Source organism: Carcharhinus amblyrhynchos, chromosome 23 (genome assembly GCF_965287045.1).
Source record: "Carcharhinus amblyrhynchos chromosome 23, sCarAmb.v2.hapA, whole genome shotgun sequence".
Lineage (NCBI taxonomy): Eukaryota > Metazoa > Chordata > Chondrichthyes > Carcharhiniformes > Carcharhinidae > Carcharhinus > Carcharhinus amblyrhynchos.
The window spans coordinates 35,433,413-35,505,501 of NC_137346.1; the positions used below are offsets into that span (position 1 = coordinate 35,433,413).

A 72,089-nucleotide genomic window follows, 5' to 3' on the forward strand; every position below is an offset into this window, starting at 1 on the left:
GAAGATCGTAATCAATAAAGTACCTCCTTACAGTTAGGCCTGGCTCCTGAGATACTTTCAAAGATGTGTAGTATTAACCATGGTAAATAGACGGGGATAGAGGGGAGGGTCTGGGTAGGCTGATCTTTCAGAGTTGGTGCACACTTGTTTTGCCGAATGGCCTCTTTCTGCACTGTGATGCTATGATACTCCCCCGCCACCAGGGCCCGGCTCCCGAGGCCCTCCCCCGCCACCAGGGCCCGGCTCCCGAGGCCCTCCCCCGCAACTATGCCTGAATACTTTGGTATTCCTTATAACTAGGTCAGGATGCTGAGGTACATCACATCTTCCAGATGTCTCAACGTATTTCACACCCAACTAATTACTTTGATAGACATTTACTCTTATTATTTGGTTGATCATAGAAGCCAGAATGAATAAAACTTGGATCACGTACTCAATCCTATCAACGTTGAAGAAATGTTGGTAGGACTCTGGGAGAATTCTATTCCCTTTGATTAATGTCATAACGTCTTCTACATTCACCTAGACGGAGTTGGAGTCTCAGTTCAATTCTCAGAAAGTTGATACAGTTTTATCTCTGTACTACAACAGGTCATCAGTTCTCCAGACTATTTGAGGCCAAGACCCTTTTGAAATCAGGCAAGTGTGTTCCAATTAATATACAAGGAGCTAGCAGGCCAAACTTCAGGCAAATATCTTGGGTAAAACTGGGTTGTGAATAAGGAACTGGCTGAAAGAGGATGCAGCAGACACCAGTTCAGGGAACACTGGCAAATTGGAGTGAAGTGCCCCAGAGAGCAATGCTGGGTTCCTAAGACAGAATCTAGATCATTGGTGGGCAATCTGTGGGCTGAGGGCCACATGTGGCTCAAGATATTTTGCTGACCGTTGCCCATGTGTAGGGTTGCCACATTCTGCTGATTTCTCTCTGTAGTTTATTTCCCTACCGATATGAGTGAAGTGATTCACACTTAAAGCAAGGGCAAGTGAAGTGAGGTACAGCTGATTGCTCAGTGACCGAGAACTGTGCACTCCCTCTGTCATGTTTATTTTGTTTTTACCATCTGAAGTTGATGATAGTTCTATTAATATAAGTGATCACATATTTTCTAAAATTTATAAAATTTGGTGTGTATTAAATGTATTAAGTCTTATTCATGGAGTCCTGGTTGGTGAACAAGCCTGATTTTAATCATGTGATCTACGAGATGAAGGAGGGCCACTCGTCTAAAATTGCCTACCATTGATTTAGATAAATAAATATAACTAACTCCTGCCCTGCAGCTGCCACACAGTAAGAAGTCTCACAACAGCTGGTTAAAGTCCAACAGCTTTATTTGGCAGCAAAAGCCACAATCTTTCAGAGCACTGCCCCTTCATCAGGTGAGTGGGATTTCAGTTCACAAACAGGGCATATAAAGACAAACTCAATTTACAAAATAATGGTTGGAATGTGAGTCTTTACAGGTCAAGTCTTAAAGGTACAATGTGAGTGGAGAGAGCGTTAAGCACAGTTTAAAGAGATGTGTATTGTCTCCAGACAGGACAGTTAGTGAGATTTTGCAAGCCCAGGCAAGTCGTGGGGGTTACAGATAGTGTGACATGAACCCAAGATCCCGGTTGAGGCCGTCCTCATGCGCGTGGAACTTGGCTATCAGTCTTCGCTCAGTGACTCTACATTGTCCTGTGTCGTGAAGGCCTCCTTGGAGAATGCTTACCCAAAAAGGTCAGAGGCCAAACACCCATGACTGCTGAAGTGTTCCCCAACTGGAAGAGAACACTACTGCCTGGTCTGCATGGTCTCCACAACGTACCATGGTCTCAGGACATCCTTTCCTGCAGCGTATCAGGTAGACAACGTTGGTTCAGTTGCAAGTGTATGTACCGTGTACCCGGTGATGGTGTTCTCACGTGAGATGATGGCACCCATGTCAATGATCCAGCACGTCTTGCAGAGATTGCTGTGACAGGACTGTTTGCTGTTGTGGTCACTGTTCTCCTGAAGACTGGGTAGTTTGCTATGGACAATGGTCTCTTTGAAGGCAAGAAGTGGGGGTTTGGGGATGGCCTTAGTAAGATGTTTGTCTTCATCAATGACACATTGAAGGCTTTGGAGAAGTTGTCATAGCCTCTCCGCTCTGGGTAAGTACTGGTTGACGAAGGGTACTCTGTCCGCCAAGTCCCGTATAGCCAAGTTCCGCACACGAGGACGGCCTCAGCTGGGATCCTGGGTTTATGCCTCACTGTCTGTAACCCCCATGACTTGCCTGGGCTTGCAAAATCTCACTAACTGTCCTGGCTGGAGACACTCTCTTCACTCACATTGTCTGTACCTTTAAGACTTGATTACCTCTAAAGACTCACATTCCAACCATTATTTTGTAATTTGAGTTTGTCTCTTTATATACTGTGTTTGTGAGCAGAACTCCCACTCACCTGAAGGGGCAGCACTCTGAAAGCTTGTGGCTTGTGCTACCAAATAAACCTGTTGGACTTTAACCTGGTGTTGACAGACTTCTTACTGTGCTTATCCCAGTCCAACACTGGCATCTCCACATCATTTGCCCACACTCAGCTTGTCCATATCATGCTGAAACATCTCCATCTTCTTTATAGCTCAACCTCCCACCCAAGTTTGTATCATCTGCAAATTTGGAGATAATTCCCTCTTCCAAATCATTAATATACAATGTGAACAATTGGGGTCCTAGCACAGATGTATGTGGAACCCCACTAGTCACTGATCGCCAATCAGAAAAGGACCCATTTATGCCAACTTTTTGCTTCTTATCTGCTAACAAGCTTTCTATTCATCCAGACAATATCTGTAATCCCTTGTGCTTTAACTTTACATAGTAGTTTGTAACGTGAGACCTTGTTGAAAGTCTTCTGACTTCACTACCACAGAGTGTAGTTGAGGCCAAAACGTTGTCTGATTTCAAGAAGAAATTAGATAGAGCTCTAAGGACTAAAGGGGTCGAGGGCTGGGGGAGTGGGGGCGAAATCAGGATATTGAATTCGACGATAAGCCATGATCAAAATGAATGGCAGAGCAGCCTCAGAGGGCTGAATGGTTTATTCCTGTTTCTAGTTTAAGTTCACAAGTGTAAATAACTGAAGTAGGGCAGCATGGTAGCACAGTGGTTAGCACTGCAGCCTCATAGCGCCAGGGACCTAGATTCGATTCCCAGCTTGGGTAACTGTCTATGCAGTTTTGTTGTTCTTGTGTCTACGTGGATTACCTCTGGGTGCTCCAGTTTGCTCCCACAGACCGAAAGATATCCTGGTTAGGTGGACTGGCTGTGCTAAATTCTCCTCAGGTGTACCCAAACAGGCGCCAGAGTATGGCAACTTGGGGATTTTCACAGTAACCCCATTGCAGTGTTAATGTAAGCCTACTTGTGACAATAATAAATAAAGTTTAAAAACTAAATACCACTTTGTATCTAAAATTCCCTCAAATAACTCAGAGCAAGGAAAGAAAATCAGAAGAAGAGGATACTTGAGTAAAAAGAGTGGAGCTATTTGGATGCGGACCACCAACCGAAGCAGGCTGAGAGCAAAAGGGCAGAACTTTAATAGGGAAATAAATGCAATACAGGGGTCTTGGAGAAAGGGCAAGAGTGTGCAGGACTTTGTTAATTTGAATGAACTGTAATTAGCAGTGGAGGGAAAAAAACCTAAGTCCAATGAAGGAACTTTAGGAGAATGACAACAGATCCAATTGGATAGGAACATGACATAATAAACACATTGTTCTACATCAGAAATAAAAACATGAAAAATATCACAGCAGCTGAAAAAGGGAACTGAAGTAGTTTGGGATTGGCATGGGGTTCAGCACTGACCATGTCCAGTGCTGCCATCAAAATCCCTACAGTGCAGGACCCATCAAGTCTGCATGACCCTTCACAGCATCTTACCCAGGCTCTATCCTCATATGCCTAGGTATTTACTCCACTGATCCCCCTAACCTACACACACCATGGGACTCTAAGGAGCAGTTTAGCATGGCCATTCAACCTAATCTGCACATCTTTGGAGTGAGGGGGGAAACTGGAGCATCTGGTGGAAACCCATGGAGACAGGGGGAGAACGTGCAAACTCCACACAGTGACCCAAAGCTAGAATTGAACCCAGGTCCCTGGCACTGAGGCAGCAGTGCTAACCACTGTGCCACCCTAATAAAACCTCTTGCATTATTGGCTTGAATCTACATATGCAAACCACATCTTTTCTTTGTGTAAAACCCACAACCCCTAACATGGTTAGGACATGACAGTTACATGGTCATCATCAGAATTTTAATCCAGATTATTTTTAAATTTCACCATCTGCCATGGTGGGATCCAAACTTAGGCCCTCAGAGCATTACTCTGGGTCTCTAGATTACTAGTCCAATGATAATACCATCATGTCACTATCTCACCAAGGGTCACCTGTCAAAGAACAGAGTTATAAGGAAAGGTTAAAAAAATTGGACTCTCCAGTCATGAACAAAGATGAACGGGGGGGGGGGGGGGGGGGGGGGGGAGAAGAGAACCTGGAAGGTGTACAGATGGCAGGTCAACAGAAAAATCATCTTTCATGCAGTAGTTCAAAGGATACGAGTAAAAACTGGTGAAACCAAAACTTGGAATGGGCTACAGTTGGAGGAAGTGGAAATGCTGGAATCATTCAAGAAGCTGATACAAATGATAGACAGAAGGTTACATTGGAAAAATGAGCTAGTTGCGCTGGGAAGACCTCTTCCATTAACCTCAGACCCTGTAGGTGAACACCAATGTCCACCTTGATCCCACTCAGGTTTCCCATAATGCTTGTCAACAAAGATTGACAAAGAAGTTGATAAAGGGTAGGAGAAACTATGAAGCTGGGCTAGCGCTTAATATAAAAAAAGGATAGCAAGAGTTTTTATAAATATATAAAAAGGAAGAGGCTGGCTAGGGTGAACGTTGGTCCCTTAGAGAATGAGAAGGCAGTCTTAGTGGTAGGGGATGGGGAAATGGCTGAGGTCCTGAATAACTTTTTTGTTTCGGTCTTCAGAGGAGGACGTGAATAATTTGCCGGGTGTTAGCGATGGAAAGGTGGTAGGACTGGAGGGTCTTAATGACATTACTGTTACTAGAGAGGCAGTGCTCGACAGACTGGAGGGGCTGATTGTGGACAAGTCCCCAGGACCGGATGGAATGCATCCGAGGGTTCTGAAAGAAATGGCGGAGGTGATAGTGGATGCCTTGGTGGTTATTTTCCAGACGTCGCTGGATTCCGGGGAAGTGCCGGATGATTGGAAAATGGCTAATGTTACGCCGTTGTTTAAGAAGGGTGCCAGGCAAAAGGCGGGGAATTATAGGCCGGTTAGTTTAACGTCTGTGGTGGGTAAAATGTTAGAATCTGTCATTAAGGAGGAAATTGCGAGGCATCTTGAAGGGAATTGCTTGATAGAGCAGACACAGCACGGTTTCATTAAAGGGAAGTCGTGTCTGACAAATTTACTGGAATTCTATGAGGATGTGTCTAGGGCGGTGGATAGAGGAGAGCCGGTGGATGTGGTCTTTCTAGATTTTCAGAAGGCATTTGACAAAGTACCTCACAAGAGGTTATTGCAGAAGGTCGAGGGACATGGAGTTGGGGGTAGGGTGTTAGCATGGATAGCGTTAGCGTGGATAGAGGATTGGTTGTCAAATAGGAGGCAGAGAGTGGGGGTCAACGGGTGCTATTCGGATTGGCGGATGGTGACTAGTGGAGTGCCCCAGGGGTCGGTGCTGGGGCCTCAGCTTTTTACCATTTATATAGATGATCTGGAGGAGGGAACTGAGTGTAGGGTGTCGAAATTTGCTGATGACACCAAGATTGGGGAAGGCAAATTGTGCGGAGGGTGTGGAGAGTCTGCAGAAGGATCTAGGTAGGCTGGGCGAATGGGCCAGGAAATGGCAAATGGAATTTAATGTTGGCAAGTGTGAGGTGGTCCACTTTGGTAGGAAGAATGGTAGGAAGGACTATTACTTATGGGGCGAAAAACTGCAGCAGGCGACAGTGCAGAGGGACCTCAGGGTCCTTGTGCATGAGTCGCAAAAACCCAGCTTGCACGTGCAGCAGGTGGTCAGGAAGGCGAATGGGATGCTGGCCTTCATAGCGAGGGGGATTGAATACAGAAGTAGGGAGGTCTTGCTGCAGCTGTATAGGACATTGGTGAGGCCGCAGCTGGAGTACTGTGTGCAGTTTTGGGCACCGCACCTGCGCAAAGATATTTTGGCCTTGGAGGGAGTGCAGAGGAGGTTTACTAGGCTGATACCGGAGTTGAGGGGGTTGAGCTATGAGGAGAGGCTGAATAAACTAGGCTTGTACTCGTTAGAGTTTAGAAGAATGAGGGGAGATCTCATTGAGACATATAAGATGAATGGGATGGATAGGATAGAGGTGGAGAGACTCTTCCCGCTCAAAAAAGACAGTAGGACTAGGGGGCACAGCCTCAAGATAAAGGGGGGGGGAGGTTTAGAACGGAGTTGAGGAGGAACTTCTTCACTCAAAGGGTGGTGAATCTCTGGAATTCTCTGCCCGTTGAAGTGGTGGAGGCTGCCTCGCTAAATATTTTTAAGACGCGGGTTGATGGGTTTTTGATAAGAGAGGGGATTAAGGGTTATGGGGAGAAAAGCGGGAAAGTGGAACTGAGCAGCGACAGATCAGCCATGATCTTATTGAATGGCGGGGCAGGCTCAAAGGGCTAGATGGCCTACTCCTGCTCCTATTTCTTATGTTCTTATGTTATGTTCAGGTATATTCACCAAATTAACAGTAAACTTTAAATCAGGTTTGAAACCACACCCAGGTAAGAGGGGCTTCTGTGTCACCTAACACAAGGATAGATGAGTTACACTCAGGATGCATCACAAATACAACAGATTTAAATGCCCATTGATAAGAATGGGCAATATGCTCCCAGGGTTAGCTACAGCACCAGCTTTTAAAGCACCAACTGTATGAACAGGCCTCGTACCTGCCAATGATTACATTTTAGCTGGCATAATAATATTTTCACAGTCATTAAGGCAACATTTCACTGAGTGTTGCATCAAGGAACCCTAGCAAATCTGGAGTCAATGCGGGTTAGGGAAACTTCTCCACTGGTTGGATTCATACCCAGCACAAAGGAAGATACAGTTATTAGAGGACAATTATCTCAGTTTCAGGACATCTCTGCAGGAGTCCCTTAGGATAGTGTCTTTAGGCCCAAACATCTGCAGCTGCTTCATCAATAGCCTTCCCTCCGTCATAAGGTCAGAGTGGGGATGGTCACTGATGATTGCACAATGTTCAGCACCATTCACAAATCCTCAGATAGTGAAGCAATTCATACCCAAATGCAAAGACCTGGACAACATTCAGGCCTGGGTTGACAAGCAGCGAGCAACATTCGCAATACATAAGTTGCAGGCTCCAAGAGAATCTAACCATCGCCTCTTGACATACAATGGTATGTCATCACTGACAATCATCAGTGAATCCCCCACTCAACATTCTGGGGATTACCTTTGACCAGAATTGAACTTCAGCTACCAGAGTGGGAAGCATAGTGAACATGCCCCTGTCTACATCAATGGGGACGAAGTAGAAATGGTTGACAGCTTCAAGTTTTAAGGTATTCAGATCACCAACCTGTCCTGGTCCCTCCACGTCGACACTAGTTAAGAAAGCCCACCAATGCCTCTACTTTCTCAGAAGGCTAAGGAAATTTGGCATGTCTGCTACAACTCTCACCAACTTTTACAGATGCACCATAGAAAGCATTCTTCCTGGTTGTATCACAGCTTGGTATGGCTCCTGCTCTGCCCAAGACCGCAAGAATCTACAAAGAGTCGTGAATGAAGCCTAGTCCATCACGCAAACCAGTCTCCCATCCATTGGCACTGTCTACACTTCCTGCTGCCTCAAAGCAGCCAGCAGAATTAAGGACACCACGCACCCAGGACAATCTCTCTTCCACTTCCTTCCATTGGGAAAAAGATACAAAAGTCTGAGGTACCAACTGACTCAAGAACAGCTTCTTCCCTGCTGCTATCAGACTTTTGAAAGGATCAACCGTGCATTAAGTTGATCTTTCTCTACACTCTAGCTATGACAAACACTACATTCTGCACTCTTTTCTATGTATGGTTTGCTTTGTCTGCATTGCATACATGAAACACTACTTTCTGAAACACTATGCTAATACATGTGACAATAATAAACCAAAGGCTAAGGATCTCGCGACAAGTCACAAGTCAGGAATGTGATGGAATATTTCCCACTTGCCTGGATGAGTGCAGCTTCTGCAACACTGAACTTCAGCATCATTCAGGGCAAAGCACTCTGCTTGTCCAGTACCCCATCCACCATCTTTAACATTCATAGCTCCAAACTTACTTGGCTTCAAACCATCCAGGACAAAGCAGCATGTTTGATTATTACCCCTTCCACCAACACTCACTTCCTCCAGAGATATATGATGGCAGCCATGTTTATCATCTACAAGGTGCACTGCAGCAGTTTAACAAGGTTCCTTTGATAGCACCTTCCAAACCCTTAACCTCAAGTTGGACAAGGACAGCAGATATCTGGGAACACCCCTACTTGGGAGTTCCCCTGCCAGTCTCAAACCACCCTGACTTGGAAATATATTGCCATTCCTTCACTGCCTGAGACAAAATCCTGGAACTCCCTCCCTAACGACACTGGGTGTACCTACACCTCAGGAACTATAGTGGTTCAAAAAAAAAAGGCAGCTCACCACCACCTCCACAAGAGCAGTTTGGGATGGGCAAAAAAATGCTGGCCTAGTCAGCAATGTCCACTCCCGCTGACAAAATGAAAATCATGTATTTAACAAAGTAGATTCGAAGGTTTTACTTAACTCGATCTGTCATCTCAACACCCAAACGCTGTTACTGTGTCACCACAACACAGAAAAACATATCGTCCCCCCCAGTCAGTTCAACACGTTAATCAAAGTGACAACCCTGACTGATCGGCACTAATCTTGACACTCGGTAGTTGTTTTCAGACACTTGCCAAATGTTGCAAAGTTTGTAGTTTGTCTGAGAAAATACTTCAAACTCGATCACAGTGGATGGATTGCAGATGTTTACTCACTTGTGTGGAAATGTAATTGGTCATTTATCACTAACAAGGGCCTTATAAAAACTGCCAGTCAGCCAGAATAGACATCAGATTCCAGCTGTAAACACTCAAACCGTATCAACTGCAAGACAGATTCCTCAGATATTTCTCCGTGAAACAGAATCTGCTTCAGGACTCAACTTGATGGAGTGATAAACCGCTGCTTAAAGCAAGTAGGTTCACAATTTATGGCGATTTGTTTTTCTCCCTTCAGATGTGGGAAGATCACAGGCTCTCCAGTTTCCAGACTATAGTCATGGCACCCAGGCCACCGTGTCCCTGACAGAGATCACTCACTCAAGTCTCCACTGCAGTAAGTAACTGATACACTGGTCCACGAATCCCCAACAAAATTCACATATACACCAATGTTATAATACAAATCAAGAGTGTGGACAGATCAAGAGACAGAAACTCATACCGCCATTTGCATCAACTCTGTTACACGACAAAGCTCCTCTAAATATCAGAAGCAGCCTCATTTCTGCACAACAACTTTCAAATTGTATCCTCTCCCCTCTCATTTCCTATTTAAACTTCCCTTTTCATTCGCATTTTATGAAGACACCTCCTATTCCTTTTACTTCCTCACTGAGACAAGTTATCTACAATATCTCTCAATAACTCCTAAAATATTCCATATCCACAAACCATTTTGTAGCTTGGTCATTGTTATTACGCAAGTAAAAACAGTTCTGTGCTCAAGATCTCAAAATCCATTACCTGCCATCACATCAGAGCTTCTCTATCAATTCCATTTTCTAACCTTATCCTCATATTTCTCAATTCCCCGAGTAGCCCAAAATCTTATCAATTTCAGTCTTGAACATAAGCAAACTGCTAAGCTGGGGTAGACAATTCCATAGATTTAGAACCTTCCCAATGTAGAAATTTCCCCTCATCTCAGTCCAAAATGGCCGACTCCTTATCCTGAGACTGTGCTCCCTGCTTCTAGATTCTCCAGCCAAGGAAGCCACCTCTCAGCATCTACACCGTTAGCCCGTCTAAAAATTGTGTGTTTCAATTTGATAACCTCTCACGCTTCTAAATTCCAGAGGATATAAACCCATTCTGTCCAATCTCCCAACAAGACAACGTACACACTGCAGGAGTCAACCTAGTGAACCCTTGTTGTACTCTCTCCAAGGCAAGTAAATCCTTCCTTAGGGAAGGAGACCAAAACAGAACACATTAATCCTGGAATGGTCTCCCCAAAGCCCTGACAATTACTTTTGATCTTTGTTGTCAATGAGCTGTAGAACAACATACCATTCCTGTTCCTAGTCTTCTACCAGAGCTGCACGTTAATTTTGAGATTCATAAAACTGAGCTAATGTTGTGGGGACCCGGGTTTAAATCCCACCACAGCAGGTGGTGAAATTTGAATTCAATCAGAATATCTGGAATTAAGAATCTACTGATGACCATGAAACCATTATCGATTGTTGGAAAAACCCATTTGGTTCACTAATATCCTTTGGGAAGGAAATCTGCCATCCTTCCCTAGTCTGGCCTACATGTGACTCCAGAAGCCACGGCAGTCTGGTTGACACTCAACTGCCCTCCAAGGGCAATTCGGGATGGGCAATAAATGCTGGCCAGCCAGCGACACCCATGTCTCACAAACAAATTAAAAAAAAACTTTTCAGATACTGTCATTCTTCACAAAATGGTTAGTTTACACTCCCCATTACGTAATGCATATTCTGAGCTTAGCGGCTACTGCAAGTATAAATCCGACAAAGCTCCTCAAAGTTTCCCAAATCTATCAGAGTGTTGGTACGAATAATAATTTCTCCTGGAGTAGTGAGCTACGTACATGAAAACAGGTAACTATTTTGCGCTGTGTACACAAGTAAAGGAGTCTTGTAATGCAGTATGCATTTAATTAGGGACACGTCAATGGATTCCTACCCCAAAATTTAGAAGCTCTTCAAACACCGTTAGGTACCTCCTAGGAGACAATAGGTTGGGGAATCTTAGATTAAAATTACAGGGCCATTTTACCAGACTTAGCTCGTTACAACTGTCCTGATTCCAGTTGACGTAACTACAGGGTGGGAAGAGCCCAAAGTGGAACCCTGGCTCAAAAACTAACTTTTTTTTTAAAGAAAATGTGGAGGAACAGAGTCAAAGGACTGCTAATTAGTTTTAGCAAAAAATTTTTTAAAAAAAGCATTAAACATGAAAAGTTGGATTTCCCACTAACATTGGTTACTGCAGCTGTCTCTCACTCAACACTTTGCTTTTCCCTTAAATTCTCCTGAACAACACGTTGGTCTCTGCTCTCATTCATTTTTCTCAAGGCAATCTTTCTTTCTCAACTCCCTAGTTATCTGGACTGTATCTGGATTTTGGGAAGTCTGCCACTTTGCAGCTCCCTTGTCCAGTCCAACTTGTCTTTTCCTGGGAGAGCTGAGAGATGTTAATTCCCCGGTTTCCTATCTTCAACTACAATATCTTCAACTAAGACTAAACTCAAAATGTCTTACCACCTTATAAAGACCCCAGTTGCTAAGCAACAGTCACATACATCTGCTAGCTTATTCATTTTTCACACCATAACCCTCTCTAAGCACAGTAGAAACATAGTTTGAATTGAGCAAATCCTTATGTGTACCAACAATTTTGTCCAGCGTGAACCTAACCATAAGTTTTCCCCTTTCTTATACAACATTAAAGTAAGCCCACAAAGCTATATATTTATTAGTAAATATTAGAAATATGTCTCTTAAAATTAACTTTCATTTCCTAACTAATACTTCAAGTGGTTGAAAATTATCTGAAGGAACTATTTTAGAGACTCAGTCATGTTACATTGGAAAGTTAGCCGATGTTTTGGGTTTGCTCCAGTCCTGTTAGTACCTTTGATCTGTCCAGATGCTCAAAGCCCAGCTAACTGTCCGTACATGGCTACTTTCCATTGTCCAGTGCTGGACCTTCACCATGAGAGAAGCCAATGTCAGGGTCACCAGGATACAAGGCTGCTGGAACATTTTCTGTGCAAGCCTACAAGATGCTGGATTGAAAACAGATCCAAGTCAAATGAAACTCAGTTATGGATCAGGAGTTTGGGAGACAAATGGAGGACCTCCATTCAGCTATTACACAACACCAATCTGATCATGTGTATAAGGAGCATCAGTTCCACCCCTCGAGCGGAGTGCCCACACATGTTTTAGGTCTATGGCAACTACTTTACCAAACCCCTTTGATTAAAGATCCACTCACTTGACAATCTGGGATCTGTTTTTACTGATTTGGTTGGCAAGTGAAATGAAGTGTCAGTTTTAACTCTGGTGGCTCTCTCTTTAAATCCAGTCACAAAACACAAGCTTCAGGTGAAGATGACTTCCTTCCCTCGGTTTAAAGCTATACAAATGTTGTAAAGATGATTTAAACTGGCCTTTGAATTATAAACTTGAAGGGAGGCACCAACCTTCAACCAAATAGCACTGAATTGATCAATCAAGTATGACAGTCAGCTAAGTTTGAAACCAGTAATGACTCCAATTCTCAAACGGTTGTGAGACTACGTGCTAGTGAATGGGGAGAATTTGCTGCTACCTTTCAGAGTTACTTCAGGTTAGTTCAGTGGAAAGGTAAACAAGTTTGCAGAGCACCTTTCTCAACCACAGGATTCTCCCAAAGTGCTTCACTGCCAATGGAGCACTTTAAAAGTGTAATGCAGGAAATGGAACAGCCAATTTACACCCAGCAAACTCCCACAAACAGCAATGGGACAATATCCAGATATTGTTTTTGTGATGTTGATTGGGGAATGCTGGGGATAATTCCTCCCTTTTCAATATTATGCTGTGGAATCTTTTACATCTACTTGCCATGGCAATTGAGGACTTGATTGAATTACTCTTCTGAAAGTCTGCACTTCCAACAGTGCAGCACTCCCTTAGAGTAGAAATAGCAGTACATATCAGATTAATCAGGGTGGCACTGTGGCAAGGACAGCACGCTGGCAAGCACTGCTGTCTCTCAGCACCAGGGACCTAGGTTCGATTCCCAGTTTGGGTCACTGCCTGTGCAGAGTCTGCATGTTCTCCCCATGTCTGTGTGGGTTTCCTCTGGGTGCTCCAATTTCCTCTCAGTTCAAAGATGTTGATTGGCCATGCTAAATTGCCCCTCAGTGTCAAGGAGATTAACAGGGTAAATATGGGGGGATTATAGGAATAAGGTCTGGGTGGGATTGTCGTCAATGCAAGCTCCATGGGCCAAATGGCCTCCTTCTGCAGTCTAGAGATTCTATGATTCTATGAGTACATGGCTAGAAAGATGGTGCAAGGCAGAGAGTTTCAGGTTCCTGAACATTGGGACTGGTTTTGGGATAAGTGGGACCAGTAGAAATTGGACAGCAGGACTGGGAAGATGTCCTCAGGTGAGTATTGGCTAGTGTGGTTAGGGAGAGTTTAAACTAAAATGACAGGAGAATGGTACCTAAGCAGGGTGACGAGGGAAAGGGAAGCAAGGACAGTAATAAAACTAAGAATTGTAGACAGGGTAATCGAGGGCAAGAGGCAAATAGGGCCAGAGTACAAAGAAACGGGAGGATGATTAAAAATGGCAAAAAAGTCTAACGTCTTTTTATCATAATACACAAAGCATCTGAAATAAGGTAGACAAACTGATGGTGCAATTGGAGGTAAATGGAAATGGTTTCATAATCATTACAGAGACATGGTTAAAAGATCAAAACTGGGAATTTAACATTCAGGGATGTTTAACCTTACAGATTACAAGGAGGAAGGACATGGTGGTAAAATCAGTTGTGAGGGACGATCTAGGCTTGGATAATGCAGAGTCCATTTTAGTGAAGGTAAAAAAGAGCAAAGGAAAGAAGACGACATTAGTAGGTGCAGTGTACAGATCCCCAAACAGTAGCCACACTGTAGGAAAGGCTATCAATAAATAATCAGAGCATGTAAAAATAGAGCAATAATTATAGGTGCCTTTAAATTTCATGCTGACTGGGTTAATTAATTTGGAAAACGTAGCTACAACAACAAATTCAGAGAGTGCATTAGGGATCGTTTCCTAGAGCAAAACATCATAGAGCCAAATCAGGGAACAGGCCATCATGGATCTGGTCATGGGAAATGAGGCAGATTTAATAAACAATCTCCAGCAAATGATTATTAGGAAGTAGCGATCATAACTTGATCAAATTTAATATTCAGTTTGAGGAGTGAGAAACTAAAGGGAATTACAATGAAATAGGAGTTAAAGTGGACTGGGCAGATAGGTAAGCAATTAGTGGTGGTCATTGAAGGAAGTAATTGATAAATCTCAGTAAAAATATATCCCAGTAAGTAGGAAATATTCTGAGAGGGGGATCATCCAACCATGGCTATCCAAGAAAGTTGAGAGTATTAAGTTGAAGGGAAAAACATACAAAGAGGAAAAACATACAAGGAGGCAAAAGTCAATGATAGCCCTGAAGATTGGGATAATTTGGAATCCAGCAAAGGAGGGCTAAAAAGATAATAAAGAGAAAGAAAATAAACTACAAGGGCAAGCTAGCAAGGAATATAAAAAATTCCAACAAGAGCTTCTTTAAATATATAAGAAAGTGAAAAGGTCAAAGAGAGTATAGGCCCCTTAGAAATGAATCAGGGGAGATAGTTAAGGGGAACGAGAAAATGGCAGAGGAGTTATACAGATATTTTGTGAGAGATTTTACAGTGGAAGATACTGCTAACATCCCATTAATACTAAATATGGGGGAGGAATCACCAACACTAGAAAAGCAACATTAGACAAACTAATAGAGCTAAAGGCAGATAAGTCCCCTGGCCCTGATGGCTTGCATCCTCAAATCCTAAAAGAAATAGCCACAAAAATATTGGATGCATTGGCTGTAATTTTTCAAAAACTCTTGGATTCTGAAGTACCAGAAGATTAGAAATCTGCCAATGAGACACACTTATGCAAAGTGGGAGGAAGGCAGAAAATGGGCAACTATTGGCCAATTAGCCTAATGCCTATTGTTGGAAAAATGCTGGAATCAATTATCAAGGAAGTAATAGCAGCACATTTGGAAAATCATAATCTATTCAAGTAGAGTCAGCATGGCTTCATGAAAGAGAAATAGTGTAACTAATTTATTAATTCTGAGGAAATCTCAACCAGGGTAGATAGAGGGGAACCAGTAGATGTGTTGTTTTTGGACTTCCATCAGGCATTCAACAAAGTACCTTACAAAAAGGTTAAGTCATTAGAGAAGAGCCTGGGTATTGGAGGCAGTATATTGGCATGGATACAGAATTGGCTAATGGGCAGGAAACAGCAAGTGGTGATAAGGGGTTCTTTTCAGACTGGCAAGCCTAGCAGGGTTCCACAGGAATCAGCTCTGGGACTGCAACTGTTTACAATATTATTAATGACTTAGAGGAAGAAAAGTGAATGTACTATAGCCAAATTTGCAGACGACACAAAAAATTGGTGGAAAGGGAAGTTGGTGAGTGACAAATTATTTACAAAAAGAGATACTGATAGGTTAATAAGTCAGCAAAAAGTTGGCAAATGGAGTACAACATTGAAAAATGAAAAGTTGTTCATTTTGGAAGAGAGAACAAAAGAACAGTATTATTTAAATGGAGAAAGCTACAATACAAGAGATTTTGGGGGGTGTCTGTGCATGACATATTCCCAATTGCCCAAAATGGGCCAAATGCAGGCAACTGGGACTAGCTTCGGCGTCTAAAAACAAAAGGGTGGCATGGACAAGTTGGGTCGAAGGGCCTGTATCCATGCTGTAAACCATGGAAAGCAAACACACAGGGCAGCAGGTAAATCAGGAAGGCTAATGGAATGTTGGCCCTTAGTTTAAAGGGGTTGGAGAATAAGAGTACAGAAACCTTGCTGCAACTGTACAAGGTACTGCTGAGACCACATCTGGAGTACTGAGAGTAGCACTGGTCCCTGTAATTAAGATATTTCATTGGAGGCAGTTCAGAGAAGGTTCACTCAGATGATGGTATGGAGGGATTAAGGCTGAGATTAGGAGGAATTTCTTCTCCCAGAGCATCGAGTGTCTTTGGAACTCCTTGCCACAGAGAGCTGTGGGGCAGAGTCCTTGTGTATTTTTAAGGCTGAGATAGATAGATTTTTGATCAGTAAGGGGATCAAGGCTTATGGGAAAGATCAGGAATGTAGACATGAGGAATGAAAAGGTCAGCCATGAGCCTGCTGAATGGCACAGCAGGCTCGAGGGGCTGAATGGTCTACTCCTAGTCCGATTTTACGGTGTTTTGGGCTTACTGAAGTGGAGTTTCAGATTTTTGGTTTTTGTACCAAAGTTCTAGGGTGGAACTTAAACCCATGAGACGAATGTCTTTGTACAAGAAAAGAATCATTGTGTAGAAAGAATGTCCAAAGAATAGAGCAGCTCCTCAGGAGGTTATCTGAGGCCCAACCATCTTCAGCTGCTTCATCAATGAACTTCCTTCCATCGTAAGTGGGGATGTTTGCTGATGATTACACAATGTTCACTCCTCACATACTGAAATAGTCCATGTCCAAGTGTAGCAAGACCTGGATAATATCATAACACTGAGGGATTAGTGTGACTTCAGCAGTAATCATTGTTGGTGCAGACTTGATGGGCCAAAGGGTCTTTTCTGCACTGTACGACTTATGACCTTTTACATCAATGCAGATCATTGCCTCTTCCAAAGGCACACCAGACACTGCAGCACCCCCTCAGTCTCAGCTTCCTCTACCATGTTATCAAGTTTCTAAGGTGGAGTTGGAACCTCCTGACTCAGTGGTGGGTGTGTTAACTCCTGAGCCCAAGGTTGACAACTTAGATTGATTCCTGTGGCCTGACAGGAAAGTTCTTCCACTTTCCCCAAATGACCTTAGCATATATTTTAGCTGTTAGTCACCCTCTTCAGTCTGAATGGAGGGATACAGTACGGCTATTTAACTTAAGCCTTTCCTGTAAGCAATCACAAAAGGGGAGATGATGATTAGTGTTAAGGCCATGGAGACAGCCTGCAGTGCAGTGGCAGAAACACACTCTGCACTTTATCCAAAACTATCACTTCACACAAAACAGTGCTTGTTGAATTTGAGAGAACTGTCCAGCCTGAACACACAGTGCTATTGAGAGGACTATCACGTGCTGCAGTGCTAGTGAGGATGCCAGGAAGGAGCACCTTGGAATGGGGGTGGGGGGGAGGGGGAGGAACACACAATGACTGTCTGGGGCATTGCAGATTACTGCTGGGATATCATTGATGTTCGTAATTGTCGTTCAATGTGACACGCCAGGGGTAAAACTGCTTGCTACCTAAAATGGTTAAAGATGAGCTAGACTTTGTGGAATTATTGGCAAATGAAACTGCTGGATTGGAAAGGCCCATTGGAACAGGAGGCAGAAGGTGCTGATGAATGGCAACAGACCTGTCTGCAGGGGAGGGAGAGGGAGTGATTTGTGGAGCTCCAAGAGGGCTAGTTTAGAGGTCTCTTGCTGTGCGCAAAGTTGGAGAACAGATTTAAAGCTAAACAAGTCTCAAGTAAGGCAGAACAGGAGAAACGCCCCTCACACACGGTGCAGTGGTTGTGAGGAACAGACTGCAAACTAATTAATCAATGACCCCAAACAGGGAAATGGAGGGAGACTGGATGCAGGGTAAAGTGTGTTTCATTGTAACGGGCCAAGACTGAATCAAATAGACCATGAAACAAGGTAGTCTTTGCTGGACATGTGAAAATGTGGGGAGAGAAAGAGGCAACCAGAATGCTCAGCGTGAAGGGCAATGGGCCAGGGTTGAACAGCATGAATGCGAGGATAGGTGAACATTCTGGAGTTGTGCTCTTCAATTTATATCAAACTGTGCCTTGGCAGATTGAACTAAATTAGATCGAGTCCAGAATGGTGAATCTGCAGGTAGTTTTCCTCTTCCTAAAGGTACCACCACAGCTCTGTACTTTGAACTGACGAGAAGCTGCCACTATAGAGAAACGGAATAGTGCCTAAGGCTACAGCCGTGCTGTTAGCCTCCCAGGCATCGGAACAAGAGGGGCTGCAGGAGACTGATGTTCTCACACAGAGAAATGACAGGAGTCAAAGCCTGCTGGAAAGTATTCTGGAGAAAGGTGATCCATGATACACCAGCCAGTTCTCACTGCTTTGACGTCATTGCGAAACTAACTTTTGGAAATGTTTGAGAATAGAAAACTGACAGAATCCAGAGAAAGAAAAGAGAACATTGTTGTTTTTCCCCAAAGAATTTCTTGAATTACTTTTCCTGTTTTATATCTTACTGAATCTTTTGCATCAGAAAAAAGATAATCCCCTCTAATGTTTGTGTAGGACACACACTCCAGTTATAAAAGCTGACATAACAGAACATTGACTGAGTGACAGCTCTGTGCCCAGATATAGTAACAGTCCCATGCTCATCAGCTCTGTACCTAGATATAGTAAGAAGTCTCAACACCAGGTTAAGTCCAACAGGTTTATTTGGTAGCAAACGCCAGCATCTCCACATCATGACTGACCTAGATAGAGTGACAGCCCTGTACCCAGCATTAGTGTTCCCTATTATAGTGACAGCCCTGTAACTACCCATACTATACTGCTATACGTTGACAGATGATTATACACAACTCGGGGTGTGCAAAAGAACCTTCATACTTAGGGAGAAGGGGTTTCTCAGAAGGGTTACAGAACAAGGTTAGACATAGCTGGAGAATTCTCAACATCACTCACATGGCCACATGCAATAACTAGCAGACACATTTGACCTTCCTCCCATTCATGGTTAGAGTTGTGCAATAGGGTCAGGCAATGACACTGCACGCACACACACACACTAACTGGCACCAACGCAAACATTTCACATCAGCCTATCCTGTGATGACATTAGGAGGTAGTGCAGGTTCTATAACTCTGGGTAAGGAGTGTGGATTCACCAATTGCTGTCCAGTAATCATGTTGCAAATGCAAGCAGCTCTCAGGAAAGGACATGCTGAGGCCTCCATTGTCAAATTGGCCACTAACACCCAAAATAGTCACAGGAATCACCAGACAATGCATTTAATTCACTTTCTACCATTCAGGGAGTTGTAAGATTCAGCTCGAATGGGACTGTTATCATAGGAATTAATCCTGATCTATTTAGTCAATAACAAGGAGGAAAATCCACGTGATGGGAGCTTTAGGAATCAAAGTGTCCTGCTCCTCTCAAACACTCTACATTCAACACATCTCAGACTGTTCACATCCTGTAGATTGCAGGACAACCACAGCTAACTGTAAATATCAGCATTCAGCACCTTGAAAACCAACTTGTCCCAAACCCAGGCAGTTCAGTAGTACCTTAATGCTGGCTTGACACAGCAGCACAATGCCTGCCCAAGCTAGAAAGGAAGCCACTCACCTTAGTCCTTCACTGCTGCAGGTTCCCAGGCAGCAAACATCCTGCTACACATCTCCTTCTCCTTCACGTTCCACTCTCGATAGCAGCTAGTGGGAGAGAAACCAAACAGACTGATTCACCAGCTAGAGATTCCACAAACCTGCTCACCATTGATGGAAAATTCTCTCTCGCTGCTACCTCTCCAGAGCATACAATGGCAGCCCCATTCCCACAATGGCAGCCCCATTCCCATTCCCAGCCCATTCCCATATTATTTTGAAGAATCCAATGTCATCATGACATTAGCTGATGGTGTGAGCAGGATAACACCTTGTAGTTCCCCAGTCTCTGTACTTCCTGGGTGTAATATTAAAGGACCCAGCTCACATTGTGACCATACCCAAACCAAGTCACAATTATTCTGGCACTCTTACCAAGGAGTCCGTTCATTTAGATTTCTCAAAACAAGTTTTTAAACAACAGTGAATAGGATTAGGTGTATACCATGTATTATATTAAAGCCCACCTGCACCATCCAGTGCCAGAATTGGAGTACTGCAAGACTAAATTACCCATTGCTCCATAGCTGCTCTGCGATCACTGTTACTACGCTATCCTCAATGCATTAGCAAGCTCGCACCATGTGTTACTTCCTCCAACGCATCACTCACCAAAATATCCATTGGAGTTGGCTTCAGGAAAAAGTTCCTTATTTCCCAGAAACTCTCAGGTCTCTAGCTACCAGTCATTCACATTTTTATACAGAAAACTGATGACGTGTCTATTTAAACATTGAAATGCCTGGGAATTAACTGGTCATGTTTTGCTGATGTGATGGGAAACTGAGTTGCAAAGCTTTCCAATACCCAATCCTGGAAAGTGAAGCCCTCTCACCCAGAGCATTCTGAAATTAGCCTCATCACATCCCGTTACGCCAAAAACGCAAACATATTTTATCCTAACCCAGCCAGTGGGTGAGTGTGGGCATCCTGCAGATCCCAGGGTTTCTACAAGGTCAGATTCTGCTCACCTGTTCAGCTTCACTAGGGCGCTGTTCACATCTGGATTAAACGGCTCCAGTTTCTGTGCCCTCAGCAGAAAATCCTTGGATTTGTCATATTCCAGCATCAGCATACAGGCCTGGCAGAGGACAACAGCACAAAGGAAGCTTGGTCAATCATAGGAAGGACTCTCTCCCATCAGATAAGAACCTCATTTCAGCAGCTTACTCCCAGAACGAGGAGCAACCATTTGGGAAACGACAAATCCACCAGACAATTTTACTTTGATTTGGGAGAAATTGTGAAAATTTCTCTTATATTCTTCATTTCCTCCTGTACTCAGTCTAGTTTGCAAGGCCTGGGGATAGTGTCATAATGTGGATATGCCAGTGTTGGACTGGGGTAAACACCTGACGAAGGGGCTAACCCGAAAGCTAGTGAATTTACTATCAAATAAAATCGGTTGGACTGAAACCTGGGGTTGTCAGACTTGATAGTGTCATAGCCCAACCCGACCCAGATGTCCATTGTTTGGGGAAGTGACTTTGGGCCTATGGTTCCTTCACTGAGCTCTACTTTCTCAGAAGACCAAGGAAATTTGGCGTGTCAGTTGCAACTCTCACCAACTTTTACAGATGCATCGTAGAAAGCATTCTTTCTGGTTGTATCACAGCTTGGTATGGCTCCTACTCTGCACAAAAAACTACAAAAGGTCATGAACGTAGCCCAGTCCATCACACAAACCAGTCTCCCATCCATTGACTCTTATCTACATTTCCTGCTGCCTTGGCAAAGCGACCAGCATCATTAAGGACCCCACACACCCTGGACATTCTCTCTTCCACCTTCTTCCGTTGGGAAAAAGATACAAAAGTCTGAGGTCACATACCAACCGACTCAAGAACAGCTTCTTTCCTGTTGCCATCAGACTTTTGAATGGACGTACCTTGTAATAAAGCTGATTTTTCTCTACATCCTCACTATGACTGTAACACTACATTCTGCACTCTTATGAATGGTATGTTTTGCCTGCACAGCACGCAAGAAATACTTTTTACTGTACACTTATACATGTGACAATAATAAATCAAATCCTCAGATCTAGGATCTATTAGACCATTCGATAAAGCCTGGGTCATTCTAATCAATCAACCACTTCATTATGATTGCATCATTTGACTGGGGCGGGGGGGTGGGTGGAGGTGGAAGGGAAGGGAAGTTTTGGTGGATTCCTCCTTGGGCAAGTTATTAAATGTAGCCCGGCTTGATAATTGAACCTGGGGTAGCACCAGCCAGTGTGTTCCAGTCCAATGCTGGCATCACCACATCATCTTCAGTGAGAAGCTAGGGCTCTGGCAGTGCTGGTAAAGCTCACTCCCTGGAGCGCCACTCAAGATCTTTAAAGTAGCCCACATTGTGATTACCAAAAATTCCTCAGTGTTTATATACTAGCAACCCTTTCTGCATTCCAGGGAAAACCACCCGATACACTGAAGAGTAGAGGACATCTCCCTGAGCAACCTTGATCACCTTGGACAACCCACTCTCTGGATCAGCATTGCTGAATGTGTCCAGTTCTGGTGTCCTATCTCCACTGGGACATTGACGTGGGCTCAATCCTCACTGTAGCTCTGGGTCCAGAAATCACCCTCAAACTGGTACAGCATTTCGAACATTGTCTTTTATATGTTAGAAACGGTTTAGTTCCACAGCATCAAGACCCCTCCCCTTGGGTGGAGCACCCACCAATTCAAACAACATCTTTAATTTGCAGGGAACTCCATGCTTTGTAAGCATTTCTGTCCACTCACCTGGCCACACCTGAACAGCGCTTTGGGGTTCTTGCTTTCGATCTGCAAAGCCCTCTCCCCATAAACCAGAGCACGAACTGGTGCATTCAGCTTCAGGCTGACCAGTGACAGGTTCAGGTACAGCAGCAATCTGGAAGAGCCAATTTTCTGCTTTTGCTCCTCATCAGCTTCACTACGATAAGTGAACACCGACAGAGCCTATTAAAGAGAAAGTCCAAAGATGTGCGGGTTAGACTGACTGCCCATGCTAAAATTGTCCCTTAGTGTCCTGAGATGCACACGTTAGAGGGATTAGTGGGTAAATATGTAGGGATATGGGGGTAGGGCCTGGCTGGGACTGTGGTCGATGCAGACTCAATGGGCCAAATGACCTCTTTCTGCACTGCAGGCATTCTACGATCAAGCACGTGGACAACTTGGGGCAAATTTGACACTGCCAAAGACCGTATTAATTACAGCAAACTTCATTCACTTTCCAATGGACACAATACACAGCCTTGAAGATAATGAGATAAACACATTTATTTATGAAAGAAAGAAAGAGAGAGAGAGAGGCTCGAGTTGGGTGACTGGAAGCTTGAAAGATGTTTTCTACCTTTGCACACTTGGAGTCTCACCCTGAACACACAGTGCAATTTGGGAACCCTGTAAGAACTTGGCTGCTAGTGAGTGATTACGAGCTCCCACATAGCGGTGAGGATAAGGTACTCCTTTCACCATAATAACGTTTTCACAGGGAACGGGCTGCAGCCCTTTCCTAACCACACGAGTTAACAGCCATCGTATTCAATATGGGACTGGATGAAATGAGGGGGCAGAAAATGAGATTTTTAAATCTCCGTATTCAAGCATTGTTTACATGCTGATATTAACTATACTGGAAGATTACTGCCTCCAAGAAACAGAGAGCAGTATCAAAAAGAGAAAGGCAGGTTAAATATTTCAGAAGAGACAAGGTGTGTGTGAGAGAGAGAGAGAGAGGAGGCAACCAATGTCTTTAATAGGCTGAGGAAAAGATTAGCAACAAAACAGGGCTGAGGTGGAGCTGTCTGCGTGTACAGTACCACAGGAACCCGAGACAAACCTGCACCATCATACAGGCTGCCAATGTTGCCAGCTGAAAGCATTGCTCTTTTTCAGTGAATCTTCAGCCTTGCTGAGTCCTTCACCGCCCCCCCCCCCCACCCCCCACCCCCCCCGATCTAGACAAAAGGAATTCAATGCAAGGTAGGATAGTGCAAAGTTTTGGGTAAAGTCAGCTTAATAGGGCAGTATCATAGAGTGAAGTGCATTATCCCCAGCCCCAGGGGCACACAGCGCACACCAACACCCCCCCTGGCACACACACAGCACACCCCCTCACCCACCACACACGTGTAGACCCCTCCCCCTGCAAATGCTGACACACAAAAGTGAATCACCCACCACAAACATTGAGAGGGGAGCCTCTCACCCACCGCCACCCTGCCTTTCCTCCTCCAATCCTAGAATATTAGCTCATCCTGACAGGATTTCCCTGTATCTATCAGATTCCTTGGGACTCCTACCCAATAGTAAGCGATACAATGATGGCAGACCCCGTTCACTGTCCCTGCAGTCTGGGGGTTATTTCTCACTGAGGCTGTGCTATCAGTAAGCAGCATTTGCCCTTCATTCTGCCCTACTCATACCTTCTTGTATTGGTCCTTTGCATCCTCGTACCGTTGCTGTTGGAAGAAATAGTTCCCAAACTGCCGCACTGTACTGGCCACTTTCAGCAACTTCTCCAGTGGATAAACATTCTGCTCCTCCTAAAAAAAAGCAAGGAAGCAACATCTGGAGTTACCAGTCCCCAAACCACCAGCCCCGCTCACTGTGGAGCAGAAACCTTTCAAACTGAACAGAATTCCAAACCCCTGGGCCCCAAAGGATGGAGCAAAGTCATCAGGTTCTGAGAATTTTTCACTCCATTTTTTGTGACTGTAAAGTCTTAATGGTGTGGGTGTGGGTGTGACTGCTGTGTGCACCCTGTAACAAGTTGATTCTGAATCTGGGAGGGGAAGGTTAGCTGGTGTTAACTGAGGATGGGTAAGCTGGGTACCAATAGTGCAGGTACCTCACCATGTCTTGGACTATAACCGAGTTTGTTCATTACTCAGGCAGCAACGTAGCAAGTAGTCTGCACCCCTGGTCTCTCTCTCTGTCAGTCAGTCAGTCTGCACCCCCCCCCCCCCCCCCCCCCACCCCCGGCCAAGTCTCTGTCAGTCTGTGCCCTCCTGCTCTCTCTCTGGATACCAATATTTCTCAAGGCCAGCTGCTCCAGCTAAACTGCAATTCCCTTTTATTATTTTCCTCTCTCCTCCTGGTCCCCCTTGCCCCTCCCCTCTGACCTCGGACTACAGTCCCACAACTGCCAGGTGCCCTCCTGTGTTTTGTAACGGTGACCAGTCTTGAAGTGAATGTGATAGAAAGTGGCAGAGTGTTGCTTGATTATAGAGAACATCAAAAAACATAAACCTATCACTACCTCAATGTATTCCCCACTGTCCAGCAGTGATGCCTGGACAGGAGAGAGACTGGGCTGATTTGCCAGAGTAGCTCTGAGTCACTTGCATGTTTTAAACCCCAATTTCACATCTCCCCATCCCTTCACACTCCTCTTTCACAAATACCCACTCTCTTTTAAACATTTCAATTTTCTCTATAACCCAGACCCTGGGGCTATGCCCTACAACCTCAACATCAACTCCATAGAATCCCTATAGTGCAGGAGGCCATTCCACCCATCAAGCCTGCACTGACCACAATCCCATAACCTTACATATTTACCTTCCTAGTCTTTCTGATACTACAGTCAATTTAGCATGGCCAGTCAACCTAACCCACACATCTTTGGACTGTGGGTTGAAACCGGAGCACCTGGAGGAAACCCATGCAGACATGGTGAGAATGTGCAAACTCCACACCGTCAGCCAAGGTTGGAGTCAAACCTATGCCCCTGGCACTGAGAAGCAGCAGTGCTAATTACGGTGCTGTGCTGTCCTTAGGAGCTGTATGTGTTGTCTGAAATGTCATTTGACAAAATTATTTTTGTCTTTTTCAGCACCATTCTTAATATTTTCAGATAAATAACGAAGCACCCAGAGGAAGCCCACGCAGGCTTGGGGAGAACGTGCAAACTCCATAGAGAGAGTAATCCAAGATCGGAACTGAACCTGGGTCCCTGACGCTGTGAGGCAACAGCGCTAATCACCGTGCCACCCTACTGAACTCGTTTCACTGTTTAAAATCAGATTAAAGAGTGTTATAGTGCTTCAGTGATTTCAGCACAATCCTCCTGCTTGACAATTACACGCACGCAATCTGTAAAATTAATTAAACCAGGAGTCAGTGTTCCCTGACTAATGAACACAAATAGCTGCCATCTGCTCTCACTCTCTAAAGCCCGATACCTCAAAACTTCAATCCCAATACCACAGCTCTTTGACATTTCTCTGCACCAGGGAACAGCTTTTCATTTATTTTGTTAGTGTCACAAGTAGGCTAACATTAACACTGCAATGAAGTTACTGTGAAAATGCCCTAGTCGCCACATTCTGGCGCCTGTTTGGGTACACTGAGGGAGAATTAGCATGGCCAATGTACCTAACCAGCACGTCTTTTGGGCTGTGGGAGGAAACCAAAGCACCCGGAGGAAACCCATGCAGACACAGGGAGAATGTACAGACTCCACACAATGACCCAAGCCAGGGATCAAACCGGGGTACCTGATGCTGTGAGACAACAGTGCTAACCACTGCTGAAGATACTGGGAAATCTCCCTCTCCTAACTGGAGAAAGACATTGTCAGCTACCTATGGCAAAACAGAGCTTTCATTGTACAACACTGCTTCTCAAATTCCATTAGCACACAGCTCATTAATATACAGTAACTGAAATAACAGCTATAATTCTACACACACAGGAATTAAATAAGGTAACAGCCCCTCCCCTGGGTTCAGAGACTCCAGTTTTCAAACCCATACACAGTATATAAGCGGCAGGGATGTGTAGTCAGAACAATAACACATTCTTGGCCTTTACAAAGCACCATTAAGCGTTAAGTTTTAAAAACATCACCATGATGATACTCTGGAAAGGCTCCAGAGGAACAAGATTGATTTCATGGGTAAAGTGAGCTCAGAAAGTGGAGAGAGGTTTGAACACTACAGAGGTATTGTTCACAATGAAATCTCACAGGTACAAAGTATTACATCTATACAGGTGAGGCAAATCAAAATTTATATTTCAACCCAGAATATTCTGTCAAGTCTAGGAAGTGATGATAAACTAAAAAAAGGGATGGGAGAAAGGCAGTGAGTTCACAGATCCTTTAGAAGTTGGTGCAGTTTAATGGGCTGAATGGCCTTTAGCCATACTGTGAAGTTCTATGATGCTTGGATGTCAGGAACAAATGTCAGGGAACAGCAAATTCAAAAGGGTTCATGGAATTATCTACCACCCAAGGTCAGGAATACAATGAGATTATTCAAAACAAAACAAGCTGTTTTCATATTGTAGAGAGATTGTAGCCAGGAAATTTAAATGGAATAAACCACTGGACTGGAAACGCAGGTTCAGATTGGGTTGGACTTCACAGGCCAGCTTACCAATTCCTGGCCCCACTTACAGTCCAGACACCCCTGAGCCAATAGCCAAATGCTGACAGTAAAATGGATGCTGTACCATTCCTGCACCTACCTGTGACAGTGCAAAGTATTCATCAGACTCCAGTGTGTCCAGAAAATGCAGGATCTCCAATTCAAACATGACGGTAGCGTTCTCTGGGATCCGCGGGGGACAACCCATCGCTCCGTAAGCGTACAGCGGCTTGAAGAGAAATCGAGAGAACTCTCCCTTCCTCATTGTCAGTATCGCCAGTTCCATACCGAGCAGCGTGATATCTGAAAGACAGCAAGGCCCCAGGACTTGGCAGTACACCTTTCAGTAAGAGGTTGGGTGCAGAAGATGAACTACAAGACATTTTCACTATTGTGCTATTTTCTCCAGACAAGTGGGATCACCCATTGTTGCCTGGAGACTGGGTCCATTTGGACCTCCTCTGGATTGTACCTTTCCCTGCACCATTCACCCACTTCTTCACCCCCTCTGAAAACAGTGCTTACAACTGGCTCTCAGCCCAGTCCCCACTAACACATCACCTTTCCAACCTAGCATCAGACACTATACTGCTAATCTGTCACCATGACAACCGTCAAACAAGGCGGCCATCAAAATGTGGCAGAAGCTCCAGACAACCCTGCCCCTGCCTGAAAGAGCCCTTTTCCCACTGAGCTGAGGGTTATCATTGATGGCAAACAGAACACTGTCCTGTTCAGGCAGGAAGGTTGGAGGGCATGCGAGGAAAAGCTTGTTCACCCAGAGGGTGGTGCGACTTTGGAACTCACTGCCTGATAGGGTGGCAGAGACAGAGGCCCTCATGATATCCAAGAGGCATTTAGATCTGAACTTGCAACGCCAAGGCATACACAAGGCTATGGGTCAAGTGGGATTAGAATAGTTGGTGGTTTGTTTTTGAGCAGCGCAGATGCAATGGGCCTTTTTCTGTGCTGTAGGCATCTATGACTAGGTGCAAAAAAAATCAAATGCTCCCAATTCAGAGAGTTTATAGAGCACTATTGGAAACTGCCCAGGTAGGTACAGCACAGATACAGTATGCAGTAAAGTTGCCTCAATACATACAGTCCCACCTGGTAAGGTACATCAGTGTGAAATCTCCCTGACAGCTGCCAATTTGCTGCTAAATTGGAGAGATTACATTTCACACAATGTCTGATACTGGACAGTCTCACCTCACCACTCTGGGCCACCACTGATCAGGATAAAGAAATTCTCTTTCATTTCCGCAGGATCATTATGGTCTGGATAACCTGGCTAGCCTCCTCAACCCAGTCATCTCCTACGCCCGACCCTAACACAAAGGAAATGTCAGGTACACAAACACTTGCTGCTGACAGCAGCGAGAGTTCTGTGCGCGAATGGACAAACTCCCATCAGGAGCTGAAATGCTCCAATGCAGCCTCTAGATGGCAATGGTGCACTGTGCTCTGGCAAGAGTGATCAGTGTGAAAATGGTGTAAAAGCCCAGCTCATCAGTGCAAGCAATTTCCACAGGATGGCTGGTATGGCCATTTTGTGAGGGAGTTGGGACGTGGTCAGTGCAAAAAGAAATTCAATTCTTCAGCTAGCAGAGAGACAGAGTCCGAGTTCGGAACAGCCATTCTCACAGTGACACATTACACTCTGCCACTTAGTCTTCTCTATTCAGCGGAGAGTGAGAGACTTGCAAATGATTTTGCTTAGAATTCTGTGGAACAGAGTCCGGCCAGTGTTTGCCAAGAGCACGTGGGATCATCCTGAAATCTCACCGTACTGACGACAGTTCCTGGAACTGTTCCCTCGGTTTGACTCAAACACTTGCAGGGTTTATCCTATCGAGACACAAATCACTCCAATCGTTGTCAGGCAAGGTTAGGTGGGCAGCCCCTTGACATTTTTAAACCGTTGTCACTCATTTCACCCAAGGTTATAATCCTCAGCAGGATAAACCACTCACCCTTCACTTACAGGAATATTCCAACAGCTCGTGTCACTCACCAACTCCAGTTGTGATTCCCTAGAGTGATGGTCAACTCCCAGGCACAGCAGGTATGAGGACTGAGGGGTCATAGCTTCATTAATCCATATAGCTCAGCATTAGCGTGGCACTGTGGTTAGCATTGCTGCCTCTCAGCGTCAGGGACCCGGGTTCAATTCCAGCCTTGGGCCCGCGTCTACGTGGGTTTCTCACGGGTGCTCCAGTTTCCTCCCACAGTCTGAAAGATTTGTGGGTTAGGTTGATTGGCCACACTAAATGGACCCTAATTCAGGGAAAAAGCAGGGTAAATGTGCGGAGTTACAGGAAGAGGGCCTGGGTGGGATTGTGGTCGGTACAGACTCAATGGGCCGAATGGCCACCTCCTGTACTGTAGGGGATTCTATAATCTTCCAGTTTTAGGAAGGCTCTTTCCTAAAGCTCCTATGTTTCCCCTCTCACTTCCTTTAGTTTCCTCCCACAGTCCGTGCTAATTAGGTGCACTGGCCACCCGAACAGGCACTGGAGTGTGGAGACTGGGAGATTTTCACTAACTTCATTGCAGCATTGATGTAAGCCTATTTGTGATTAATAAATAAACTCTGACTTTTCCTCTGAATGGCATACTTTGTCTGAATAGTGTGCAAGAAACAATAATTTTCACTGTAAACTAATGCAGGTGACAATAATAAATCAACTCAAATGGGGATTAAACATGGAGGGGTAGTGAGATTGTACACCTAACCAAGGCGGTATTCTGGCAAGGATTGGAACAGATCCTACCACTAGCTTTCAGAGCGCTGCTCCTTCATCAGGCAAGATGAAGGGACAGCGCTCCGAAATCTTATGGCTTATGCTATCAAATAAATTGTTGGACTTTACCCTGGTATTGAGAGACTTCTTACTGTGTTTGCCCCAGTCCAATGCCAGCATCTCCACATCATGGCTATGATAACAACAGAAGACTGGGCTTTCTCCCACTGAGAATTACAAGAGGGCGAGGTACAGAGATATCAAAACCTCCTCAGGCAACTTGTCACACAGCAGCCAGAGCTGTCCATGCTCACCTCGACCCAGTTTCATGAGCCTTGGCACTCCCCTCTGCACGTTGGAGTCAAAGGGTTTGTCTGTATATTCACTGTAGGCACTGTAATGAACTGCAAGGAAGGGACATAAGAACAAAGCTCAGTACACATCAGACTTCAACCTCAGCAGATTCAAAGGTTCCGTCACATGTCAAACGTCAGAGGCCATCACAACGAAACCCTGCTCTCCCTCCTCTGATTGAGATTGTACATTACACAGTGTTTCTCCCCTTAGCCCAGAGGCTAACAGAGTAACGACAGAGACTGGAGGGATTGTATAGTACAGCACTCAGCAGGAAGGCAGACTCACTGCTTTCACCAACTGAACAAATATAAAAGACAGATGGAAGAATAAAGCAACATTGATAATGCAAATCTGAAAATACTCAGCAATTGTGGCAGGCCTATTCTCATTACAAACAAAGAGGGTGCCTGACTGACGGTGAACTGAACCCTTGCACTTTCACGTGCCTTCGGAAATCCACCTGAAGTTTAGTTACTGCCCCTCCAAAACTGCAGGCCAGGTGCTGCACTCACTTAGGCTGACCTGACAACACTGCTTCACAAAGGCTGTTTGGCCCATCTAGCTGGCCCTGAGCTACAAATCTGAGTATCCAACAAACTCCCACAGGATTCTACCATTTCTGTCTTTGTACAGGAGGGAGATGTTAACAGTTCCGTTGATGTCTGGACCAGTGCGACGGGGCAACAGGAATTTGAAGATCTCATCCTTTTGGAGAAAGCCAATGCCCCGGCCAGCCCGTACTACTCAGTTATGTTTCAAACTGAGGAATACGTGGGTGTGACAGAGGCGGGAGAGCCACCCACACACACACACACACACACACACACACACACACACACACACGGGAAGAATCCTCCCACCCCTAATTTCCATTATAAATTCACACATTACAGGCCTCAAACTCACACATGGACAATAACCAGGGAGGGATAACAGTGTGAAAGGAACAGGAGATCTTTGTAGTGAGGGAACGGCTTAACCATCAAGGTTGTAGTTGACAATCAATCCCATTCTCGGCATCTCTGTCCTGGGTTGGTGGACCCTCATATAATATCATTTCTTATCACTGAGACCAGCTGGCTCTGTGCAAGTAATCCAGGCCTCCAACTCCCCCGGACTAACTGGCCTCAGTGTCCCCTCTGGGAATTGGAGACTGAAATCAGGAATTCACTAATGGGATGGGTTAAGAGGCTTAAGCGTTTCAGGCTCTGCCAAGGTTTCCACGTGGAAACTCGCCACACGCTGACCGGCAGCACTGCGTAACCGTTTAACACGTCTGTGTTTGGTCATACCCGAAACCGAGGCGGTGGCTGGGATTAAACTGCCTGACCCAGGCCGAAGGATCTCCTTCAGCACACCCCCATCACCGGTCATATCTTGCATTCTCTGTGCCATGCACTCAAAAGGACTCTGAAAACAAAAGACATTGTCATTTAAAAGTGCCACATACATCCAATATTCACGGTCGGACTCACTTAGCATTCCCAAAACGGAAGAGAAAACACCCCTTATTGTAATCTGCCATCTCTTTAAAAAAAGTGCGTAATCACACTGCCAAACTGGCTATCCCATGCATGTTACCAGAGTGGTCATATTTCCCCACACAAACATTTCTCAACTGTATAGGCATGGAGGTATTATAGGCCACTTGTTCAGTCAAGTGATACGCACTCAATATCATAGAATCCCTACAGTGTAGGAGGCCATTCGGCCGATCGAGTCTGCACCGATCACAACCCTACACATTTACCCAGCTAATTCCCTGACACTAGGGTCAATCTAGCATGGCCAATCCACCTAATTTACACATCTTTGGACAGAAACCGGAACACCCAGAGGAAACCCACACAGGGTGAAAGTGCAAACTCTACACAGGCAGTGACCCGAGGCCAGAATTGAACCTGGGTCCCTGGCACTGAGGGGCAGCGGTGGTAACCATTGTGGACCACGTACAACTATTTAATGGGGGTGGGGTCACTGGATGCTCCAGGATCAGGAGCCAATACCAATTCTTTCCTCCTTTTGCCCCGTGGCACTGAAGCCAGCCCCAGAGGGACTAGGAATGGTCCAGCACCACACTATGTGCTGCACTTACCAACAGCAAACCCTCAAAACCCTGCACAAAGCAGCAATAGTGACCATTTCAAGCTGCATCTGGAGGACAGCAGGACGTAGGAAGCTTCTCAACACTGGGTAAAGGTCACAACAAGGCAGTAGTGGCAGACCCAAGTTATACCGCTGACTCTACAGAACTCTAGTCAGCTGGATTCACACATGCCAATGGGCTAGCCTGATCTCTTGAAACAATAAAAAGGATCAAAGTGAATACAAGTTACCAGCTGGTGTTCGGACAGCCCATTCATTCTGAGACCTCGGACGGAGCAGCGAACGTCAATCTCTAGCTGTAAGTCTGAAATGGATAGGGTCTGGACACTTGGTATGGAGCTTTCAGTGGACGAGAGTCTGGAGGATAAATGGTCCAGAATTTGAACATTAATGGTATTTTGTTAGGTATGAATTCACCTACTTTGCCTTCACGCTTCATTCCAGGCCCATGGGACGGCAGGAAGGGGATATTCCTGGAGTATGGCTCGACTCAGGACTGTGAATAATGGATCAGAGGCAAGTTTCCGCGCTCTGAGTCCTTGGACATTGATTATTCACTCTCAACAAAGCACGAGAATTTTGATAAACAGAAACTGGTCTTCAAGTTCAACAAGCCTGCCTAGAATTCATAGATCACTGCTACCCACAGCCCTCATTACCACCATCCATCAATCCCTTCTCCCGCCAACATATCCAATTACCTCGAGCCCATGGAAGCGGTGTGGTCTTACCAGTAACTCATTTTGTAACTGTTGTCTTCTGGGTTTCATTTGATTCTATTTCTTAAGTTCTGATGTGCATTTTGATAGCCAAACCCTTACTGCACTGAACAGAATCAAATATGAGCAGCAGGGTGGCACAGTGGTCAGCAGTGCCAGAGACCTGGGTTACTGTCTGTGCAGAGTCTGTACATTCTCCCCAGGCCTCTGGGTGCTCCGGTTTCCTTCCACAGTCCCAAGGATAGGAATCTTAAAATCCTACAGTGCAGAAGGGGCCATTCAGCCCATCGAGTCTGCACTGACCATAATCCCACCTAGGACATAACCCCCATGTATTCACCCTAGCTAGTCCCCCTGACACTAGGGGGCAATTTAGAATGGCCAATCCACCTAACCTGCACATCTTTGGAGGCAACAATGCTAACCACTGTGCCATCCTATGTGGATTTGCTATACTAAATTGACCCTGTGTTCCAAGATGTGTCGGTTAGATGAATTAGCCATAGTAAATGTGTGGAGTCACAGGGATAGGGTGGAGGGAGAGGGCATGGGTAAGATACTCTGTTCGAGAGTTGATGCATACTCAATGCCTCTTCTGCCCTGCCAAGATTCTATGATCTGTGGTGATTCACTTAAATCGTGAAAACTTCAATCAGATCACCTCAAGATTCCATCTAGTTAAACTGGGAGCAGTGCGCCGACAGGTCCTACTCTTCCTTCTTGACCCAAATGATCCAATACATCTTTGAACACTCTGCCTGGAAAATCTCTAATTTAACCCATTTGTGCTTTTACAATTATTTCTCAGAAAGATATACCCATTTCACAATCAAAAATGCTAGTGGCAGTGTAGTCTAGGAATTTCATTAATATTTGACACCAAGCTAATAATAAAATGATAGTGGAGCATTTGGTTCCCCTTGCTGTGGTCTGCAGCTCAGGTATATGCTGGCAGCAACTAGCAAACATTCCTTAAAACAGCCAGCTTGACCCATTAACTTGAAGTATTTCATTACGGGGAATATCTAAGGTACAAAAATCATAAAAACCCTCCCTGAATTTGGGAAACTAATGTACATAACATGGTCAAACCAAACTATATCCTCCTGAATTCAAATTCCCACCTCTAATAACAAAAGCAGTACATCAAAGCCTGACATTATATTATTATCCCTTCTCTTAATCCTGGATGTAATTTGTCTGCAATTGCTTTCCATTTATCTATCCAAGTCTGGGTCTTGTTCCAGTATATACGTGTGTAAGATGGTGTAGATGGTACTACTTTGCATGTAAACGTATTTTAATATCACAATCTAATCTGGCCTAGAGTCTGTGGAGATTGGTTCCTGCATTACTGAAGCTTAGTTTCTAACTGAAAGCAACCTTTTAATGTCTCACTTTAGGGCATTTGTGTAGCAGTAATCTACATTGAAAAGCTAAATTACAAAGCACTTGCTGACCTGTCAGGTAATGACACTGGGATGTGAGCTCTTCCTCTTACTGCTTTTTCTGCATTAAACTTTCATTGAAAAGTAAATGAATATGAGAGGTGGTTGGCCAAAATTGTTCCCACGGGGGTACAGCCAGCTTTTAAGAGATGACTTCAGTTTGTCCCAGGAGATAACAATCATTACATTTACAACTTGTTTCTTGAACACAATCTGTTTCTACTGGGCAGTCTCATTTGCTGCACTAAATTCTCTGTCTCACCAGAGTTCTATAATACAACCTTGAAGTCCTATTGCTAGTGTACTTCTGTACCGCCATAGTGTGGGACACTGGCTGGCTGTAACTCTGTGCTTTCTCCTTTCCTACTCTCTCTGTCCAATTAAAGAGATACGTGGAGACAGAACTTCCCAGCAACCATAACGATGTGAAAGGGTTCCAATGTGGTAGGCACTGCACTGCCTTAGGGTGGCAGACTGTGAGGCTACCAAGAGAGGATTTATTTTGTCAAGTATTAGTGTACAATGAAATCTATTGTTTCTTGCGTGTTATACAGGCAAAGCATACTGTACACAGAAGAAAAGGATAGCATGCAGAATGTACTGTTACAGTCATATCTAGGGTGTAGAGAAAGATCAACTTAATGCAAGGTAGGTCCATTCAAAAGGCTAATGGCAGCTGGGAAGGAGCTGTCCTTGAGTGGGTTGTACGTGTCCTCAGACTTTTGTATTTTTTTCTGACGAAAGGTGGTGGAAGAGAGTGTTGTCGTGGTTCCCCAAGACGACAACTTATTTAACCCGATTGAAACAGAGTCTGAGTTGTAATCCTCCAAGCAGTAGACTTTATTTTCCAGTACAAGAGAATAAAGCCGGGAGGTCCGGAACACTCCACAGAGCCCTCGGCTTACAGTCTTTTTATGCACATTTCAGCTCCATATCTCAAGATTCTTATCTTGTCTTTACAATGCGACCTCGTTTAGCCACCATTGTTTCTGTACTGACCCCTTATTTACCTTGCTTGAGATTGGTCACCCATTGTTACGTCTCTTTTCCTCTCGAAACCATGGTAGTTACATCCTTTGCCCTTATCTTTACGACTCTGCTTGTACAACAATAGTGGTTTAGCTGACTTAGGCCGAATGTGAAGAAAAACATGCTCACTTTATTCTTTCTTGCTTGTTACGATCATATATTAAGCTGGACAGCTGTATAGTACCCATTGTCTCCCCAAGTGACTGCTGTTTGCATTTGCTAATAAGTAACTGCTATACTACTTCTCTGGGTCTCCTGCTCTGATCACATTTGCTACACTTGATTATATTAGGTTACAAATCAGCTATAATTGATTACCCATCCCAATTCTACTTACCCATCCTAATTCTACTTCAAGGAAGACACTCTAATACCATCCGTGATTCCATATTTCATACCCAGTTTAGGTACAATTGTTCAGTACAAATTCTCTAAGTACTAACATGCTTACATATTGAGTACAAATTTCCTTAGTGTATGCCCAGGATGTGTGGGGTCCTTAATTATGCTGGCTGCTTTTCCTAGGCAGTGGGAAGTATAGACAATGTCAATGGACTGGGCTTTGTTCACAACCTTTTGTAGATTTTTTGCAGTCTTGGACAGAGCAGGAGCCATACTAAGCTGTTGGGGCAGCATTGTGGCAGTGGTTAGCACTGCTGCCTCATAGCACCAGGGACCCAGGTTTGATTCCTGGCTTAGGTCATTGTCTGTGTGGCGTTTGCATGTTCTACCCATGTCTGTGTGGGTTTCCTCCAGGTGCTTTGGTTTCCTTCCAGTCTGAAAGACGTGCTGGTTAGGTGCATTAGCCATGCTAAATTCTCCCTCAGTTACCTCAGAGGTGGCAACTAGGGGATTTTCACAGTAATTTCATTGCAGTGTTAATGTAAGCCTACTTGTGACTAAAATAAAACTTTGATACAACCAGAAAGAATGCTTTCTATGGGGCATCTGTAAAAGTTAGAGGCATAACAGACATGTCAAATTTCCTTAACCTCTTGAGAAAGTAGACACATTGGTGGGATTTCACAATGGCATGAAAATCAGGACAGGTTGGTCATCTGGACACCTACAAACTTGAAGCTCTCAACCATTTATACTTTGTCCCCACTGATGTAGAAAGGGACATGCCCTCCACGACACTTCCTGAAATCAATGACTATCTTCTTCATTTTGTTGACATTGAGGGAGAAATTGTCATCATACCAGTTCACCAGATTCTCTATCCTTTCCTGTATTCTGTCTTGGCATTGAGAGAGATCTGATCCACTACAGTGGTGTCATCAGCAAACTTGTAAGTTTGATTGGAGTGTAATTTGGCTGCACAGTTATGTATGTACAAGGGAGTATAGTAAGGGGGCTGAGAACACAGCCTTGTGGGGCACCAGTGTTGAGGATGATTGTGGAAATGTTGTTGCCTATCCTTACTGATTGCAGTCTGTGGATTAGGAAGTCAGGGCCCCAGTTTGGCTGGGAGGAGCTGGGTCCCTAGCCACAGAGTTGAGTTTTGTAGGAATAATGATGTTGAAGACAGAGCTGTAGTCAATAAATAGGAGTCTGACAAAGATGTCTTTATTATGTAGATGTTCCAGGATTGAGTGCAGGACCTGGGAGATGGCATCCACTGTGGACCTGTTGCAGTGATAGGCAAACTGTAGTTGATCCAGGCAGTCTGTGAGGCTGGAATTGATTTGTGCTATAACTAACCTTTCTAAACACTTTATAATGATGGACGACAGAGCCACCAGCCAATAGTCGTTAAGGCATGCTGCCTGGCTTCTCTTTGGTACTGGGATGATGGTCATCTTCTTGAAGGAGACAAAGACCTCAGATTGTCGTAAAGAGAGGTTGTAGATGTCTGCGAATGTCAGCTAATCCACACAGGATATAAACACTCGCCTGGGTACCCCATCCTGGCCAGTCGCTTTCAGTGGGTTGACTTTCAAGAAGGCTGCTCTGACACCTGCAATAGTGACCTTGGATACAGGTTTGGCCGAGGCCTCTGGGGTGGAGGACAAGCTCTCACAGACCTCTTGCTCAAAATGGGTATAGAATGCATTGAGCTCAGGGAGGGTGCATTGGTGCTGGCGATTTTACCTGCTTTCATTTGCAGCCTTTGCCATAGTTGGTGGGAGTCCATGTGGCTAGCCTGAAATCACAAGCCCAGGTCTTCCCCTTCAGTGAGATGCAGGCAATGTTACACTCCTGGCTTTGAACAAGGAAGTGTTGGGAATTCTGACCAAACAGTATTAGGAGATATTTTTGAAAAGAAAATCACAGTTTTAAGAGTTGTTCCAGTGTTTCTGGCTGTGGCAAGGAGAGAGCAAAAGCAATGATGGTGGCCCTTTGCTCCATTAGCTCAAAGAGCAGGGGTACATAATCAGTGTTGTGGTTGTAGCTATACAGCACCATTCACCAGCAATAGCAAATGGACGGAGAGTTCTCTGCGTTACAGAATAAACAGGCATTGAATAAACAGGATTTCCGCTTGTCCTATACACAAAGCAATGAACCCACAAAAGAGGAAACCCCACAACAATCAATCGGAGAGATGCTTCTGTGCCTGGTGATGTGGCTCCACAGACCAAGTTTACAATGGATGTTGAAAGACAGCTGTTTAGCTTTGGACTCGAGAAAGACAGGAAGCCCAAGAATGTCCTCACACAGTGCAGGATGCCAGTGAGGTCAAGAGAGCAGTCTGCCATTGCTGACAGCACAACAGAAGGGAGCGGACCAAGTGATGTCCAGTGCTCAGAGCTGCTCTTCAACATGGCAAAATGTGAAAATTTGTCCAAATTGTTTTTCAGTTGGCCTGTAGGAACACATTCAATAGGTCATTTTGATAAGGGAATTGGATAAACACTGCAAAGAAAAAACAAAATATGGGCAAGAGTCAAAGAATGGAACTATGTGGATTGCCCTTTGAAAAAGCCAGTGTGCACTCAGTGAGCTGAACAGATGTTTCTGTCTTTTACTATTGTGATGCTAGTGGCATACCCAGGCACTGGTTGGCATAGATTACAGATCATCTGGGCTTCTCTCCTGGCACCCTGTCAATAGCAAACAATTTAAGGAGAACTTTTAACTGGCTGCTCTTACACAACTCACAGGAAACAACATCAGAACAGCATTGCAGGAGATGGCAAGGGATTCAGAAACATTTAAAAATCCCCAGAACCCAAGAGAACAGAATAAAGGTCATTAGCTATGGCTTTTGTGTTCCATTTATTTTCAATGCAATCAATTCCTTTTCAAAGAAGGTTTTGCTTCAAAACAGTTTAGTCATTCAGTGCTTGCCAGTAATCCACTGAGACCTTGTGGCTCAGAAGCTAGTCTCATTGATCACTCACTAATGACTCAGTCACCGAACCCACATCTCCGAACATATTAATAGGCTGTTTTCAAAAGGCGAGACACAAGAGATAGGTCGGATTAAGGAGGTTGCTGGAGTGATCAATTCTCATCTAGAAATTTGATCAATATATGGACGCAGATATAATACCAGACAAAAGAAGTTAATGTCTTCTTCACTGTAATTGCCATTGTTCGCCTGGTCTTTGGCACAATAGGTAGCTATCACCCTCTGGCATTGCAGCCATTGTGTGCGCCATTGTAGATGAGCATTAGAAGAGGCTGTGGTTGGTGGGGGAAGATAGAAATAGGAATTTCACAACAGGGCTTATTCTGTCCTCACCCAGAGCCCACATGCACCTTCCAGTGACAGCCAATGGATTGCGAGCACAAGCAATTTCCTGTTTATAATTGAAGGGTACCATGGTCAGTTATGGCACTGAATCACAGATGAGGCCAGATTGTCTGTGTGCCACAGTGCCAGATTTCCCTGCAATTTTCCAGCAAGTTTGCAGTGTGTCCGTTTTCTTGTATCTACGTAGAATCTTGATATGTGCAAACCATTGAGCAAACCAGCAGAGAATGAGGAATTAAACTGCAAAATCGGAGTTCTCCAGGTCAAGATATATACATCTGTTTGATAAAGTTCATCTGGGATGTGGGTGATGGACAGGCAATGGAAGTGAGGTATGGGTCAGCGATCTAATTGAGGCAGACCAGGGGCTGAATGGACTACCAATCCTCTTGTTTTCAACTACATAGGAAAGAATCTGGGTTCAATTCCTGGCTTGGGTCACTATTTGTGTGTGGAATTATGTTCTCCCTGTCTGTGGGTGTTTCCTTCAGGTGCTCTGGTTTCCTCCCAGAGTTTGAAAGATATGCTGATTAGATATGTTGGCCATGCTAAAATTTTCCCTCAGTGTACCCAAATATACTAGGAGATTTTCACAATAACTTCATTGCAGCGATAACACAAGTCTATTTCTGACAGTAATAAATAAACTTGAGGAAGAAATTGCACATTGTGGGGGCCACATCTCAAGTATCCTGCTTGCTGCTACACAAAAGCTGGAGATACATTATCAGGTGGTGCATGGAAATCAAGAAGAGGGAGACTGTCACTAAGCTGGTTACAACTCTCCTGCTTTATATCTAATCGCTGTACACAAATCAGATGCTCCTGGTGCTGAGGCTGGCAGTGGTGGACTAACATTTCACTTTGTAACAGGTCATCTCTCACCTTGATAAGCAGTAGCCACATGTATGTGTACACCCAATATTAATAATAGCCTGCTTTTACTAGTCGTCTGTCCTATATATACACACATTTCTATTGGAGGTTCTTGCTGCCAAGCTCTTCTAATGGCTTTAAGTTGTTCCCACATCATTAGATTATAAAGGCAAGAGTATTTCTAAATGAGCTCCATTAGCCTGACCCCAGAGATGTGCAGTTGACCTCTGCTCAGATTTTTCACATTAATAAGTCTCACAACACCAGGTTAAAGTCCAACAGGTTTATTTGGTAGCAAAATCCACAAGCTTTTCAGAGCGCTGCTCCTTTGTCAGCAGAGTCACCTGACGAAGGAGCAGCAAGCGATCCAAAAGCTGGTGGATTTTGCTACTAAATAAATCTGTTGGACTTTAACCTGGTGTTGAGACACTTCTTACTGTGTTTACCCCAGTCCAACGCCAGCATCTCCACATCAGATCTGTCACAGCCAATCACTCCTCGTGAAGCTGACAATTGTGGGATTCTACACTGAAGACTTTCTCAGGGAATCCTTCCAAAAAATGACCTTTTCCAAAATCCTACATTTGCATTTCAATCCACACGGGGAGATTAGCTGGAAACCTTTCACAGAAGCTTCCAGACTGACAATGCCTCCTAATTAAGTGATATTACTTGGCAGTATTTGTTGGTGCTGAACAATGAGCAGGCGGATCAGCATTTCTTTCCTGTAGGATTATGATATTCTTCCTCATCAACCAAGAAAATGTGATTACCTCAATCTCCTTTAGAAATGTACCACAAAATTGTACAGTAACTGGTTCTCCTCATTAAGTGATATTAGCCTGGCAAGTGAGGGAGGTGGGGAGAGTCTTTGAGCCTTTGCAGCTGGTAGCTCTTTTAAAAAGGTACAACCAAATAAACAGACTCAAATTAACTTCGGGCTGCTGGTGACTGTTTTGCTTATCTTTATCACCCGTGAATATTCCTTCAGTGGGCACACTCTGCTGTACTGGCAACCCCTCCTCCTCCAAAAGGATCCAAACTGGATGAGAAACAGGGCCAGAACAGGAATATGGATTTAAAAATATGTCAACTAGAAGCAGTCTCCCAGTATCTGCTGCAAAACAAGATGGACACACCCGATTTACTGGCAACTGTACAGTCTGTCATCAGTAAGTTTACATTTCACTGATTTCTGACTGCCATTAATAGGCAAATAAGTTCCTAGCACTCATCTCCAGAACTAGGGTCACCAAACCGCCAAACTCGCTTCAATTGAACGTGCTGCAAGCTACGCAAGACAAAAACAAAATTCTTTCCACACTAAAGTTACAAACTTATTGGAGATGCGGGGAATGGCTGTTTGAAAAAGGGAAGAATAGTTGGAGGCAAGGTATCATTTGAAGAACTCTCTAAGAAGACATTCAAAGTTGGCCAGAACCTGGAGGCATTAACCTCTTTCTTATCCTGCCTATTTACTGTTTCTTCTGATTTCTCAGTTGGAGATGCTCTTTTCTATTCAGATATTGGAAATCTCAATAATCACAGAATCTTTATGGTGCAGGATGTGGCCATTCGGCCCATCGCATCTACACTGGGCGTCTGAAGGAACATTCAACCCCCAGTCCCACTCTCCTGCCCCTATTCCCATAACCTGCACATTCTCCCTTTTCAGATAGAACCCAATTCCCTTTTGATTACCTGGTCCTAACCTGCTTCCACAACCCCCCTCGGAGTTTGTTCCAGGCTCCAACCACCCTTGGGTGAAAAAAAAAACTTTCCTCATTTCACTTTTACTCCTTTTGCCAATTATTTTGAATCTGTGCCCTCTAGTTCTTGATGCCCCCTTGAATGGGGACAGTTTCTCATGATTTACTTGTCCATTCCCGTCAGAGTCTTGAATACCTCCGTAAAGTATTCTCTCAGCCTTCTTTTCTCCAAGGAAAACAATCTCAACCACTCCGATCTATTCCCATTGCAGTTCTGATGTGGAGATGAAGGGTACTCTGTCCATCGTATCCCGTGCTTTCACCCTAAACACGTTAAAGAAGCCATCCTTTACAGACAAGTCCTCCGTATACACAGGATCTGCTCAGATGAGGGAGGATCACAACAGACACCTCCAGACACCCTCATAAGAACAGACTCATCGATTGACAGTTGTGATGCGCCAGTGAGAAACCGCACCGATCTCCTCAGAAGACAAACATGGGACATGGCGGACAGAGTACCCTTTGTCATCCAGTACTTCCCTGGAGCAGAGAAGCTATGACATCTTCTCTGGAACCTTCAATATGTCATTCATGAAGACAAACATCTTGTCAAGACCCATCCCACACCTCCACTTCTTACTTTCAAACAACCGCACAACCTCAAACAGACCATTAACCGCAGCAAACTACCCAGTCTTCAGGAGAACATTGACCACAACACGACACAACCCTGCCCCAGCAATCTCTGCAAGATGTGCCGGATCATCGACATGGACGCCACCATTTCATCCGAGAACACCATCCACCAGGTACATGATACTTGCAACTTGGCCAACATTGTCTATCTGATATGCTGCAGGAAAGGATGTCCCGAAGCATGGTACATTGGGGGGCATTATGCAGATGCTATGACAACGGATGAATGAACATCGCTCGACAATCATCAGGCAAGAGTGTTCTCTTGCTGTTGGGGAACACTTCAGCAATCAGAGGCATTTGGCCTCTGATCTTCGGGTAAGCATTCCCCAAGGAAGCCTTCATGACACAAGACAACACAATCGCTGAGCAGAGACTGATAGCCAGGTTCCACACACGAGGATGGCCTCAACCAGGACCTTGGGTTCATGTCACACTATCTGTAACTCCCACAAACTGGGCTTGCAAAATCTCACTAACTGTCCTGTCTGGAGACAATACATATCTCTTTAACCTGTGCTTAACCCCCTCTCCACTCACACTGTCTGTACCTTTAACACTCGATTACCTGTATAGGCTTTCATGGTAATCATTATTTTGCAAATTGAGTTTGTGTCTTTATATGCCCTGTTTGTGAACAGAACTCCCACTTATCTGACGAAGGAGCAGCGCTCTGAAAGCTAGTGGCTTTTGCTACCAAATAAACCTGTTGGATTTAATCTGGTGTTGAGAGACTTCTTACTGTTTTTACAAGTTCAACATGACCTTTTGTACTCAATGACCTATTAACAATCTAGAATGCGATACATTTTATTAACCTCTCTCTCAAAATGCCTTGCCATCTTCAATGACTTAAAGGGTTCCTGCACCACCTTGAGAGTTTATACTGTCTCTCCAAATTCTTCCTGCCAAAATGAATCACTTCACACGTCTTGGCACTGAACTTCAACTGCCACTTGTCTGCCCAATCCTCCAATATGTCTATACCATTTTTAATGTCAGCGATAAATAATTTTCAGAGATACAGAACTATGAAGGGGGTGTGAAAAAAGCTCAGGTCAATTGTTGCAAGAAATTTCTGGGCCACAACCCCCCACTCTTGGTTATACCAAACTAAAACCAGATACACAAGGGTGCCCATTACTCCTCTTGGTCATTCCATGCTGTTATTACTGACACCACTTTGCCATGCTGAATAGTGTATGGAGAAGTTGCTGCAGTTAGTATTCTGAGGGGATGAGGTGAGTGTTAAAGGCCATCTCCATCTGTGCCAGTCCTTGCTGACATCCTGACTGACACTACAATGCTATTTAACTGATTGACGTTCCCTCACTTTCTAACAGAGATGCAGTGGAAAGTACAGCAGAGTTAGAAGCTGCACTGACTCTCCTTTATACGGCAGAAAGCTTTCATGATTATACAGTGGGATGCAGCTTTAGACACTGGGCCGTGACACACACATACTTCTCGCTTCAAGTATGAAAAGGGAATTGGAATTATACTGGGTTATCTAACTAACCTCTCCAAACACACAAAATGCCCCTATCCAACTAATCCCAGGGTTTGTTTATTCAGGTATGTTCCCCCACCACACACGAGACGCAGCTGAACAGCAGACCAGGTGATACAAAGCTTTCAGATGCACATTGGATATTTTACTTGGCTCTCTCTACTCACTCCTGAAGAGATCACCATCTTTCCAATGGCTGTGACAGCTCAATATCTGGTTAAACAACGGGACGGCGAGGGGATTGCAACACCAGCCATGTCCTCGACGTAGTGTTTCCCTTCCTGTCACCATGTGTATTCTCCTGCCTGGATAAACCCAAAGTACGTTTGTCAGACAAGGCATCAAAGGAATTAAAATAAGACCCTAATCTTCCAGGGAGTGGCACTCACCATCAGATTGGTACTTAGCTCATACTTATTCCCTGCCACACCAGAGCGCCACATTTCAGGCCAGGAGGCCAATCCTGGCTTTTCCAGGAGTTCTTGAAATGGAAGTGCTTCCTTGTAGCACTCAAAAGTTTTCAGCTCTTAATGCAGAGTTAGAGTTTTTTTTTGAGTGTGCTGGGAAATGGGAGTTTCCCGTCGGAAATTCAAACCTTTCAGCCACTTCCCAGAGCCAGTGCGTTGGGACTCCAAGGGGTCCCATCACACACCTTCCAGGATACATCCAGTCTCTGACTGTCCAGCAATCAGAACACATGAGCCAAACATTTTACATTACGTAAGATACATGAACAAAAATACATTCTTAGACCAAAAGGCCTCCATTTTGTTAAACCATTCATGATACAAGTACAATGCAGCAAATTTTGCTTTCATGTCAAGTTAGCTAGTCAGAGCTTTCTATATTGCAAATGTTGTTTGTAGATTTATACCTCTGCTGAAATCTTTCTCTGTCACTCCTCATACTGAGGTGATTTAACCTCACTGTGTCTGTTGACTATTTCCCTGAACAGGCACTGAGTTAATCACTGGAAAGAAATCCCAATCAGCAGAATGGCACTGATGGAAAGGCCTTGAACTGCCCAGAAGAGCCAAGTGAAATAGCACCAATTTCACCCTGGCCTCCATGGGACAGCTTTAATAACCTAGCTCACTCCCCCATTGAGAAAGTACTCATTTTGCCCTCAGCCACTTCCTCAATCCATCACCTCAAATTTCCATTCACCCCTCATGGGCTGACACTCCCTCATTAGAAGCCCCCTACCAAATATGTTTAGCTGCCTTAGTTTCCCTGTTACTCTACCATCTCAGAATCTGTGCTTTGATTTATAAAGGCCCAGATCCAAGGTAACTCAGACAGAAACACAATACTGAAGACACTGCATTAACTACAGTGTTAATCTATCCCACCACAATCCAAGGTTTGTGCAGAAATGTCCCCTCCACCCCTGCCCAGCAGCCTCAGTTTTACTAACAAGCCCACTATGTAGCAATGATAAGGGACCAGCTTTGAGCATAGCTACTGACTCAAAGGAAAATTACACGCGCGAGTAGTCAGCAAGCATCAGTCACTATGATACCAACAATGCACTAGATCAAGGCAAGTAGCTGTAGCTCTTTTCAGACTCACCTCAACATCTCACTTCCCCCTCCCAGATAAAAATCATTGGGTGGGATCCAATGATTGCTGAATGATACAACACATTCCATTATATACATTAGCTAACGAGCATGGCCTCCATCATCCCCCTAAATGAGCTGTTTGTATTTAATCAGTCCTTATTAAAAATCAATCACACCTCCTGTTGCACATTAAGGTCTGAAATTTACTTCACCTGTTTCATCTCTAAATACTCATTTTATAATTAATCTGTTTATAGAGAACCTGTCACCTCATCAACTCTGCAACTGCTCTAGAGACACCACCCTCCCTCCCCCCGCCGGCTGCCCCTATGCCTGTTCAACCTTGCACACTTTTCCCCGGTGCCCCTCCCCTCAAAAAAAAAGACCCCACCTCGTGATCTTTAAAAACCCATTTTATGGGCTTTGCTGTCTAGTTCAGTGTTTATTGCCTGTTCCTAATTGCCTTTCAGAGGGTGGTGATAACCTTCTTCATAAACTGCTGCAGTCCACATGGTGTAGGTGCACCCAGTGCTAATAGGGAAGGAATTCCAGGATTTTGATCCAGTGACAATGAAGGAACAGCAATTTATTTCCAAAGTAGAAGGTGAGTGACTTGGAGGGGAACTTGCAGGTGGTGGTGTTCCTGATATCTGCTGCCCTTGTCCTTTGAGATGGTAGTGGTTGTGGATTTGAAAGATGCTGCCTAAGGACCCTTGGTGAGTTGCTGTAATGTATCTTGTAGATAGTACACACTGCTGCCATTGTTCATTAGTGGTGGAGGGAGTGGATGTTTGTGGATAGTCTTAATCAAGTAGGCTGCTTTGTCCTGGATGGTATCAAGCTTCTAGAGTATTGTTGGAGCTGCACCCATCCAGGCAAGTAGAGAGTATTCCATCACACTCCTGACTTGTGCTTTGTAGATTGTGGACTGGCTTTGAGGAGTCACTCGCCACAGGATTCCTAGCCTTTGATCTGCTCTTCTAACTACAGTATTTATACAGCTTGTCCAGTTCCGTTTCTGGTTAATGGTAACGTCCAGGTTGACTACCCCTCAAGTACCCAACACCTCCAGCCATGTCCCCAATTACCCCATCATTCTCCAGCTCCACTCCCCATTACCCCACCAGGCTCACTACCTCTGCCCAAATTCATCCTTCACATTTAGTTATTAGGGAATGAGCTAGACATTACCAATTGAGCACAGAAACTTGCCTCATCCTCTGGAGGACCAGCTCACAATCATTTTCTGAACAGTGATGCTTTCCTATGATGGATCGGAGGTTTAAAGTACCTCTTTCACAGCTCCTGATCTCAGTCTCCAGTGCACACTAAGCTACCCACAGTTAATGCGCTGGAACTATTTGCTTCAGTATATTGCAGATTGATGAAGAATGATGTGAACAATTCCTCTTGGTCTCAGTCACTCGACGTGGTTCAGGTTTCAGTCCATTACGTTTCACCCGATTCCATTCCTATTTCAGAGCAATTCAGCAACCCCCCCCTGCTACAAAGCCTAGAGTGTTAACACAGGCAAGCTATTCAACTGTTGAAACCATCACAGTCATGTATAATCCCCTTAAAAACTAATAGCCATGGATGTACATCTTTCCATTGCAGGGTCAGGAGTAGTAGACGAAGGATTGTGGGTTCAGGTACCAGCTAAAAGTAGGTCTTCTGTTCATGGGGTAAGTGGTGCAGAAAGAGGGGTAAGAGGAAGGGGTCTAAACAGTCTGGTGCTTTCTAAACTCCACAGCAACTTGTGTTACCTTTTCAGGTTGGCCCCACAGGGAACTCAACCAGATGTCTACAGCCATGAAAGGAGGAGGGGGATGAGAGGCTTGGGGAATCATATAATCCCTACAGTGCAGAAAGAGGCCATTTGACCCACTGGGTCTGCAACAACTACAATCACACCCAGGCCTATTCCTGTAACCCCACATATTGACCCTGCTAATCCCCTGATGCTAAGGGGTCAATTTGGCCAACCCACCTAACCGGCACACTTTTGGACTGGAGGAGAAAATCGGAGCATCCAGAGGAAATGCACCCAGACACAAGGAGAATGTGCAAACTCCATACAGACAGTGACCTGAACCTGGGTCCCTGGTGCTGTCAGGCAGCAGTACTAACCGCTGTGCCACCTTTAGAGTTACATTTGAGATTTATCACTTTAAGCTAATTTATTCTGAAGAAGCAGAATCTAATAAATTATCCTTCACGTCAACGGTACACTGCCAAGCATCTCACTAAAGTACTGCATTTCAAATGTTACACAAATAAATAAAGGCAAATTAGATACATGATCAGCACATTCTGTTCTCCCTCCTTTAGTGCTATGGGACCTTTTCTATCCATCTGCACAGAGAGGACCTTTGTTTAATACAAAGATGGTCTCTCACTACTGCACCATGACCAGTGATAGGCAATTTAGTGGGTCAGTCTCCTTCATCTCAGTGGGTCGCAAGATCAAAATTGGGATTGTTCACCAACTGTCCTCAAAGATTAAATATGTTTGATACACACCAAATATTTCAATGAGTTATGGAAAATGCTTAATCATTTAGTTTGATTGATAACTATCAACTTCAAATGGTAAAAGCAAAATAAATATTTTATTTGTTTGGATGCAGAGGGAGCATATGGCTCTTAGTCAATGTTGTGAGTGATCAGGGCACACACCTCATTTAATGGTATAGTGGTTAACACTGCTGCCTCAACGCCAGGGACCCAGGTTTGATTCCTGCTTGGGTCACTGTCTGTGCAGAGTTTGCACATTCTCCCTGTGTCTGTGTGGATTTCCTTCAGCTGCTCCAGTTTCCTCGCACTTTCCAAAGATGTGTGTGTTTGGTAGATGGGCTATACTAAATTGCTGCTTAGTGTCAGGTGGATTAGCAGGTTAAAAACTTGGGGTTGCAGAGATAGGGGCTGGGTGGGATTGTTGTTGGTACAGGCTCGATGGGCCGAATGGCCTCATTCAGTGCTGTAGGGATTCTATGATTAACTTGCCCTTGCTTTACATGTATATCATTTCAGTCTTACTGGGAGGATCACTGGAATGTGGCAAACCTGTGGAAGTGGGCAATGGTCAAAATGTCTTGTGGGTCGCACTCAGAACCCAGATGGACTGCAGGTGGCCCATCACTGACTTACTGAGCTCAAATTCTGTAACAGGGTTTAAACAGACAACCTTTCAATTCATTAGCAAGTGTGTTTTCATAAAGTAAGGATGGCGTTTGTGTGTTTTCAGTTTGTAAGCGATGATGGTTAAAAATTCAAGATTAGAACCTCTTGTTTTTTAAAGTACAAACTTCAGCACATGTACAAAATATAGTTTCCCAATTTTTGCACCCACTGTCAGCATCCAGCACAGCCAGCTACAGGCACAAATTAATGCTCCTCACTGTATCAAACTACATAACCCCAGCCTCTCCTAACATCGCTGTCTCCCACTGAATCAGACTGATAATTCACAGGGCACTGAACTGTGGGGCAGTTTACAGACACCACTCGCTGCCTGCTGAAGATCAGATTGAGTCAAATGCATTTCACTTCAAGTCTTTACAAATCAGCAAAGAGAAGCCAATACTCTCAGCCCAGACTCGACTGAAAAGATGGCATTAATCCATATCCAATTCTGGTCAGACCTGCCTCAGATTCAGGCAGAGCTGGGGCTGTCGTTATTGGCCACAACATTGCTAAAATGCTGCCTTCAGCTGAAGTGCAGATTATAAACGATCGCAGGATCATTCAAACCAGACCACAAGTCAATACTCTTTTCAGTGACAGTGTAGCTGCAACATCTCCAAGCCCAATTGTCATTAATCTTGTAACTTGATATTTAAGCGTTTTTCTAATGCATTGAGTCAGTTTGGAGGTGTTACTACACAGCAGCAATCACAATCCTAACCCATATCACGCTAAATAAAAATATCATGGAAGTCAGATCTAAAACAAGAACAATAAAAAGCTGGGAAGCTTTAATAAAAGGTCTTTGGCCTGAAACATTAACTCTGGATGCCAAACATGCTGAGGTTTTTGCACCTTTATTTGATTTGTAATTCTACACCTACATCATACCATCTCAAGTGCATGAATTGGTCAGTGAAAGGAGGATCTAGAAGGTTCTCCTGCACCCCACCCCTAAGAAAGTAACATAAAACGATACCAAAAAGTGTGCCCGGTTTTAAAACCGATTGCAGTGAACAGGAGACTGTCTGGAACACTCCCAGCTCACAAGGCTGGTTACCTAAGCCCACCTCAGGAGGGAAATGGGCCAGTCCTATCCCCTCAGCAGCTCCTGAACATACCAAGGATCTTGACTGGAGCCTGCCTCCCTCATCACAAATCTTTAAGAAAATAGCTTCCTTTTTTTTGCACCAACAGTCAAGCACACACAGCTACAGACACAGAATAAACATCACATAATGTTCCTCATTGTATCTTCTTAAAATCAATTTATTACCCAGGTCATTTTGCAACAGTAATACAACTGGTTTGCTCAGATCATCTTACTGACGTACAAAATGTGTTAAGTTCTCATTGAGTAAATTACACAAACAAAAATAAGCTATGGAATGCATTCAGTTCCATCTCCTATTCCTTAGCTTTTATTAAATAATGAATTCAGGTCATCAAATGGAGGAACTCTGCAAGTTCACTTTAGATCCCTGGTGAATTCATTCAGGAAGACCCTTTGGATCTCATTTTGGTCAATAACACTTCATTTTTTGACACTCCTCGTTTTAAAAATAACACCACCTTCTCTGCAATTTGGCCATTCACACCTGCTGTTCTCTCCATGAGCAGCCATTATCACCTTTCAGTCTTTTCCCCTTGTTTTTGTGGCTGTTCCCCACTGTCCAGTATAAACATCTCCCACCTTCTGTTTTTTTTTAAGCTTTGATAAAGCTAAATTGGACTCAATGTAATTTACTTATAACCCCCCTGCCTCTCCTAACATAAGCTGCCATTCCTGTCCCTCACATCACCCCTTCCCCAATATTTTAACAAGCTTTAAGTCACAGGCCTCGATGACACAGCACCAACTACACTGCAACAAGTTATTAAACCTGAGAAAGGTCATGAATAAAGTTGCTACTTCTCACCATTAACTCCAGCCAGGATCAGGCTTCCTGCTTATTAACCCCATGTGACACCTAGCTGCATTGCTATTGGGAAGCCCATTTCATAAGTTTTTTTAAAACTGCAAATAAAACACTTCATTCTGTAATTTGCAACACACAACAGTTTGTTTTTGTTACTTGAAGCAGCTAATTTAAAGTTTAAAAATGATTAGGCTACCACGACCTTTGAGCTGGAGGTCAGAAGTGCACAGACTTTAGCAGGTCAGGCCCTCCAATCACACAAATACATTGATCACCTGATCAGAGTTTCTTCTGGTGGCAGCTTGCTTCTCTGGAGATTGCAATTATTTTAATTTGATTCTTTGATTTGATTTATTATTGTCGCATGTATTAACATACAGTGAAAAGTATTGTTTCTTGTGGGCTATACAGACAAAGCATACTGTTCATAGAGAAGGAAAGGAGCGAGTGCAGAATGTAGTGTTACAGTCACAGCTAGAGTGTAGAGAAAGATCAACTTAATGCAAGGTAGGTCCATTCAAAAGTCTGACAGCAGCAGTGAAGAAGCTGTTCTTCAGTCGGTTGGTACGTGACCTCAGACTTTTGTGTCTTTTCCCCGAAGGAAAATGGTGGAAGAGAGATTGTCTGGTGTGCATGGGGTCCTTAATTATGCCTGTGGATGGGAGGCTGGTTTGCGTGATGGATTGGACCACATTCACAATCCTTTGTAATTCCTTGTGGTCTTGGGCAGAGCAGAAGCCATACCAAGCTGTGATACAACCAGAAAGAATGCTTTCTATGGTGCATCTGTAAAAGTTGGTGAGAGTCGTAGCTGACATGCCAAATTCCCTTAGTCTTCTGAGAAAATAGAGGCATTGATGGCCTTTCTTAACTATAGTGTCGACATGGGGGGACTAGGACAGGTTGTTGGTGATCTGGACACCTAACAAATTTAAGCTCTCGACCCTTTTTTTTTATTTCATCTCCATTGATGTAGATAAGGACATGTTCTCCTTTTACGCTTCCTGAAGTCAATGACTATCTCCTTTGTTTTGTTGACATTGTTGCCAAACCAACTCACTAGATTCTCTGTCTCATTCCTGTACTTTGTCTGTAATTCTATAATCAGGGACGGAGATTCAAGGGTAAAGTAACAACAGATGGTTAAACGAAACTTCCTTCTAATGCCAGTTGTTATCTGATGGAGGGGAGAGAATTCCTCAGCCTACTTCCGATCCTTCAGCAAGCAATGATAAAGGGTTGAAACAAAGGAGAAGACACGGGGGTAAACGGGGGCTGAATCAATGGTAAGAGTTAGATGGACCTACTGTGAGAAACACAGCTCACAGTTAAACAATTTAGTCAAGTCAAGTTCTGAAGGAGCAAGATTTTATTTGACGTTCTTGCAAGACCGGGTGTCTAGCGAAATAGGCACACCTCACATAGATTTACAGCACATTTTATACCTTTTTTACAAGCATTGTGATGGCTTTGCAATGTGATGTTCTCTCCTAATTGGTGGTCCCTGTCCCATCTATGTGTTGACATTCTCCTATTGGCTCGAGGTGCCCTAAGTTCCTATCCCATCTAACAATGTCTCCTGTTATCACAAGAGTGCATTAGCAAACTCATCCATCTTATCCAATACTGTTACATGTCCAGTTCAGATTGGCAGTAATCAATCCTTTGCCAACTTAATCACTGCTGTCCCGACTATCTCAGTGACCCCTTCCCCCTTTTATGCTTAGTTGTATAAACAACACATCTTGCAGACCATTTGCTTTTTATAACGTGGGCCTCTTACATTCCTGCAGGATGTGGTGTATGCTTCACTGCACATCACATCTCTGATGTTATCTCTACATTACAGGCAGTCTTTTTATTATCCCTAATTATTGCTGTGTTAGCAGCATCGAACCCTATGTCCTATGTTTGTGACTAAACTCACAGTTGTTTCCATAAAGTGGGTTATCAATATGCCTAACTATATCCAATCTATTTAACTTCAAGCTATTTCTCTATGCTCTACAAATATGTGTTAACAACATCTTTACCTATTGCTCACACTACTTCATATTAAGTTGATCTTTCTTTACACCCTAGCTATGAGGGTGTAAATTCTGCACTCTTTTCCTTATCTATGAATGTTTTGTCTGTAAAGTGTGCAAGAAACAATACTTTTCACTATATACCAATACATGTGACAATAAATCAAAAAAGATAGTATAGGCAATAACACTATAATTGATGGGAGATGAATGGAAGGGCAGTAAAAAGCAGGAGATGGAATTGGAATCAGTATAAGATGAATGAAGAGGTAGGATCGTAGATTCTCTGCAGTGCAGAAGAAGGCCATTTGGTCCATCGAGATTGCACCAACTGTCTGATAGAGTACCTTACCCAGGCCCTCTCCTCACAATCCCACGTGTTTACCATGACCAATCCACCTAACCTGCACATCTTTGGGATGTGGAAGGAAACTGGAATACCCAGAGGACACCCACACAGACACAGGGGGGATGTGCAAACTCTACACAAACAGTCACCCAAGGCTGGAATTGAAGCCAGGTACCTGACACTACAAGGGAGCAATACTAGTAGAAAGGGGCGGTGATGCAGTGGCACTGTCACTATATTAGTAATCCAGACAGCCCAGGTTCAAATCCCACCATGACTGATGGTGAAATTTGAAAAATCCAGACTTGAAAAAAGAGCATAAAAATGATTGTGGAACCGTTGTCCATCTGATTCACTCATTCCCTTCAGGGAAGGAAATTTGCCATCCTTACCTGGTCTGGCCTACATGTGATCCACAACAGTGTGGTTGACTCTCAAAAGCCCTCTGAAATGCAGGACATTTAGGGATGGACAATAAATTCTGGCCCAGCCAGTGATGTCCACATCCCATAAATGAATTTAAAAAATGGAGGGAATTATAGTGATGGATAGAAAAGCCGAGGTAAACTCGGTTATAGATGATATAATGGGGAGATGAAATGCACACTTGTTTTCTAGTCTGCCTCAGTATCTTTCACAGACTCTCTGTAATCCCTATTAATGTTATCAGTGGTCACTATGGAAGCAAAGTGAAAGAAAATAATAACAATGGACTGAACAAATAAAATGTTAATGTTCACATTCATGCCTCAGGGCTTAATTTCCCCTGACCTTCAGAAAGATCCACGCTGAGAATTAATCCCTGTACAGTACTGACAGTAAAATGATGGATGATTGGAATAGATAGGATGATTTGTATTGGCTGATTTGATGGGACAGGAAAATTTGGGTTGGTTGATTTGATTGGACAGGAAGATTTGTGTTGGATGATTTGATTGGACAGGAAGATTTGTGTTGGATGAGTGGATTGAATAGAATCCTGACAGTACAGAATGACGACATTCAACCCATCGAGTCTGTACCTACCACAGTCCCACCCAGGCCCTATTGCTGTAACCCCAAACATTTACCCTGCTAATCCCCCTGACACAATGGCCATGTTAAACTGACCTATCAACCTTACCGCACATCTTTGGAATATGGGAGGAAACCAGAGCACCCGGAGGAAACACATGCAGACATGGGGATGAGGTGTAAACTACATACAGACAGTCACCCGAAGCTGAAATTGAACCCGGGTCCTTGGCCAGAATTGAACCCGGATCGTTGGTGCTCTGAGCCAGGAGTTCTCGCCACTGTGCAGACAGGAAGATTTCCAAGTGACACTATAACAAACTAGACACCACTTCTTTGTAGCAGCCCAACCCCAGTGAATGGGACAAGATGCTCAACCCTAGTGAGTGGGCCTGGATCACTAACCTCAGCGATGGGGCCATGATAACTAAGGAAAAGGCAAGTCTGAGGCATTGGCTGCCATTGGGCTAGCTGTTGAGAGATTCCATAAAATAGAATTACAAGTATCTTTGAAGAAAGAGTCCAGAAAAATTGTGTTTTGAGTTTCATTTGGCAAAATGCCATTAAAAGATTGGCTGGAGATCATTGGCATTTCCAGGAAGCAACGTTTAATCAGAGTAGAACAAGTGGAACCGAGAGTTTGGACACTGCTATATTGTTCCAGAGACTGCTTGCAAATGAATTATTCATATTTCTCAGTACAAGATGTAGCAATTCAGGCCACTGAGGATGTATGTAATTAATATTAAGGATATTTCATAGTGTGCAAAATAGGTTTGCCATCTCTGGCTTGAAGTATTCCTGGAGGTTTCCTTTTGCCAACTGCCCCACCATCACTTCCCTGGCATTGGCTACCCAACATGTCCATTGTTACAGGGCAATGCCATGAATGCCAATTGGAAAGTGATCAGAATTTTCACTATCTGATTGGATAATCAGTCAAACAGCTATTCCTTTCCCATCTCCACTTCGCAATGAACAAGCAAAAGCATTGGGAGATCTTTATTTCTTTACCGTCCCGATAATTCTTTTTTCAGTTTGTCCCCAGCAGTGCCTAAGAGATTCAGCTGCAGTTATGTAAATGACATAGATGAGGGGTAAAATGAGTAAGCTTGTGGATGACACACAGACTGGCTGGGTGGTTAACAGTGAGGTGGAGTATCTTGGCCTACAAGAAGATATAGATGGAATGGTCAGGTAGCAGATAAGTGGCAGATGGAATTTAACCCTGAAATGTGAGAGGAAAGAGTAATTTGATAGGAAAGTACTCAATGAATAAAGAACAGTACAGCACAGGAGCAGGTCGTTTGGCTTACCAAGTCTGTGCCAACACAGACATTGATCTAAGCTAATATTTTCTTGCCTCTATGTGGTCCATATCCCTCTATTCCCTGTCTATTTGTGTACCAATTCAGATGCCTCTTGAATGTTATAGAATCTGATTCCAATATCTCCTTTGGTAGCACGTTCCAGACATTCACCACCCTCTGTGTGGAAAACTTTCCACTTACATCTCTTTTAAACTTCCCCCTCTCACTTTCAATCTATGCCCCCCAATAATTGACCCTTCAAGCTCAGGAAAAAGACTAATCCAAGCCTGTCAAAATCTTGTAAACCTCTGTCATATCCCCCCCTCATCCTCCGACACTCCAATGAAAACAATCCTAGTTTGTTCAACCTTTCTTCAGAGTCCATATCCTCTAAACCAGGCAACATCTTGGTAAATCTGTTCTGCACCCTTTCCTCCTGTATGCTAATATTTTGAAGGGCTCCACCATTTACTGTATACTTTCCTTCTGCAGTAGACCTTTCAAGTCACATCACCTCACATTTGTCCAGGTTAAATTCCATCTGGCATTTTTCGACCCAGGTCTCCAGCCAATTTGTATCCTGCTGTATCTTCTGACAATCCTCCTTACTCTACGCTACTCCGCCTATCTTTGTATCATCTGCAAATTTACTAATCAGACCACTACACTTTCTTCTAAATCATTTATAGTATATTACAAACAACAGAGGTCCCAGCACTAATCCTTGTAGAACATTACTTGTCACAGACCTCCAGTTAGCAAAGTATCCTTCCACTATTATTCTGTTTTCTATGCCCAAGCCAGTTTTGTATCCATTTTACCAGCTGACCTAGGATCCTATACGACTTCACCTTCTGTATCAGCCTGTCATTGGGAACCTTATCAAAGGATTTACTAAAGTCCAGGTATACAACATCCACTGCCCTGCCCTGATCAATTCTTTGACACTTCCTCAAAGAACTCAATCAAGTTTGAGACGTGATCTCCCCCCTCACAAAAGCATGTTGCCTATCTCTAATAAACCTATTCTCTATCAGGTGTGAGTACATCCTGTCCCTAAGAATCTTCTCAAAATTTCTCTACTGATGTAAGGCTCACAGGCCTGTAATTTCCCAGATTGAAGAGCAAGAAGAGACATAAACAGGAATAATGTTAGCTACTCTCCATTCCTCTGGTACCTAGCCTATGGCTAAAGAGGATACAAAGGTTTTGGCCAAGGCCTCAGCAATTTCTTTCTTCACCTCTCTCAGTATTCTGGGATAGATCCTATCTGGCCCTGGGGACTTGTCCACCTTAAATGTTTTTCAAAACACCCAATACCACCTCCCTTTTTATCTCAACATGTCCTAGAATGTCAACATTTTCTGTTCTATGCTCGCCATCTGTGACATCCTGCTCCTTTGTGAATACTGATGCCAAATACTCATTAAGGACATCACTCACTTCATCTGGCTCCACATGCAAATTCCCTCCACTGTCCTCGAGTGGGCCAACCCTTTCCTTAGCTACCCTCTTCCTCCATATAGATGCATAAAAAGCCTTGGGATTCTCCTTTAATCCAGCCTGCCAAGAACATTTCATGGCCCTTTTGCTCTTCTAAATTCCTGTTTGTAATCTTTCCTGCTATCTTTCAATTCCTCCAGAGCCTTATCCATTTTCAATTACCTGAAACTTATGAATGCCTCCCTCTCCTTTTTCTCTAAGTTCACAATCTTTCTTGTCATCCAGGGTTCCTGAATCTTACCAACTTTATCCTTCATTTTTATAAGGACATCCTTGTACTGATTGTTAACAACTGACTTTTAAAAGACTCCCACATATCGGATGTAGATTTAACCACAAACAGCTGCCCCCCCATCTACATTCCCTCCCTCCTACCTAATACTGTTGCAGTTAACCTTCTCCAGTTTAGTACTTTCACCCTGGGGCCACTTCTATCCTCTTCTACAAGTATCTTGACTCTTATAGATCACTGTTCCCAAAATAGTCCCCACTGAGACATCAATCACCTGTCCAGGCTCATTTCCTAGAACCAGGTCTAAGATAGTCCAACCACGAAGAAGCATCTACATATTGCCTCAAGGAACACTCTTGGACACAAAGAATGAAGAAAATTACAGCACAGGAACAGGTCCTCTGGCTCTCTAAGCCTGCACTGACCATGCTGCCTGACTTAACTAAAACCTCTTACCCTTCCAAGGACCATACTCATCTATACCCATCCTATTCATGTATTTGTCAGGACACCCCTTACAAGTCACTACCATATCTGCCTCCACTACCTCTCCCAGCAGCGAGTTCCAGGCACCCACCATCCTCTGTGTAAAAAATCTGCCTCATGCATCTCCTTTAAACCTTGCCCCTCGCACCTTAAAGCTGTGCCCCGAGTAATTGACTCTTCCATCCCGGGATAAAGCTTCTGATTATCCACTCTGTCCATGTCTCTCATAATCTTGTAGACTTCTATCAGGTCACTCCTCAACCTCTGTCATTCCAGTGAGAACAAACCAAGTTTCTCCAACCTCTCCTCCATATCTAATGCCCTCCATACCAGGCAGCATCCTGATCAATCTTTTCTGTACCCTCTCCACATCTTTCTGGTAGTGTGGCGACCAGAATTGAACACTATATTCCTAGTGCAGCCTAACTAAGGTTCTTTCAACTGAACAAACTCTGTCTCATCCAAGCCCCCGGCACAAAAGGAATCTGTCTGTGTTGGGGAAGTTAAAATCGCCCATCACAACAACCCTGTTGTTTTTGCACCTTCCTGTAATGTACTGACATATCAGTTCCTCCACTTCACACTGGCTGTTGGGAGGCCTGTAGTATAACCCCAGCAGTGTGATTACACTGCTCCTGTTCCTCAGTTCTATCCATATGGCCTCTCTGCATGATCCCAACAAGGTGTCCTCCCTCTGTGTAGATGTGACATTCTCTCTAATCAGCAAAGCAATGCCTCACTACTTTTGTCACCCTCTCTATCTCACCTGAAGCATCTAAATCCTGGAATGCTAATCTGCTACTTCTGCCCTCCTTTCATCTAAGCCTCTATAATTGCCACAACACCATAGTTCCATGTAGTAATCCAAGCTTTATGTTCATCCGCCTTACCTGTTGTCTCTTGCGTTAAAGCAAACACGCCTCAGACCATCAGTCCTGTCATGTTTTGTACAGTCTGTGTTTTATTTCTCCTAGCCTGACTGGACCCATTCACTGACTTCCCCACAGTCTCTGTACTCCCTGGCCTATTGCTGTGGTTCCCACCCTTGTTAGTTTCAATCCACTCAAACTGTACAATCAAACTTCCCTGCTAGGATGTTAGTACCCTTCTAGTTAGTATGCAACCCATCCTTTTTGTACAGGCCCCATCTGCTGGAAGAGATCCCAGTCGTCTAAAAATCTGAAGCCCTGCCTCCTGCACCAGCTCTCAAGCCACTTATTAAGCTCTACTGTCTTCCCGTTTCTTGCCTCATTCCCACGTGGCATAGGGAGTATTCCTGAGTACAACCCTGGAGGGCCTGCATTTCTAGTGCCTTCTGAACACTTAACTCATTTTGCAGGACCACATTTTCCTTCATACCTTTGCTGTTAGTTCCAACATGGACCACGACTAGTGGCTGTTCACTCTCCTGCTTTAGAATGTCTTGTGCCTGCTGAGAGATGTCATTGACCCTGGCACCAGGGAGGTAACAGACCATCCTGGTGTCTTGATCATGGACACAGAAGTGTCCCCTTTACTACTGAATCCCCGACCACCACTGCACGCCTGCACTTTGACTCTCACTGCTGTACAGCAGAGCCAGCAGTGGTGCCACTGTCCTGGTCATTGCTGTCAGCATCTTCTGATACACTGTCCTCCCCAGCAGCATCTAACATAATCTATCTGTTTGAGAGAGGGAGAGGACAGCCTCAGGGAGCTCCTGCACTGACTGCCTACTGTTTGTGACTGTCACCTCCTATCTTCATCAACCTTGAGTACAGTCACCTCCCTGAAACTTCTGTTTATGTTGCTCTGTGCCATATGCATGCTCCTAAGTGCATCTATCTGATGCTCCAGCCTTTTCTAAATGTATGCATTTCCTGCAAATCTATTCCTCTGGAACATGGAGGACACTAGAAAGCTATGTGGAACAAAGGGACCTTGGTATGTTTGTCCACAGATCTCTGAAGGTGGAAGGGTAGGTTAGTAGTGTGGTAAAAAAGGCAAATGGGATACTTTTGTCAATCGAAATATAGATTACAAAAGTATGTTGGAGTTGTATAGAACTTTAGTGAGGCCACAGCTGGAGTACTGTGTGCAGTTCTGGTTGCCACATTATAGGAGGGATGTGATTCACCAGGATGCTGCCTGGGACGGAACATTTACATTGTGAAGAGAGGTTGGGTAGGCTTGGGTTGTTTACTTTGGAGCTGAGGAGTGACCTGATCGAGGGACATGAACAGAGTGGATAAGGAGCAGCTGTTCCCCTGGGTTAAAGGGGAATTATATGATTCTGAGTCCTGAGGGTTGGTGACCCTGGCCCAATCCAATACCTGATGGGTAAAAGGAAGTATCTGCAATGAGTTTGGAATTGACAATTCTCTGTCAAACAGCTGGCTTTATGTTCAGCTGCTAATTATTGTAATGCTGATGTTTAATGGCAGGACATTCTGAATAAAAGCAGATGCATTTCTATAGCTCATGGATGTCTTGCACCCAAAAAAAAGAAAAACACAGAAAACAGAGCCATCAATCCCCCACCCCTTTCTGAGACCTAATCAAAAACCCGCTGCACATTGCCATGTCTGCTGGACTGAGTCATCAGTCCTCCAACTGGAAATGTGAAATATTATTGATGTTTTCCTCATCCTGTCACCAACCTTGCATCGAGCTCTGTGTTTACCACAGAAATCCATTAAGTATAGCAAGGTCACTGCAAAAAGCTTTCTGGAAGAGTGGGAGAGTTCTGATCACTCACTGAGTACGTTAGAATAGGATTAGCTAAAGCATGGAATCATTCTGTGTACTCAGACTGCTTCTGCTGGAAGTCAGCTTCATAAAATTCTGCTCCAAAATCAAAACCCTTGCACACTAAAAGAAGCCAGCTTTGACCAATAAGGAATGACGACAATGGCCCTGTGAGGAAAGACACCACGTGGTACATTAGTGCTGAATATCGGAAAAACAGAGCCAATTATACTTCACTCCTCATGAATCTCGGGAATATCGTAGCATTTTTCACTTCATGAATTATGTTGAGTTGCGGGTCCCTTTTAGAACGGGGCCAAAAGATACAGCCAAATCCCACAAAGTTCTGGGATACCATTGGCTGAGGGAAGACTTTTGGCAAAGATTGGATAAGTGACCTATTTTTGTTTGAAAAGCTAGAGGATCCTTTATATCCACTTAAATAGTTAGGGTGACACAGTGGTAGCACTGCTGCCTCATAGCGTCAGGGACCCAGGTTCAATTCCAGCCTCAGGTCACTGTCTGTGTGGAGTTTGCACACTCTCCCTGGGTGCTCCAGTTTCCCCTCTCAGTCCAAAGATGTGTGGGTTAGGTTGACTTGACATGCTATATTCACCCTAGTGTCAGGGGGATTGGCAGGGTAAATGAAGGTTACAGGAAAAGGGCCTGGGTGGGATTATGGTCAGTGCAGACTCAGTGGGCTGAATGGCCTCCTTCTGTACTGCAGGGATTCTATGATAGACAGTCCTGTCATTTAATGTGTGTGAATGGTGACATGCCAACCAGACTGTCGTTACTTTGACTCCCAATCTGTGCAATTCACTGATCTCAAATAGAAGCTGCAGCTGGAAATGTATTCACTGACCTCAGTATCACTGATCCAGGGAGTGCAAATAAAAAGTCACCTCACTTCCAGCTTCTAGTCTTACCCACTGATCTCTGTTCCAAAACTGTGTGGTATAGCATTAACTTCAGCTCTGCTTCACTCTGAGGAATGGAAAACTGTTGGAACTAACTCATTCATTCTTGTTAACTCTACCCGATGTCATTGGCTCTCCATCTGCTGGTGCTTCAATCTGAGCAGCTTTTTTTTGAAGGTTTTTTGCCAGCGGTGGTTGGTGATTGCCTGAGGGATAGGCTGAGAAGGCAGGTCTCGAAGCTACCTCAGCAGAGGCATCATCTTGAGCTGTTGCATTATTCAGAACCACATGTTAGTCCCCCGCTGGAGCGAATAGTCTTATTCAAAAAATTGAACGCATTTTCTCAAAGAATTTAGTCACCCTGTACTCTTGCCTAGTAGAATTCCTATGGTGCAGGAGAAGGCCATTTGTCCCATCGAGTCTGCACTGATTCTCTGATAGTGGATCCCACTCAGAGCCTGTTCCTGTAACCCCATTTATCTACCTACAAATTCCCCTACTCTACACATCTTTGGACATTAGGAGACAATTTAGCACAGTCAATCCATCTAACCTGCACATTTTTGGACTGTGGGAGGAAACCCATGTGGTCACTGGGAGCATATGCAGACTTTGCACAGACAGTCACCAAAGACCAGAATTGAACCCGAGTCCCTGGTGCTGTGAGACAGCAGTGCTAACCACTGTGCCACCGTGTCATGGTCAAGCATAAGAAGTCATAGAATAAGTTTGATGATTCAAAAGCTCTTTTATCATTCTATTCTTAGATCAAATGCAAAGTAATGATTAATCATCTTCAGAGAGCCTCCTGCTTATGTCTCTTCCTTCTGCCAAAAGTAAATTACGCAGAATTTCTTTTACTCTTTCGTGAGATGTGGGCATCATTGCCAAGGCCAGCATTTGTTGTCCATCCTCAATTGCCCCTGAACTGGAAGCTTGCTCAGGCTATTTCACAGGACAGTTAACATTCAACCACATCAGCGAGCCAGATAGGTTTTTACAACAATCAATGATTGTTTCACGTATGGATGAACCTTGCTCATTTTTCCATGACAAATGTTAAACTAACTGTCCTATAGTTATCTACTTTTTGCCTTTTTCTTTTTTTTGAATAAGTTTTCCAATCCACTGTGCCTTTTCCAGTATCGAAGGATACTTGGAAGGTAACTATCTCTGCAGCTCCTTCCTTTACTATCCTAGGATGTAACCCATCAGGTCCAGGGGACTTTGGGCATTTACCCTCATTAGAAACCCTCTTACCTCTCATTATTGTATTTATTTCCTCTTCCCCTTTTTGCCCCAAATATTTTTGGAATGTTATTAATGTCTTCCACCATGAAGACTGGCGCCCGGTGCCTGTTTGTGTTGAAGACTGGCGCCCGGTGCCTGTTTGTGTTGAAGACTGGCGCCCGGTGCCTGTTTGTGTTGAAGACTGGCGCCCGGTGCCTGTTTGTGTTGAAGACTGGCGCCCGGTGCCTGTTTGTGTTGAAGACTGGCGCCCGGTGCCTGTTTGTGTTGAAGACTGGCGCCCGGTGCCTGTTTGTGTTGAAGACTGGCGCCCGGTGCCTGTTTGTGTTGAAGACTGGCGCCCGGTGCCTGTTTGTGTTGAAGACTGGCGCCCGGTGCCTGTTTGTGTTGAAGACTGGCGCCCGGTGCCTGTTTGTGTTGAAGACTGGCGCCCGGTGCCTGTTTGTGTTGAAGACTGGCGCCCGGTGCCTGTTTGTGTTGAAGACTGGCGCCCGGTGCCTGTTTGTGTTGAAGACTGGCGCCCGGTGCCTGTTTGTGTTGAAGACTGGCGCCCGGTGCCTGTTTGTGTTGAAGACTGGCGCCCGGTGCCTGTTTGTGTTGAAGACTGGCGCCCGGTGCCTGTTTGTGTTGAAGACTGGCGCCCGGTGCCTGTTTGTGTTGAAGACTGGCGCCCGGTGCCTGTTTGTGTTGAAGACTGGCGCCCGGTGCCTGTTTGTGTTGAAGACTGGCGCCCGGTGCCTGTTTGTGTTGAAGACTGGCGCCCGGTGCCTGTTTGTGTTGAAGACTGGCGCCCGGTGCCTGTTTGTGTTGAAGACTGGCGCCCGGTGCCTGTTTGTGTTGAAGACTGGCGCCCGGTGCCTGTTTGTGTTGAAGACTGGCGCCCGGTGCCTGTTTGTGTTGAAGACTGGCGCCCGGTGCCTGTTTGTGTTGAAGACTGGCGCCCGGTGCCTGTTTGTGTTGAAGACTGGCGCCCGGTGCCTGTTTGTGTTGAAGACTGGCGCCCGGTGCCTGTTTGTGTTGAAGACTGGCGCCCGGTGCCTGTTTGTGTTGAAGACTGGCGCCCGGTGCCTGTTTGTGTTGAAGACTGGCGCCCGGTGCCTGTTTGTGTTGAAGACTGGCGCCCGGTGCCTGTTTGTGTTGAAGACTGGCGCCCGGTGCCTGTTTGTGTTGAAGACTGGCGCCCGGTGCCTGTTTGTGTTGAAGACTGGCGCCCGGTGCCTGTTTGTGTTGAAGACTGGCGCCCGGTGCCTGTTTGTGTTGAAGACTGGCGCCCGGTGCCTGTTTGTGTTGAAGACTGGCGCCCGGTGCCTGTTTGTGTTGAAGACTGGCGCCCGGTGCCTGTTTGTGTTGAAGACTGGCGCCCGGTGCCTGTTTGTGTTGAAGACTGGCGCCCGGTGCCTGTTTGTGTTGAAGACTGGCGCCCGGTGCCTGTTTGTGTTGAAGACTGGCGCCCGGTGCCTGTTTGTGTTGAAGACTGGCGCCCGGTGCCTGTTTGTGTTGAAGACTGGCGCCCGGTGCCTGTTTGTGTTGAAGACTGGCGCCCGGTGCCTGTTTGTGTTGAAGACTGGCGCCCGGTGCCTGTTTGTGTTGAAGACTGGCGCCCGGTGCCTGTTTGTGTTGAAGACTGGCGCCCGGTGCCTGTTTGTGTTGAAGACTGGCGCCCGGTGCCTGTTTGTGTTGAAGACTGGCGCCCGGTGCCTGTTTGTGTTGAAGACTGGCGCCCGGTGCCTGTTTGTGTTGAAGACTGGCGCCCGGTGCCTGTTTGTGTTGAAGACTGGCGCCCGGTGCCTGTTTGTGTTGAAGACTGGCGCCCGGTGCCTGTTTGTGTTGAAGACTGGCGCCCGGTGCCTGTTTGTGTTGAAGACTGGCGCCCGGTGCCTGTTTGTGTTGAAGACTGGCGCCCGGTGCCTGTTTGTGTTGAAGACTGGCGCCCGGTGCCTGTTTGTGTTGAAGACTGGCGCCCGGTGCCTGTTTGTGTTGAAGACTGGCGCCCGGTGCCTGTTTGTGTTGAAGACTGGCGCCCGGTGCCTGTTTGTGTTGAAGACTGGCGCCCGGTGCCTGTTTGTGTTGAAGACTGGCGCCCGGTGCCTGTTTGTGTTGAAGACTGGCGCCCGGTGCCTGTTTGTGTTGAAGACTGGCGCCCGGTGCCTGTTTGTGTTGAAGACTGGCGCCCGGTGCCTGTTTGTGTTGAAGACTGGCGCCCGGTGCCTGTTTGTGTTGAAGACTGGCGCCCGGTGCCTGTTTGTGTTGAAGACTGGCGCCCGGTGCCTGTTTGTGTTGAAGACTGGCGCCCGGTGCCTGTTTGTGTTGAAGACTGGCGCCCGGTGCCTGTTTGTGTTGAAGACTGGCGCCCGGTGCCTGTTTGTGTTGAAGACTGGCGCCCGGTGCCTGTTTGTGTTGAAGACTGGCGCCCGGTGCCTGTTTGTGTTGAAGACTGGCGCCCGGTGCCTGTTTGTGTTGAAGACTGGCGCCCGGTGCCTGTTTGTGTTGAAGACTGGCGCCCGGTGCCTGTTTGTGTTGAAGACTGGCGCCCGGTGCCTGTTTGTGTTGAAGACTGGCGCCCGGTGCCTGTTTGTGTTGAAGACTGGCGCCCGGTGCCTGTTTGTGTTGAAGACTGGCGCCCGGTGCCTGTTTGTGTTGAAGACTGGCGCCCGGTGCCTGTTTGTGTTGAAGACTGGCGCCCGGTGCCTGTTTGTGTTGAAGACTGGCGCCCGGTGCCTGTTTGTGTTGAAGACTGGCGCCCGGTGCCTGTTTGTGTTGAAGACTGGCGCCCGGTGCCTGTTTGTGTTGAAGACTGGCGCCCGGTGCCTGTTTGTGTTGAAGACTGGCGCCCGGTGCCTGTTTGTGTTGAAGACTGGCGCCCGGTGCCTGTTTGTGTTGAAGACTGGCGCCCGGTGCCTGTTTGTGTTGAAGACTGGCGCCCGGTGCCTGTTTGTGTTGAAGACTGGCGCCCGGTGCCTGTTTGTGTTGAAGACTGGCGCCCGGTGCCTGTTTGTGTTGAAGACTGGCGCCCGGTGCCTGTTTGTGTTGAAGACTGGCGCCCGGTGCCTGTTTGTGTTGAAGACTGGCGCCCGGTGCCTGTTTGTGTTGAAGACTGGCGCCCGGTGCCTGTTTGTGTTGAAGACTGGCGCCCGGTGCCTGTTTGTGTTGAAGACTGGCGCCCGGTGCCTGTTTGTGTTGAAGACTGGCGCCCGGTGCCTGTCTGTTTGTGTTGAAGACTGGCGCCCGGTGCCTGCCTGCCTGTGTTGAAGACTGGCGCCTCCTGATTCCCCATTATTATTTCCCCAGTCTCATTCTCAAACACTGATGTTTACTTTGGCCTTTCTCTTCCTTTTTATATGCTTAAAGAAGTTCTTATCATCTAATCTTTATATTACTTGTCAGTTTACTCTGATATTTTGTCTTGCCCATTTATTATCTTTTGGTTTTTTTTTGTTTTTTTTAAAAAACTTTTGCAATCCTTTGACTTACCATTAATCTTTGCCACAGAGTGTGATTTTTCTTTCTGTTTAATACTAACCTTAACTTTCTGGTCAACCATGGTTGATTAATCCTCTTCCTAGGATTCTCCTTTGTTGGGATATATCTTTGTTGTGAGTCACGGGGTAAGATTTTCCAGCTGCATTTGCCCAGAAACTGGTAAATCCTGCTCGTGGTCGATGGACCTTTTACATGGCCCTTGACCTGCTATGATTCCAGTGGCGGGCAGGATGGGAGGATTCCGTACATGATCAACCATCTTTTCTGCAAAGCACTTTTCCTAAAGTGCTCCAGCCAATCTGGCTCTCATTCCATTGTAATTACCCTTATTTAGGTGCCAGCTGACAGATGAGATGCTAAACCAAGTTACTCTCTGGTGAATATAAAAGATCCCATGTGATTTCCAATCCATGCTGAACTAACAACTGTGGCACCATGGTTAGTCTCAGAACCCCTGGAGGGAATTCAGCTCCCTGCCCAGGAACTGTGTGTGTGTGTGTGTCTGTGTCTGTGTGTGTGTCAACTATGTTGGTTATGATACTCTCTCAGCCTGTCAACACTCAGTGCCTAGACTCGCATGTGAATAACAGCCACCAATGGGGTACTGAAGGATGCCAGCTGGTACCTGGGAAACTTAATGATAGATACTTTGACTGGGTTCTGACAGTTATCCTGATTTGAAACTTTGGCTCTATTCTCTCTCCACGGATGTTGTCTGACTGCTGAGATTTTCCAGCATTTTCTGTTTTGGTTCAGATTCCAGCATCTACAGTATTTTGTCTTTATCTTAATAATTATTTCATAGTCTCTATTAATTATAGAAAAAAGAACACTACAGTACGTGAACAGGCCCTTTGACCCTCCAAGCCTGTGCTGATCACGTTTGCCCCTCTAAACCAACCACTTATATTCCCCATATGCCTATCAAGGTCATTCTTAAATGTGGCTAACGTAACTGCCTCAACCAACTTGCTTGGCAGTGCATTCTAGGCCCCCACCCTCTGTGTAAAAAAAAAAACCAAAACTTCACCTGCACATCTCCACTGAACCTTCCCCTGCACCCCCCCCCCCCCCCACCAATCTTGAATTTGTGCCCCCTTGTAGTTGTCGTTTATCCTTGGGGGGGAACAGCTTCCAACTGTTCACCCTTTCTATACTGCTCATTATTTTATAAACTTCTATCAGGTCGCCCCCTCAGTCTCCGTCTTCCCAGGGAGAATAATTCCAGTTTATTCAATCTCTCCTCATAATTTTGTTAGAAGCGGTTCAGTGAAGGTTCCCATGCAGGACCGGTCTTTGGGGGAAGGTTGAAGAGGTTGGGCTTTTATCCACTGGAGTTGACAAGATTTTATTGAAACATTTAGGATCTTGAGGGGATTTGATTGGGTCAATACGGGGGTGGGGGGGGGGGGGGGTGATGTTTCCCATTTGTGGAGTAGACTAGAAACCGAGGACACAGTTAAGAGTAAAAGGTTTAAGTCGGAAATGAGGAGAGATGTTTCCCAAAGGTTTGTTAATATGTGGAATTCTCTTGTACTGGAGGCTGAGTCTTTGAATTTATTCAAGACAAATTTGGACAGGTTTATTTGGGTTATGGGGGTTGGGGAGCAAATGGCAAAGAGAAGTTGAAACCACAACCAGATCAACTCTGAGCTTATTGAGCGGTGGAGCAGAATTGAAGGGCCATATGTCCTACTCCTGCATTCCTATTACTGAGACTAGTTTTACATTTCATTTATATGAATTTAAACTCAATTTAAATGGGATTTGAACTCATGACCTCAGAGCATTAGCCTGAGTCTCTTGAATATTAGTCCAGTGACATTACCACGACACCACTGTTTCCACCCAGCTTGTCTCTGAATCACAAGGTTCTGCGTTCAATTTCCATTCAAGGGTTTGAGTACAAAAGTCAAGGCTGACACTCTAGTGCAAGCGTTGTCTTTTTGGACAAGGATGCTGGAATATCTACTTTGCGCCCTAAATTGTGTGCCAGTGTTGGTATCTATTCTTGCCCTACATTTTTTAGATGATCTTGAAAGAACAGTTTCTGGAATGATGTTGAAGTTATATTTTTTATTTATAATCCACCATTTATGCAGTTGTATGACCCAAGGATTAGCAATTCTAGGTAATTGCAAATGTCTTGATGCACCATAGAACCACAGAATTGCTACAATGCAGAAGGAGGCCATTTGGCCTAATGCTAACCACTGTACCATCCCAACAAATTATACATATCAATGTTTTAAGAACGCCACGTGTAAATAGACCCATGTGTTGTCTGGAACCTTCCAAGGAGGAAGAATTACGTGAAACTTGTTTTAATAGCTGCTGCAGCCCTTTAAGGCACTTTAGTATATGAGAGCTCTCATAATAGGTTCAGTTTGCAAATTGGGTTTCACCGTAAATAACCAGGTTTAAATTAAAGACTTAAACACCAAGTTGACAGGGTTTCCTGCAGTTCCCGACTCCTGTTGACAAATTGCACAAGTGGGAGTTTTTATCTGATAGTTGGCCAAGTCTTGAATAGATTAATTGTTTCAATGATTTCTCCTGAAGAATTATTTCTCTTTTGGAAAAGAATTTGCTAAAATGATACTTTTACAGTAATATATTTTGTGCCCCTTCTGGTAATATGTAATGTTGTTAAAAACCTTATAGGCAAATCACAATCCCAGATCTTTTCAAATCTTTTTATTTTAAATATCAACATTGAGGTATTTAGACCATAAATTCCTGCTCAGTCACACATCAACCAGAGGTCATAAATTTAAGGTCAACCTGAAAACTAGGCATCATGATGATGGAGAAAAAAGCATTAGATATGTTGGATTTTAAGACCTGTTTTTTTTTTAAACGAACACAATGTCCAAAGATGGCCAAGAATGTACAGTTAGTTACTTTTTATCATTTTCTCTTCTTTCCTTTTTAGTGGTTGATAAATTCACTCTTGCTGGAATTCTACTGCCCTGTCCACCATGGAATTGAGCGAAGGATGGACAACGGAAATGTCCATTGATTTTGGGTGAGAGTTTTCAGTCTTGCTTTATTGAGGCTGTAAAATCCCAGCCTCTATCCTAAGAAAGCCTGTTCAATTTGGTTTTTTTTAACAACAGCTTTTGAGTATGGAAAGGGTACGTACACATGGAAAAATTCCATTTAAGTGAAGCCTTGTTGCTGCCAACAAACGGAAGTACGTAGGGGGTGTATGGTGGGGGAGTGGAGTCGCTCACCCTTCCTCAGCTGGGTTGGGGGTATACCAGCTGGATTGTAACAAATTGAAGGGTTTCACCTGGGACAACAAAATTTGGGAACCCCACATGTGGGTGATCTGATCACATGCAAGAAGTTAGAATTAGTTGTTGAGTTATTGGGACCTAGGATGCCCTATCAGGAACAATGATAGAAGGAGAATCATAAATTACTTTCTAGAAGATGTGCGTAAATATTTGAAAAAAGATCTTGCATTTATATAGCACACTTCATGACCACAGATGTACTTTACGACCAGCAAAGTGCTTATAGTCACTATTGTAATGTAGGAAAGGTTGCAGCCATTTGGACTGACCTAGCTCCCACAATGTAATAACTAGAAAATCTGTTTTTGTGACTGGGGACTATTGGCCAGGAAGTCAGAAATAGCTCCCCTGCTTATCTTCAAAATAGTGTCATGGGATGTTTTCAACTGAGGGGAAGGTGCAACCTTGGTTTAATGCCTTGTCTGAAAACATGGCACCTCTGACATTGCAGCCCACTTACAGTATTTCACTAGTGTCATTTTTGATCTTTACACTCAAGTCCTCGAGTTAGACTCGAGCCCACAACCTGTGAACACAAAGGGAGAAAAAGCTACTAATGAAGCCCAGGTTTAAAAAGTATGAGGAAGGAGGAGGGGAACAGGACTGAATAGAAAAACCTGCCTGAAAGTTAGCACAGGCATGCTGGGCTGAATGGACTCTCTGTATAATGTGAAATTGAAACTCAATGGGACCTTGGATCTACAATTGACATGTTTCTCAAGCAAAAGATCAAACATTTGTAGATGCCAGTAGATTGTGTTCCTGAAAATGAGTATAGTTTGACAACACAAAGAAGGTAATTTCACAGGCACATTATAGGGACTTGGCAATGGAAGTGCCAAATACCATTAACAATTTCCCATCAATTACTCATTCAATCAATCATGGAAATAAAGTCCTTTGAACTTTGGAGGGTACACGCTTTTGATCTCTCAGTTGGAAGCTAATACTGTCTGCTTTTCATAAAAATATAATAACTGCAGGCATTGGCTGCAAAGGAACCATGTTTTTAGTGCACTAATGAAAGTAAAGTAACTACAAGCTGGTGGTGAACACAACAGATCCCACTGGGACTAAAAGGTTAATGGACCTTCTTGGGGTCTTGCTTTATACAGGGCTTGGTATATAAGCTCCACTTTGGCTAATGACCAATTCCCAGAGAGTTCATATTGAACAAACCCAGCTGGGAGGCCAATTAGTGATTCCCCATGCAGAACATGGGGTTAACGCACAAAATAGAATATTTATAATCAAACTGTGTTTGCCACACCCAGTACAGCATTTTTTCAATTGTAGCAGCTCAGGAATCATAGCCCTAGAGTGTTTGATTTTTGCTACTTCTGTCTAATCATACTGAGTCTACTTTCTGATCTGGCTTATTTCTCCAGCTCTTCTGGCAGGGGGTGAAGACAAAATGAACCTCCTTATCTGTATACCTACTGCACATGAGCTGAATCTATACCTTCTCTAAGAAGCGCTCTTTATCCCTCAGGGAATAAGATTGAACAATAGTGGCTAACATCAATCCCTAGAGATTAGATTCTTCTGAGGAATAATGATGCTTCTTGTCCCTGTCCTTTGGCCAGCAGAGGCTTTCAGCTTCAATTCAGAGGATCGGAAATTCACTGAGGAACGGGTCAGGAATGAAATAGTGTTTGGAGAGAAACGAAGGAGCAATTTCAGCAAAGACTTCTAAACTGGGATTCGATCCCACGCAGCCTGCCTGTTGAGTGATGCTTTGGACCAACTATTGATTTGATTTATTATTGTCACATGTATGACATGCATACATGACTCACCTGGTGAAGGAGCAGTGCTCCAAAAGCTCGTGATACTTTAACCTGGTGTTGTGAGACTTTTCACATGTATTAGTATACAGTGAATAGTATTGTTTCTTGCACACTATACAGACAAAGCATACTGTACATGGAGAAGGAAAGGAGAAGGTGCAGAATGTAATGCTACAGTCATAGCTAGGGTGTAGAGGAAAGATCATAAGAACATAAGAACATAAGAACATAAGAAATAGGAGCAGGAGTAGGCCATCTGGCCCTTCGAGCCTGCCCCGCCATTCAATAAGATCATGGCTGATCTGTCGTGGCTCAGTTCCACTTTCCCGCTTTCTCCCCATAACCCTTAATCCCCTCTCTTATCAAAAACCCATCAACCCGCTTCTTAAAAATATTTAGCGAGGCAGCCTCCACCACTTCAACGGGCAGAGAATTCCAGAGATTCACCACCCTTTGAGTGAAGAAGTTCCTCCTCAACTCCGTTCTGAACCGCCCCCCCTTTATCTTGAGGCTGTGCCCCCTAGTCCTACTGTCTTTTTTGAGCGGGAAGAGTCTTTCCACCTCTATCCTATCCATCCCATTCATCATCTTATACGTCTCAATGAGATCTCCCCTCATTCTTCTAAACTCTAACGAGTACAAGCCTAGTTTATTCAGCCTCTCCTCATAGCTCAATCCCCTCAACTCCGGTATCAGCCTAGTAAACCTCCTCTGCACTCCCTCCAAGGCCAAAATATCCTTGCGCAGGTGCGGCGCCCAAAACTGCACACAGTACTCCAGCTGCGGCCTCACCAATGCCCTATACAGCTGCAGCAAGACCTCCCTACTTTTATATTCAATCCCCCTCGCTATGATCAACTTAATTGGGGTTGGTCCATTAAAAAGTCTGGCAGCAGGGAAGAAGCTGTTCTTGAGTGAGCTGGTACGTGACCTCAGACTTCAGGAAGAAGGTGAAGAAGAGTGCATCTGGAGTCTGGGATCCTTGGTTATGCTGGCTGCATTTCGGAGACAGAGGGAGGTGTAGACAGAGTTAATGATTGGAAGCTAGTTTGTGTGACAGACTTGGCTTTGTTCACGACTCTTTGTAATCTTCTTCCATCTTGATTAAAGCGAACACGAGAAACAGATGGAAGGGTTAAAATTTCTTCCGTTCCAA

The 72,089-nt window shown here is 44.6% G+C and overlaps 1 protein-coding gene across 1 annotated transcript; it reads right to left on the reverse strand.

Moving 5' to 3' along the window:
• Positions 1-19,563: 19,563 nt before the first annotated feature.
• On the reverse strand, positions 19,564-58,943 carry fkbp6 (FKBP prolyl isomerase 6). The gene is made up of 9 exons (XM_080211077.1): positions 58,714-58,943; positions 32,413-32,539; positions 31,369-31,486; positions 30,034-30,123; positions 27,073-27,275; positions 24,024-24,143; positions 22,354-22,551; positions 20,572-20,681; positions 19,564-19,648 (listed from the first exon to the last, which is right to left on the reverse strand). The coding sequence occupies exons 1-9, from the start codon at positions 58,941-58,943 to the stop codon at positions 19,564-19,566; spliced, it is 1,281 nt and encodes a 426-aa protein (XP_080067203.1).
• Between the last annotated feature and the right edge of the window lie 13,146 nt (positions 58,944-72,089).

Excerpts from the sequence above, each read along its gene's own strand:
- fkbp6 (XM_080211077.1), bottom strand. The coding sequence starts at position 58,943 with ATGGTCTGTTACCTCCCTGGTGCCAGGGTCAATGACATCTCTCAGCAG. Across the intron at positions 27,276-30,033 it reads GCTCATGAAACTGGGTCGAG|ATATCACGCTGCTCGGTATG; the intron begins GTGAGCATGGAC and ends GCTGTCTTTCAG. Across the intron at positions 24,144-27,072 it reads AATACTTTGCACTGTCACAG|GAGGAGCAGAATGTTTATCC; the intron begins GTAGGTGCAGGA and ends GCTTTTTTTTAG.